We start from the raw sequence: 72,089 nt of genomic DNA, 5'->3' as shown, positions 1-72,089 counted from the left end.
AACACTATATAGGAGTACACAGCGGAGCCTTTCTGCAGCCTGTCAGTGCCAGTGCCCACTTAGCTGCACTGTTGACGGCTGTCTGAGAGGTCTCTGACTGTGTGTGAGTGCAGCTCACGCTGAGTAGAGTGTCCTGCAGCTACGTCTGGTTGTAGGACGCTCAACGTGCGTCACTGCCTCACACATATTTGTCTCTGAGTGCAGCTCATTTTTTCTTCTCCTATTAGTGTGCATCCATCCGTATCCATCAACATTGGTTGGTTGCAAACACTATATAGGAGTAGATAGAGGAGCCTTTTTTTCTGGCTTGTGCCCTGCCGGCGCAGCCAGATTAGTATTACCCAATTTTTTTGGAGCCTCATCTTTTGCATTGTAGGTTACCTGCCTGCATTGTAATAGCTCCAAAAAGTTGGTGATACTATCAGTTTCAATTCTTTGTTCTCATACTTTGAGTTTGTTTCAAACAAAGAAACCACATAAAAAGTTCACCAAACACTACATTTTGAACTTGTGTAGGCCACATCAGCTCCTATTAAAGTCTAGTCCACACACACACACTTCATAAAATTAGTGTTTCTTGTACCTGTAACCAGCTGTTCAGGAATAAGCACACTAAGGCCCCCCTTTGTCCTTTTTTGCCTATCTTAAGCAGTCTTGCAAGATGAAGAAGGCAGGGAGTAAGGCGCGGGGGCGTGGGCGTGGGCGTGGAGTTTCAGCAGGGAGAGGACGTGGGGATTCTGCAGGGAGAGGACGTGGGGATTCTACAGGTAGAGGACGTGGGGATTCTGGGCCTGCTGCGGGCACCAGTGGATCAGCATCCCCCAGTTTTAGCAGGCAACAGTCCTTTATGCGCAGCTTTGTAGGACCTCAACGTACCCCACTGCTGCGGGAGGAACAAATTGAAGCCGTTGTCGGATGGATGGCAGCTAACGCATCGACTTCAATTACTTCCGCATCCTCTCAGGGTCAGAGCACCGAAGAGCAACCATCTGTCTCTTCACCACCTGCCAAAGTGCCCAGGCAGTCAGAGAGACATGGACAGGAGCCATCACAATCTCTACTTCTGTTCTCGGAATCTGTTGGCTTGGAAAGAGGGGGCCAGCCAAGCAGCATTCCTGAATGTGAAGAAGAGGGAGTATGCAGTGATGCGCAACTTCTTTGTCCCTCTGAATCTGAAGAGGCGAGTGGGCCAGTGCCTATGGTCAGCACACCTCAGTACGCATCAGATGATGACGAGACTCAGTTGCCACTTTCTGGTGCGTACGGTGCTGGCGAGACAACCCCGGAGAAGCAGCTGTTTGAAGAGGGGAGGGAAGATGATGAGGTCCTTGACCCATCATGGCGTGAGCAACAGGAAGGTGGTGGGAGCAGCTCGGAGGAAGAGATTCCCCTACCGGCCAAAACAGGAGGCAGAGGGAGGGGGAAGACTTGGTTGCCTGTACCCTCCACTTCGGCACCCGTTAGGAGCATTCCTCCTTCCAAAGGCAAACCGGGCGCTCACAAGAGTTGCAGTGCGTGGTCCTTTTTTGACACAGTTGCAGATGACATTTGCTTTGTCAAATGCAAGCTGTGTCATCAGAGAGTCAAAAGAGGGAGAAATGTCAGCAACCTCAATACCACAAATATGTGGAAACATGTGCGCACCAAGCACGAGTTGGAGTTGCATAGACACCCTCAAGACGTAGGCCAACGTACAGCACCACCTACCACCTCTTCAGTTCGTGTTGGGCCCTCTTCCTCCAGCTCACACACTGCTGGTTCGGCTTCCTCACAGGATCGCCAAGGAAGAACCTCTGCCACTGTTGTCCGGAGACCCTGTCAGATTCCACCCATAACAGCACGTTCCCATCCATCACAGCCATCGGTAGCACAGGCATGGGATAAAAGGCGCCCTTACTCGGCAAACCATCCCCGAGCACAGTCTCTGAATGCTGGCATTGCCAAACTTCTGGCAGTTGAAATGCTGTCATTCAGGCTGGTGGACACTGACACCTTCCGGGACTTAATGGCATTGGCAGTCCCCCAATACAACGTGCCCAGCCGCTTTTATTTCAGCAGGCGAGCCGTCCCTGCCCTGCAGAAACATGTTGAGGGCAAAATAAAACATGCGCTACTAAACGCCGTTAGTAGCAAGGTCCACCTGACCACCGATGCGTGGACCAGTAACCATGGACAGGGACGATACCTTTCCCTCACTGCCCACTGGGTCAATGTTGTGGAGCCGGGTACGGATCTGGAGAGTGGCGCTGTACGTGTTCTTCCAACGCCACGGATTGCAGGACTCCAGTCTGTACACATAGACTCCTCCTCCTACTCAAGTTCCTCAGAAACAGCAGAGCAGGAGCCTGTTACGACCGATATGAGCACAGCCGTGGCCAAACGTCAACAGGCTGTACTCAAATTAATTTCTTTGGGGAATCGAAGCCACACAGCGCAGGAGCTCTGGAATGCTATCAAGCTGGAGAGCGATGTGTGGTTTGGGCCAGCGAATCTCCAGCCGGGCTTGGTAGTGTGTGACAATGGCCGAAATCTGGTGGCAGCTCTTGGCCTAGGCAACCTCACACACATCCCATGTCTGGCACATGTTCTTAACTTGGTCGTGCAGAGCTTTCTGAGGGACTATCCGGATCTTGATGCACTGTTGCACAAGGTCCGCATAGAGTGCGCTCACTTGCGACGTTCCAGCACGGCAAGATCGCGCCTCGCTGCTCTGCAGCGACGATTTGGCCTTCCAGAACATCGCATCATATGTGACCTACCCACCCGGTGGAATTCAACGTTACATATGTTGGAGCGGTTGTGTGAGCAGCAGGCAGCAGTCATGGAGTACCAGCTGCATCAGGCGCAAACAAGTCGCACTGTGCGCCGTTCACACTTCAGCACCATTGAGTGGGCCTCTATGAAGGACATCTGCCTCGTTTTGCGTGCCTTCGATGAATCCACGCGGATGGCGAGTGCAGATGATGCACTAGTCAGCATGACTGTCCCCCTTATCTGCCTGCTTCAACAAACACTGCAAGCACTAAGGGATGAGGTTTCAGAAGAGGTGGAGGATGAGGAGTCCCAAATGCCATCTGCTTCTGGACAGTCTGCGCTACGTGTTTCCTCACAAAGGCCTAGGCAGGGGACACTTTGTGAGGAGGATGAGGAGGAGTCGATGGAGGAGGAAGACATCTCTCCAGAGGAGGGAGGTACACAAACCTCTACTCAGTATGTACAGCGAGGGTGGGGTGATGCAGAGCAGGTCGAGGTCACGCCTCAAACAGGGGACAGCGGTTCTTTGGCAGTTGGGAGTCTGCAGCACATGGTTGATTTCATGCTGCAGTGCCTGAGAAACGACCGCCGCATCGCCCACATTCTCGTCTCGGCTGATTATTGGGTGTACACCCTCCTAGATCCTCGCTACCGGGACAGCGTACAAAGGCTCATACCAACGTTGAACCGGGAGCGTAAAATGCGGGAGTACGAAGAGTCACTGGTGCAGTCCATAATGTTTTCCATTCCACCCGACAGCATTGTTGCAAGTGCTTTACAAAGCAGCTCTGTGCGTCGAGGCAGTGGAGGAAACTCTGCACAAAGAGGGAGCAGAGGCAGTGCCGCAGCACAAGGCAAGACCACTATGGCCCAAATGTGGCAAAGTTTTGTGTGTCCACCACAATTGTCTACACCATCAGCGACGCCTCGAGTCAGCAGGAGGCAACGCTTCCGTCAGATGGTGTCAGACTACATGTCTTGCCCTGTCGCTGTACTCCCAGATGGCTCTTCCCCCTTCAAGTTTTGGGTCTCTAAGCTGGATACATGGCCAGAGCTTAGCCAGTATGCATTGGAGGTGCTGGCTTGCCCTGCTGCCAGTGTATTATCGGAACGTGTCTTTAGTGCCGCAGGTGGTGTACTAACAGACCGTCGCACGCGACTATCTTCCGATAATGTTGACCGGCTGACTTTTCTGAAAATGAACAAGGCCTGGATCTCCAAAGACTTTGCCATTCCTCTTACAGACTAAATTAGTGGTTGGCAACTGTATCCAGGTCTGCTGGTGTGTTCATTTTTCTACCACCTGAACTATAATCCCTGTGCTTCAACACAGCCAGTTGTCGCTCAGATGTGTCGTCTGCACAGAGAAACACACTAGCTCCTGTGTTACTGGGGTTCAGTAATGCCAGCTGATCCCCTGCTGTGTGGACGGCAGAGTCACCAGCTCCATCAACATTCAAACCACTACTGATTTTTAACCGTGCCCAACTTAGGTCTCTGGCTCCACTGTCTCTACTATTTCCCCTGACCTCCAACCCCGCCATCTACATCTCTGAAGTGGCGTCAGCACAATCTACACTTGTTCCTGTGTTCCTGTGGCTCAGTCCCATCAGTTTATCCCCTGATGTGTGTCCGGCAAGGTCTCCTGCTCTGTCCACATTCCCATAACCAGTAGTGGGAATGAGGACAGAGCTGGCGAACTTGCCGGACAAACATCAGGGGATCAACTGATGGGACTGAGCACCAGTAACACAGGAACAAGTGTAGATTGTGCTGACGCCACTTCAGAGATGTAGCTGGCGGGGTTGGAGGCCAGGGTAAATAGTAGAGACAGTGGAGCCAGAGGCCTAAGTGGAGCATGGTTAGAATCAGTAGTAGTCCACAACCTCCATAAAAACCGCTGCCCATTGGCCTCTGCATGCGGCATGCGTAATCCTGGGCACCAACAGCGTCAGTTGGTGTTCAGAAGTGTCGTCTCCACAGAGCCAAACACATTCGTTCAAGTGTTAGTGGGGTTCAGCACTGCCAGCTGTTCCCCTGCTGTGGAGATGGCAAGTCTCCTGCTGCCTTCACCTGCCCAAATCCAGTAGGCCCCAGCCTGCTCCTCGCCTAATCCTGGGCTCCAACAGCGTCAGTTGGTGTTCAGAAGTGTCGTCTCCACAGAGCCAAACACATTCGTTCAAGTGTTAGTGGGGTTCAGCACTGCCAGCTGTTCCCCTGCTGTGGAGATGGCAAGTCTCCTGCTGCCTTCACCTGCCAAAATCCAGTAGGCCCCAGCCTGCTCCTCGCCTAATCCTGGGCTCCAACAGCGTCAGTTGGTGTTCAGAAGTGTCGTCTCCACAGAACCAAACACATTCGTTCAAGTGTTAGTGGGGTTCAGCACTGCCAGCTGTTCCCCTGCTGTGGAGATGGCAAGTCTCCTGCTGCCTTCACCTGCCAAAATCCAGTAGGCCCCAGCCTGCTCCTCGCCTAATCCTGGGCTCCAACAGCGTCAGTTGGTGTTCAGAAGTGTCGTCTCCACAGAGCCAAACACGTTCGTTCAAGTGTTAGTGGGGTTCAGCACTGCCAGCTGTTCCCCTGCTGTGGAGATGGCAAGTCTCCTGCTGCCTTCACCTGCCAAAATCCAGTAGGCCCCAGCCTGCTCCTCGCCTAATCCTGGGCTCCAACAGCGTCAGTTGGTGTTCAGAAGTGTCGTCTCCACAGAGCCAAACACGTTCGTTCAAGTGTTAGTGGGGTTCAGCACTGCCAGCTGTTCCCCTGCTGTGGAGATGGCAAGTCTCCTGCTGCATTCACCTGCCAAAATCCAGTAGGCCCCAGCCTGCTCCTCGCCTAATCCTGGGCTCCAACAGCGTCAGTTGGTGTTCAGAAGTGTCGTCTCCACAGAACCAAACACATTCGTTCAAGTGTTAGTGGGGTTCAGCACTGCCAGCTGTTCCCCTGCTGTGGAGATGGCAAGTCTCCTGCTGCCTTCACCTGCCAAAATCCAGTAGGCCCCAGCCTGCTCCTCGCCTAATCCTGGGCTCCAACAGCGTCAGTTGGTGTTCAGAAGTGTCGTCTCCACAGAGCCAAACACATTCGTTCAAGTGTTAGTGGGGTTCAGCACTGCCAGCTGTTCCCCTGCTGTGGAGATGGCAGTCTCTCCTGCTGTCTCCGCATTACAAAGACAGTAGGCCTCTGCCTACACCCTCCTATTTCCTGGGCTTCAACACAGCCAGTTGTAGTTCGGAAGTGCCGTCCACACGGAAAGAGATACTTGCTCCCGTGTCTCAGTGGGGTTCAGTAACGTCAGCTGATCCCCTGCTGTGTGGATGGCAGTCTCTCCTGCTGTAAACTCATTCAAAATACAGTAGGCCTCTGCCTACACCCTCCTATTTCCTGGGCTTCAACACAGCCAGTTGTAGTTCGGAAGTGCCGTCCACACGGAAAGAGACACTTGCTCCCGTGTCTCAGTGGGGTTCAGTAACGTCAGCTGATCCCCTGCTGTGTGGATGGCAGTCTCTCCTGCTGTAAACTCATTCAAAATACAGTAGGCCTCTGCCTACACCCTCCTATTTCCTGGGCTTCAACACAGCCAGTTGTAGTTCGGAAGTGCCGTCCACACGGAAAGAGACACTTGCTCCCGTGTCTCAGTGGGGTTCAGTAACGTCAGCTGATCCCCTGCTGTGTGGATGGCAGTCTCTCCTGCTGTAAACTCATTCAAAATACAGTAGGCCTCTGCCTACACCCTCCTATTTCCTGGGCTTCAACACAGCCAGTTGTAGTTCGGAAGTGCCGTCCACACGGAAAGAGACACTTGCTCCCGTGTCTCAGTGGGGTTCAGTAACGTCAGCTGATCCCCTGCTGTGTGGATGGCAGTCTCTCCTGCTGTAAACTCATTCAAAATACAGTAGGCCTCTGCCTACACCCTCCTATTTCCTGGGCTTCAACACAGCCAGTTGTAGTTCGGAAGTGCCGTCCACACGGAAAGAGATACTTGCTCCCGTGTCTCAGTGGGGTTCAGTAACGTCAGCTGATCCCCTGCTGTGTGGATGGCAGTCTCTCCTGCTGTCACCTCATTCAAAATTCAGTAGGCCTCTGCCTACACCCTCCTATTTCCTGGGCTTCAACACAGCCAGTTGTAGTTCGGAAGTGCCGTCCACACGGAAAGAGATACTTGCTCCCGTGTCTCAGTGGGGTTCAGTAACGTCAGCTGATCCCCTGCTGTGTGGATGGCAGTCTCTCCTGCTGTCACCTCATTCAAAATTCAGTAGGCCTCTGCCTACACCCTCCTATTTCCTGGGCTTCAACACAGCCAGTTGTAGTTCGGAAGTGCCGTCCACACGGAAAGAGATACTTGCTCCCGTGTCTCAGTGGGGTTCAGTAACGTCAGCTGATCCCCTGCTGTGTGGATGGCAGTCTCTCCTGCTGTAAACTCATTCAAAATACAGTAGGCCTCTGCCTACACCCTCCTATTTCCTGGGCTTCAACACAGCCAGTTGTAGTTCGGAAGTGCCGTCCACACGGAAAGAGACACTTGCTCCCGTGTCTCAGTGGGGTTCAGTAACGTCAGCTGATCCCCTGCTGTGTGGATGGCAGTCTCTCCTGCTGTAAACTCATTCAAAATACAGTAGGCCTCTGCCTACACCCTCCTATTTCCTGGGCTTCAACACAGCCAGTTGTAGTTCGGAAGTGCCGTCCACACGGAAAGAGATACTTGCTCCCGTGTCTCAGTGGGGTTCAGTAACGTCAGCTGATCCCCTGCTGTGTGGATGGCAGTCTCTCTTGCTGTCACCTCATTCAAAATTCAGTAGGCCTCTGCCTACACCCTCCTATTTCCTGGGCTTCAACACAGCCAGTTGTAGTTCGGAAGTGCCGTCCACACGGAAAGAGATACTTGCTCCCGTGTCTCAGTGGGGTTCAGTAACGTCAGCTGATCCCCTGCTGTGTGGATGGCAGTCTCTCCTGCTGTCACCTCATTCAAAATTCAGTAGGCCTCTGCCTACACCCTCCTATTTCCTGGGCTTCAACACAGCCAGTTGTAGTTCGGAAGTGCCGTCCACACGGAAAGAGACACTTGCTCCCGTGTCTCAGTGGGGTTCAGTAACGTCAGCTGATCCCCTGCTGTGTGGATGGCAGTCTCTCCTGCTGTCACCTCATTCAAAATTCAGTAGGCCTCTGCCTACACCCTCCTATTTCCTGGGCTTCAACACAGCCAGTTGTAGTTCGGAAGTGCCGTCCACACGGAAAGAGATACTTGCTCCCGTGTCTCAGTGGGGTTCAGTAACGTCAGCTGATCCCCTGCTGTGTGGATGGCAGTCTCTCCTGCTGTAAACTCATTCAAAATACAGTAGGCCTCTGCCTACACCCTCCTATTTCCTGGGCTTCAACACAGCCAGTTGTAGTTCGGAAGTGCCGTCCACACGGAAAGAGATACTTGCTCCCGTGTCTCAGTGGGGTTCAGTAACGTCAGCTGATCCCCTGCTTTGTGGATGGCAGTCTCTCCTGCTGTAAACTCATTCAAAATACAGTAGGCCTCTGCCTACACCCTCCTATTTCCTGGGCTTCAACACAGCCAGTTGTAGTTCGGAAGTGCCGTCCACACGGAAAGAGATACTTGCTCCCGTGTCTCAGTGGGGTTCAGTAATGTCAGCTGATCCCCTGCTGTGTGGATGGCAAAGTCTCCTGCTGCCTACACAGTCGTACCACTACTGATTTTTAACCGTGCTCCAATTAGGCCTGTGGCTCCACTGTCTCTCGTATTTCCCCTGTCCTCCAACCCTGCCAGTTACAGCTCCGAAGTGGCGTCTGCACAATCCACACTTGTTCCTGTGTTACAGGTGTTCAGTCCGATCAGTTAATCCCCTGATGTGTGTCCGGCAATGTCGCCTGCTCTGTCCACATTCCCATTATCGGAATGTGGACAGAGCAGGCGACATTGCCGGACACACATCAGGGGATTAACTGACCGGACTGAACACCTGTAACACAGGAACAAGTGTGGATTGTGCAGACGCCACTTCGGAGCTGTAACTGGCGGGGTTGGAGGACAGGGGAAATACGAAAATCAGTGAATCCACAGGCCTAAGTGGAGCTTGGTTCAAATTAGTAGTCTACAACCGATCTTAAAATTTCTTCAATGCAGCCTAAGCCTGCTCCGTGCTTGTCCCTGGGCTTCAACACAGCCAGTTGTTGCTCGGAAGTGCCGTCTTCACAGAGTAAAACACTAGCTCCTGTGTTTGTGGGGTTCAGTAACGTCAGCTGTTCCCCTGCTGTTTTGATGGCAATCTGTCCTGCTGCCTCCCAATTGACAGCACATCAGGCCTCAGCCTGCTAAGTGCTTGTCCTGGGCTCCAACATCGCCAGTTGCTGCTCATAACTGACTTTGGCACGGGTACTCCCTCCTGCCCAGCTTGGTTCCAGCCCTGCCTGCTGTTTCCGGGAAGTGTCAATGTCAGTTTGCCACCCCAAGTTGCCATGTCGTGTTGCGGTTGGGTTAGCCGAGGCTAGGGTGCCAGCAGTTTAGGTGCTTCCTATGTGGACTGCGGGTTCTGGTAAGAAAGGTTTGTTCCATAGTGCCAGTAGGACAAGCACCCCCTGTAGGACTGTGTGATTCGGTAACTGCGGCCAGCTTGCGGCATGCCAACTTTGCTTTTCAGGGGTAACTTCTGATACCCCTCCGGGTTCCAGCACCGTCAGCTGGTTCTCATCAGAGCCTTTGGCCTAGGTGCCTCCATCTCGGTATCCGAGTTCCAGCAACGTCTGCTGGTCCTTGGTAGTGCTTTGTAGCACAGGTACCTCCTGCTTAGTAACCGGGTTCCAGCACCGTCAGCTGGTCCTCGGTTGTGCCATTGGCTCTTATTCCTTCTGCTGCCCCTCCGGGTGCCAGCACTGTCAGCTGGTCCTCGCTATTTCCATTTGCTCTTGCAGCTTATGCTACCCCTCCGGGTTCCAGCACCGTCAGCTGGTTCTCGTCAGAGCCTTTGGCCTAGGTGCCTCCATCTCGGTATCCGAGTTCCGGCAACGTCTGCTGGTCCTTGGTAGTGCTTTGTAGCACAGGTACCTCCTGCTTAGTAACCGGGTTCCAGCACCGTCAGCTGGTCCTCGGTTGTGCCATTGGCTCTTATTCCTTCTGCTGCCCCTCCGGGTGCCAGCACTGTCAGCTGGTCCTCGCTATTTCCATTTGCTCTTGCAGCTTATGCTACCCCTCCGGGTTCCAGCACCGTCAGCTGGTTCTCGTCAGAGCGTTTGGCCTAGGTGCCTCCATCTCGGTATCCGAGTTCCGGCAACGTCTGCTGGTCCTTGGTAGTGCTTTGTAGCACAGGTACCTCCTGCTTAGTAACCGGGTTCCAGCACCGTCAGCTGGTCCTCGGTAGTGCCATTGGCTCTTGTTCCTTCTGCTGCCCCTCCGGGTGCCAGTACCGTCAGCTGGTTCAAGAGGACAAAGAACAGGAAGACAACCACCAAGATGCAGAACAACAAGAGAGAGAAGACAAAGAAGCATAAAAAAAACAAAGCAGAAGAACATTAAGCATAAGACTAATACTCTGAGCAAATGATATTATCTTATTTATAAGCAGAAGAAGACTAAGCAGTGTATGGGGGTGAGTCCGTTCCTCCTCGTGGTGCCCCTGGAAAAGGCCTGCTTCTGCAGGCCAAACTGAACGCGGACAAATCCTGTTGTAAATCTTTTGTGACAGGCAGAACGGAAGGTGTAAACTTCTAACTTTTCTAGATAACAACTACAGGAATGCCTGACACAAACAAGAATATGATGAAGAAGAATAGGAAGAAGATGAAGAAGCTGAATATGTAGAATAATAATTGTTGAATAAGAAGAATATGAAGAATGTAAGAAAAGGAAGAAGAAGAAGAAGAAGAAGAAGAAGAAGAAGAAGAAGAAGAAGAAGAAGAAGAAGAAGAAGAATGTAAAAAAAGGAAGTAGAAGAAGAAGAAGAAGAATGTAAAAAAAGGAATAAGAAGAAGAATGTAAAAAAAGGAAGTAGAAGAAGAAGAAGAAGAATGTAAAAAAAGGAAGTAGAAGAAGAAGAAGAATGTAAAAAAAGGAAGTAGAAGAAGAAGACATACATGTCTGGCAAAATATAAATGAGGCTAACATAGTCAATATCTTTGTAACTCCTAACATCTTTAAAAAAAAAAGTTTAATTCCTGCTATTCCATTTGATTGGGCTAAACCTCTATGGCTTTAATGTCTCCTCCACCTCCCACAATACATTCTACATTATTCTTAGTTGTTTTTCTTCATGTAGAATTAACCTACAAGGAAAGAAAGGTTTTTTTTTAATTCCGATATTTTGGCCCCATTGACTTGCATTGGTTCCCGGTATCGGAATCGGCGATACCGATACTTTTTTTTAAGATCGGCCGATCCATTCCGATCCGATATTTTCAAGTATCGGCTGGTATCGCTCAACTCTAGTCAACGTTGACTTTAGGCCTTTTAGAGATCATTTTATCTTCAACTTGCTTAGCTGTTCAGAATAACAGTTATTTTGACCAGGGCTGCGCAAGCTATTATATGCCACTGTATACATCAGAGGAGTTGATGGGACTGTGGAGAATATATCACAGTAGACACATACATCATAGCAGACACATACATCACAGGAGACAGTGGCTTACATCCATCACAGGAGATGCTGGGGCTGTGGCATATACATCACAGGAGACACCGGAGCATATACATCAAAACATATGCTGGGGCATATACTTCACAATGGGAGACACTAAGGCATTTACATCACAACAAGAAATGCTGGGGCTTATACATCACTGCAGGAGACACTGTTGTATTTATGTCACAGCAAGAGACACTGGGGCAGCATAGAGGATGCTGAGGCATCACAGGAGATGTTGGGGCATTACCGGAGAAGCTGGGGCACATACACTAGAGGATATGCTGGGGCTTGTGCACCACAGCAGGAGACACTGGGGCACATACATCACAGCAGGAGAATACGGGGCACATCAAGTGATGCTGTGGTCACTGTCTTCGTTGTTGGGACTGGATTGCAGAGTGCGCTGACTCCTCCCTACATCAGGACGTACTTCTTCATTGCATGAGCCGCAGTATTCAGCAGTGAGCGCTGCCGGCACTCACTGTGTAAAGAGAAAATAAATGACCAGTAAATCATTTTGCCGGCTACAGGCCCGTAAAAAAGGATATGATGTGACTGCTGCTCCCACATTCTGCTTCTATCTTAACTGCCAAAGATACTGAAGTAATAGACATTGTTAGGGGATAGGATATTGATGGAAGCAGTGAGTAACATAGGCTTCAAGCACAGCTCTCAAGCAATGTCTTCAGGAGGCAGAGAAAAAAAGCAATGAGTGACACCAGCACCACCCCCTGATGATGATTCATTTAAGGGCAGTACTAGAAGCTGTGGAGTGTCACTGGTGTTACTCACTGCTTCTAGCACCGCCTCGTGACAACATCTTCTACAATTAGAAGCTATGGGCTTGGCGAAGATAGAAGCAATAGTAACAATGCTGCACTGTCATCACCCACAGCATGCATTACCCAGGATCCAGGGCATCTTCAGAGGGGGCGGCGATGTAAGAAAATAGTGAATAACTGCAGTGCTGCCACCGTGATGTTCAGTTCCAGGAGGGACAATGGATGCTGCGGGGAATGAGTAAAGCATCATCCTCCTGTGATTTCATATTTGATACTCCTCTCAAATGAAATGTCACAGGAAGCACAGTAGAAAGCATATTTAGAGATGATAGGGAGAAGTATAGGTTGTTGTTTAAGAAAGTAAATTAAAAAAAAATGGTTAGGGTGTAAAGATAGTTAGAAAATACATTTTTTGTGCTGGTTACCTTTTTAAGCTGCATATTAGACAGATGTTAGCCCACAGCTTTCTCTCCTGACACTACTATATACAGCTCTGGCAAAAATTAAGAGACCACTTCCAAATGTTCAGTTTGTCTGATTTTTCTCTTTATCGGTATATTTTTGAGTAAAATGTAAATTGTTCTTTTAGTCTACAAACTTCGGACAACATGTCTCCGAATTTCCAAGCAATAAATTTTGTTTTTTTTCTCAAAAGGAGAAATGGTGAAGATTAAAAAAGAAAAAACAAAAGCAGTGCTTTCAGACCGGCAAAAAAAGCAAGTTCATAATCATTTAGAAGCAAAATGTTAATGTTTTAACTCGGGAAGAGTTCTGAAATCAATATTTTGTGGCACAACCACGATTTTTAAAAACAGCTTTCATGCGTCTTGGTGTGCTTGCCACCAGTCTTTCACACTGCTTCTGGCTCAAAAACTTAAGCAGTTCTTCTTTGTTTGAAGACTTGTGACTATCCATTATCCTCTTGATTACATCCCAGAGGTTTTCAGTGGGGTTCAGGTCTGGAGGATGGGCTGCCCATGATTGGGTTTTGATGTGGTGGTCTCTTAATTTTTGCCAGAGCTGGTAAATGAATGCACAGCCTTTCTCTGTTCTCTATGAGAAAGTCACTTTCCAACTCCCCCGACAGCTACATATCTCTGCACTGTACAAAAGGTTTTACCTTTGAAATTCAACAGGCCAGATCCTTCTTTACCCATTGCATCATCTTTTGGGGAACAATCGGGAGGCCCCCATAAAGAGTAGATTGTCCCCAAATCCTGGCCAAATTGGTGGGCTCGTCTGATTTCTTCCTGATGTGTATGGAAGCCTTTAATCTGTGAAAGTATTTCTGCAACTGCTCCATTTTCTCTTTTACCTGTTTTTGCTCCATATTTTAGCCACATATGCCTGTACTTTTAAATGGCTGTGAAAAAACTTAGGTTATTCACATGTCAGACATGTGAAGCACACCCACATTGATCACGTGTTAGACACATGTAAATTACACACCCCTCACCTAAAACAGATGCTGCACTCAGACTGCTCACATATCAGACACATGTAGCACACAAACTGCTCTGTAAATGAGAAGGAAAACACATGCTAGAAATGTGGAAATCTAGAGGGAGAAAAGGCGAATCAGAAAAGGAGATTCCAAATAGCAGTCATTATTGTTCTCATTAAAAGCAATTTCTCAACAGCTGGGCATCGTGTAGGTACAGTATGTACTGTATATTGGAACAATTATTAACTGTAAAACATAACTTTTTTAAAATAATTACACATAGGTTTTCTTGGTGCTAAATTAGGAATATTGGACAGGAATCATGAACCAAAGAGATAAAATACTTTATATACATCTATCACCAGATATCACAATGCAATATTATTCAATTTTATTAAATGGATCTCTTATTCATGATGAGGTTTGTTTATTTGCTTTGAATGCCTGTATAAATATAATATTAGGATGAACATTGCATGAGCTTAGCTATACAGTTAAATAGCTCAAAAGTCCAAGGGTATTTAGCCTCCATCCACCCAGTCTGACAGCTACAGCTTGCACTGAGCAATGTGAGATCTCAGCTGTAGGAGGGACATTGAGGAGCTGTCAATGGGACTAGTAGAGAAGAGACAGAGTTAAAGAGTAGCCATAATTTTATTGCTATTCTTTTAATAAACTGACAGTATAAGTTAAGGTAATACACTGTAAATTATATTATCAGATAAATGTTGTTTTTTTAAGTTCCTGGACTGAGCTTTCACTCACAATTCACAGGTAAAATCTGTTTTTAGTGAGTTCAAACCTTCCCATTCCTGAGATAGGAGATGGCTGTTGCTGCTTATAAGACTCCATGGAGAGCAGAGGGGTAAAAGGCAGGCATTCTGCTGCAAGTTCTCCTGAAATAATAGCTATTAGTGATGAGCGAGTATATTCGTTGCTCGGGTTTCCCCGAGTGTGTTCGGGTGATCTCCGAATATTTTGTCGTGCTCGGAGATTTAGTTTTCGTTGTCTCAGCTGCATGATTTGTAGCTGCTAGACAAGCTGAATACATGTGGGAATTCCCGAACAAACAGGCATTCCACACATCTAATCAGCTTGTCTAGCAGTCGCAAATCATGTAGCTGAGGCGACGAAAACTAAATCTCCGAGCACGCCAAAATACTCAGAGATCACCCGAACACACTCGGGAAAACCCGAGCAACGAATATACTCGCTCATCACTAATACCTACATTTTGAACTTTCAGAAGTTCTTTTACAGCCCTTCAGACATGGATTTTCAAGGTAAATAAAGCATCATTATCAGGACTAAGAAAACTATTTCTTAATGTCTGCAGTTTTTGTTATGATATCTGGTGACAGGTTTGATTGAAGAAAATAGAAAAATATATAGTATTGAGTGAGAGCATATTGTATTACATTAATATGTCATGTCTGTGTCTAATATTGAATTATCATTCATTTTGTAAAAACGTGACAATATCAGGGAGGAAAATGGTATAAAATTTGTATACTGTGAATAGTATTGATCTTGTAATACTGCCACCTTTCAAGGAGGATGGATTGGGCACAAGTGAACAGTGGATTTTTAAAGATGGTGAAATGGAAGCAAAAATTGGGCAAGCGTAAAAATGGGCAAGCGTAAGATTCTATACAGCTCTGAAAGGATGCAATTGTGGTGAATAGATGATTAGGTGATACATCTGCAAAACTGAAAGTTTTATCAGATGTTCTTGATATGTAGGGGTTAGTGAACTGGAGTTTTCAAACGAAGCACATCTGATGGGTGACAAGATCCTTGGCGTCCAAAGATCATTGATGTGTTTTGGAGCAAGTGTGTCTGCTTGGATCCTATAAAAGATCCCATAAAAGAAGTAAATTAATTTAAAATTTCATGTTGACTGTGAAAATTGTTGTCAGAACTCACGATGCGTTGCATTCAAAGCCGCCAGAACCTTTATTTATCACTAAAAGTTCTTATAATGGCCAACAAAGCATCAGAGCTGGGTCTTTAAGTAATGGTAAAAGGTAGACTAAGCTTACTGTAGTGTATTTTACACTATGAATCGATGGGTACATGTCAATCATTTGTCTTATGAAGAGATTACATCATTTAGCATTATGCAAGAAAAACAAATTTAGAAACCCAATATGGTGGTTTGGGCAATTTTTTGGGGGGATTATAGACTGGATGATATAGTTCTTCCTCTTGGAAACATCAGATAAACTTACTTTTACACTAGTTGTTGACTAGAAATAAACAAATCTTTTGAAATTTGAGATTTCCAGCTTTGAATTTTAATTGATTTGAATTCACCATAAATGAAAAGTAAAGAAAGTGTGTAAAGATATTTATATCAAGATAAGCTCTCCTAGGACTATATACAGCACCTTCAAAACCTTGTCAGAAACAGAGCAGTCACAATGTCTTCAACATACATGACTATTGGTGAACAGATGCTAATCGTTCTAAACTGCTCTGCTGTCAAACACTATCTCTACTCTTTCTTCAGTGTTGCATGACTTTCTGTCTTCTATAGCTAGGCTGTGAGCCTTGAGGTACAATCATTATCCAGATTCACAACAAAATGGAAGTTGCCTTTCCTGCTACTTATTTTTTTAAAAGCTTTGATACTCTTTCGTGATTGGCACTGCTATACTGCGTTATTTGATAGTTGCAAGTCATTACTGCCCGTCATTCCCAAAGTCGTGATTCTTCTATCAGACAATTTGTACAAAGCAAATTGCAAATTGTTCACATTCACCGGGTTCAACAATATTAAACACCTACTGTTCGGGCATAGAACCCCAACACGTACTTCACCATGAATTCTATGTTACTGTTTGGGTTAGGCACCACTAACACTGAGTGTTTCCCACGTTATCATATGCATGATGCGAGAAACATCAGCGGCTCTCATCGGTGGTAAGATCATTACCACCAATCACAGCATTGTAGTTCCCATGCTGACAAATGACAGCATGAGCTCACAGATGTGTCATAAGCATCGGCTGATGGGACTGCTACTCCTATCAGCCTATGCCTGCTGTCGCTGACAACAATGAGAGCAGGTGCTGCTGAAGGGTGTATTCATCAGCCACCACCAGCGCTTTAAAAAAATAAATATGCCATGGGTTTCCTTGCATTTTTGATTGCCAGCAAGGCAAAACTGACAGCTGTGTGCTGCAACCCACAGCTCTCAGCTTTAGCAAGGCTGGTTATCAAGAATAGAGGGGTCCAACAGCATTTATTTTAATTAAATAGTTTAAAAAAGGGGTGGGGTCCCCCAATTTTTGTCATCCAGCCAAGCTAAAGCACACAGTTGGAGGCTGATATTCTCAGGCTGGTAAGAGGTCATTTATATTGGCCACAAAAGTCTAAAAATAGCAGCCCACAGCCTCCCTAGAAAAGGTGCATCTATTAGATGAACCAATTCTGGCTCATTGCCCAGCTCTTTCTACTTGCCCTGTGGTGGTGGCAAGTGTGGTTCATGCTTTTGGGAATGATGGCACCTTTGTATTATGCTAAGACATAAAGTCCACTGGTTAGTAATGGGGATGCATTTATAAAATGCCTATCCATTACTTATCCTATAGTTACATTGTAAATAATCACACAGCCAGAATAATGCCCTTTATTTTTCATAAAAAACACACTTTTACTTTTTTTATTTAAAAATAGCAAACACTGTTATACTCAACTAACGACCATTCCATTGAAGCCATCGTCTCCTGTAAAAAATTTTTGGCCGAACCCGCAGGGCCCAAATATCCAGAGTTTTCGTCCATCACTATTTGACTCAAATTTGATTCTCATCATATTGATTGTCATCTCAAGTGATGACAGTTGGTAGAAAATGGTTTTAATTGGCTTTAATTCAGCTATCTTTATGATCTTTAGTGTATTTTACTTAGGTTCCCTTACACCACTGGATGTTTGAGCCTTGTGACCATACTATGGATGACAAACTACTACCACATTTTTACTGTCTGTACAAGGCCTCGCAGTCATATTTTGTTAAATTGCAGGTATACAGTTTTTTCCACTACTACAAATACACTTTGCACACTATATTGTAATAGATTTGTATAATTGTGAGATTTCATTTGGTTTTGAATGCAATTAATATTAGTTTCATAATAACAACAGTGTTTCTTATATATTAGTCATATAAGTTTTTATGTCACAAAGAGGTTTTCAACTCCATTGATACTGATGATTTACTCCTAGTACATAGTATCAATATCAGAATGGTGGTGAACAAAATCTAGAACCCTCATTGGTCATCTGTAGTGCCAGCAGAGGCCAAATATAAACTGTTCATGGCACGGAACATTGTTTAATAGTCACCACCAGGTACTGAAGATAGGAGTTAATCATCAGTCAAAAACAAGAGAAATCCAGCTCAACGAACTTGTGAATAAACTTACTTCTTTGTTTATTCACCAAAAGTGCTCAGCAGAGGGTAAAACAGCATCAGCGTTCACAGTTACATGATATGTGACATTGACGTGTTTCAGGTGGCTTCGCAGGTGAAACGCATGGATGTCGCATATCATGTAGCTGTCAATGTTGATGCTGTTTTACCCCCTGATGAGCACTTTTGGTGAGTAAAGATAGACGATTGTTCACAAGCTTGTTGAGCTGAATTTTTCTTGTTTTTGATTGCTGGATGGTGCCATTCAAAACCACAACTCATTTTGCAAAAATAAGCCCTCATACAAAGGAGAAATAAAAGTTATGGTTTTCGGAAGAAGGGGAGAATAAAATGGCAAAGATGGGAAACCAGTTGGGATGTAGTCAAATAGATATAAACTGTTCATTCCTCAACACTTTCAATAGTCCATTTTATATAAATAAATAAATATATAATTTTTTTTTTCTAAAAAAGGAGTGACGTTATAAAAATGATGAAGACATCACTCCTTTTTTTAGAAGAAATATGGTGGTTTTTTAACTCAAACTGGCTTCTGCACCATTTCAGGTATGAGCCTGTCTCAAGCCTTGAGCTGAAACAGAAGCTCAAGTGGGCTATTAAACCACCATACATTTCTAAAAAAGGTGTGATGTCTTCATCATTTTTATACTACAGGGTGGGCAATATATATGATATACCTAAATAAAATGGGAATGGTTGATGATTTCAACTTCCTGTTTGTGGCACATTAGTATATGGGAGGGGTAAAAACTTATCAAGATGGGTGGTAACCATGGTGACCATTTTGATGTTGGCCATTTTGGATCCAACTTTATTTTTTCCAATGGGAAGAGGGTCATGTGACACATCAAACTTATTGAGAATTTCACAAGAAAAACAATGGTGTGCTTGGTTTTAACATAACTTTGTTCTTTCATGAGTTATTTACAAGTTTATGACCACTTATAAAATGTGTTCAAAGTGCCCATTGTGTTGGATTGTCAATGCAACCCTCTTCTCCAACTCTTGACACACTGACAATAAGTTTGATGTGTCATATGACCCTCTTTCCATTGAAAAAAATAAAGTTGGATCCAAAATGGCTGACTTCAAAATGGCTGCCAACTAATGTGCCACAAACAGGAAGTTGATATCACCAACCATTCCCGATTTATTTAGGTGTATCCATGTTATCTATCTATCTATCTATCTATCTACTGCAATATACAGATATAGCAGTGCTAAATTTGGGTGTTCTTCTGAATACTGTAGCAAAGTTATCTGCAGTCTTATGTAAACAAAGTGAAACCTAATAACTAATAACTAGAACTAAAAGTTTGTAATAAATAATGCAAAATCTGACAAATGCTAAAATGTTCCTCCACAAACAAAATAATGAAAACTGGAAACATGGCAATCTTCAGATATTTCTTCTACCTACTTCTATTTATGGAAAGCGGTACCATCTGGAAAAAGATGGCTCCAGATTTTCTTGTTATTTGAATCTAAGCAAAGCGAGCCACGTCAATGTGAGATCTCTGGACATCTGTGTAGGTTTGTTTTGATCAGTTTCCTTCATTTCAATTATCTACTTTACCATCAGTCTTAGTTTCTCATTTACTTTTCTGCTGTCAGGTTCATTTTGGGCAGTATCAACTTGAAGAATCAAGAGCAGAAAAGATTTTGGCATTGATCAGTGTTTGCAAAAGTCATTCACGGTCTGCAAAAAAAGGACTTTAACAAAAATAATAGATCTGCTTTAAAATGACTCTCTATGTTCTCTTTTCTATTCTTTATTTGATGACAAAAGTGGTCCATAAAACTGTGGTTGATCCAAAATCAAAATCTTTTCTGCTGCAAAAATGATACTCGCAGACTGGATATATGACATACATACCGTACTTGTAACTAAAGATGAGTGAATGCATTCAATTAAAATTGAAATGTACTCGAATTTTACAAAACTTTGCAATCACCAAAATGCTGATTTTTTTTTGTAATTTGCTTCTGTGCTAATTCAGTAAAATAAAGGCAGCTGGCCGCCTTTATTCTGAACATTAAAGGGTCATCAAAAGCTTAAGAAAATAGAAATTTCCCCATACTCACTTACCCTTTTTTTCTGTCTCTCTTCTATTGATCATCACCTGTATGCCCTCATTGCATCTTTTGATTCCCCATGGCAGGTTCTGGAATTATGCGCATGTCTCGTTGAGCTGAGATTTCGATCTTTGAGGTTTGGCAGGGTTCTTTTGGATGATGTGACTTCAAGATGCCATGACCTTCTTTGTATTTACAGAGAGGTATTCCATCATGAGTGGCGACGGTTCAAAGGTTTTGCGAGGATGGGTTGGATGGTGGATGGTGGTGAATGACGGAATGGCCACAGAGGTGAGCAGTCAGGTGACTATAAGGATATATTTTTATTTTTTTACTTTGGGGTTCATAAAAAATGCATATATTGGCTACATGTTGCACATATGCTTCTGACATACTAAACACTTATTACACACAATTCTTTGACACATTGTCCACCTGTTGGACACAATTCTTTGACACACTAGATCAGGCTTGGACTGGCCCATAGGATAATAGGGTAATCCCCCGGTGGGCCCCAGTGCAGATCTAGGTCCCAAACCCCACTGTATGGGCAGTACATGGCATAATTCACTTGATTCACTCTATACCGAAAAAAGCAGCATCTCATCATTCATTAACCACACTACCCAGTTTATTATTTTATAGAGATATTGGTAAATTTGTGAGCAAGGGTAGTGTAATATTTGTATGCAGGTGAAAAGTGGACCCCCCAAAAGTCAATGTTACTGGTGGGCCCTTGGCAACAAAGTCCGACACTGCACTAGATACAATCTGCAAACTGTATGCCACTCACATACTGGGCACATAAACCTTTAAAGCACAATACACATTTGTCACACATGTCTGACACAACTTGCAAAATAAAAGCAGCTCAGACACTGAATACACTACTATAACAACACACTTCGCTATATGTAGCATATATATGTATACAGTTTGTTGGCATATTTCGGGGGAACAGGAGGGACATTTGTCCTGGTTACTGTCGGAAAGGAGGCGCCGCCGGCTTGCCTGATGCTGTTGTCTAATGTGCATTCCAGGATACTGCATTTTGTCTCCCCACAGTGTGACATTCAGCCATTCTGTGAGCTCGCTGTCAAACTGACAGCCGACACCCAACATTGAATTGTACAAAAGAAGCACTGATTGCCGGAACAACCTGATGGGGGCAACATCAGAATAGTGAACAGGTGAGCTGATCACACTAATCCCGTCACTCCTGCACTACAGAGGACATATTCGGTGGCAAGGTGAGTTTGGCCAGCATGACCAAGGGAACTGGGAATGTGTGAGAAGATAGTATAGGAATGTGGGCTAGGAATGTGTGAGGTGACAGTATAAGCAGAAGGGGATGAAATGTGTGAAGGACTCTATATGCAGTATATACTGCACAGGGAGCTATGGGACCATCATACTGTATGTGCTGGCAGTGGTATCATTGTATTGTGCTGTAGACTATGGGGGTATTATATTGATTTGGGAAAAGCTGTTAACCTTAGTATAAAGGTTTAATAACAGGAGCAGTGTGATATACTGCTTTTTATAAACTTCAGAAAAATCAGTAAATTATATAGTTTTAATATGCTCAAAAATAAGCAATAAAATTTATATTATTGTAACCCCTGTAGCTGAAGCATGGTGTATAGAACTGAGGCAGATAGGAGCAGACAGTGTTTCTCAGTAAGGCCGGGGTCACACTAATCGACGAGAAATACGGTCCGTAGTTTACATGCGTAATACAGCGAAATGTTCCCTAAATAGTGCACCGTATGTCATCCGTAATCAAGGTGTGGTCACGTTTTTTGCGCATGTAAGCATTCGTATGTTATCCGTATGGCGAGATTTTCTTGCCACCTTGCAAAATGTACATTTAATGGTTTTGAGGCCTGCAAAGTATTTAAATCATCAGCCTCCACCCTATTTATTGGCTCAGTAACAGGTGCCTGCCTCCAATCTGTCCATTTTTGACCATGCCTTGTCTTGGTGTGTTGGTTGGCCAACATGACAGACACACTTAGTCTCAACCCTACTGAGCAGGTTCTCTTCAATTGGGTTTTGTCACGCCGCTTTGGGTAGCCATACCCAGTGATTGTGGATCCAAGGAGGAGATGAATGTGGGTCCATCCGCTTTTGAGGTAACACCTCACAAAAGGTTATTTCCACCATCTCTATTCTTCTCTGCGGACTCATCCAGAAAAATTCTTCCAATATTGTTGCATGAGCCTGGCCACCTTTGATCTACTGTTGGAGACAGTGCGCCCTGGGATCACCTTTCAGGACACCAGGATGCGCAAAGCTGCATCTGCAGAGGAGCGACTTCTACTTACATTACGGTATGTATTCCTCAACCACATTCTCTATGTTCATGATGTCTCGCCCAAAGTATGTTTCTTTTCTTCTTTGTTTAACACTTGTTGGCCTCATCTTTGCCCAGATATATTGAAACTTACATACCAGAATATTATGTATAGTGTTAACTGTATATCAGTTAGGCATTATTCTTTTAAAAAGTTGTGTGTTTGTAGATATTTCAAAATATACTGTGTTCTATTCATGTGGCTGTTATTTAGCTTATTTTTTTTAAATCATTTTCCAAATGTTTTGGTCTCCAGCTTCCTGTCCACTGGCCTGTCGTATTCCGCACGCCATCATGAGTTTCTAATTGGAAGATCTACCATTTCTGGCATAGTCAGGTCTACATGTAGTGAAATCTGGTCAAGACTACATCAAGTCGTCATGCCTGAGCCTAGGATGGAAGACTGGTTGAGGATCTCATGCGACTTTTAGGAGCAATGCCAGTTTCCAAATTGTATTGGTGCCCTGGATGGGAAACATATCCGTGTGCGTAAGCCACCGAACTCAGGCTCACAATTCTACAATTACAAACAATACTTTTCTGTTGTTTTGTTGGCTCTGGCCGACAGTCAAGACAAGTTTATAATTGTAGACATTGGGGGCTATGGAAGGACTGAAGAGTCTTCAATGCTTCCATTATGGGTCGGCAGCTACGCAACAGCCAGTTGGATCTACCCCCACCATGCCAGCTACCAGGCTCTAATCAACAATCTGTCCCTTATGTCCTTGTGGCCGATGAGGCCTTTCAATTAACATGCCATGTAATGATGCCATATCCCTGTCGCAACCTGGACCACCGGCGGCGGGTATTTAACTTGCACCTATCACGTGCCCGGTGACTGGTGAATTGTGCCTTTGGCATTCTTTGTGCCAAATGGCGGGTTCTCCAGTCAGCCATTCAGCTGAGTGAACAAAATGTCAATGAGGTTATCAAAGCATGAGTGGTCCTACATAACTTCACGAGGATTCATGATTGTCCAGCCTCTGATGGTGTGTTGCCTGTGACGGACAATATGCGTAGGGCGAGACCACATGTCAACCCTCACCGTCATCCGCTCTCTGGTCTCAAAGTGCATGATATTTACACTAATCATTTTCTGTTACCTGAGGGGGAAACTTCATGGCAAGAGCATGCTGTGTCTATGGCCTCTTTCACACTTCAGTTGCTTGATGTCAGTCAAAATCCGCCGTTTTTAGAAAAAAACGGATCCTCCATTTTTATTGGCAGATCCACCTTTTTTCCCATAGACTTGCTTTAGCTGCAGATTTTGACTGATGGTCATCCGTTGCATTCGTTTTTTGACGGATCCGTCATAATCTTGGCGTCCGCTGTCTGGAGTGGATGGACAATGAAACGATTTTTGTCTGCGTTAAAACAGCAGATAGCAATGGATCCGTCGCTGTCCACCATGTGTTGTAATGGATGCCTATGGGCGACGAATCCGTTGCAAACTGCTTTTTTATACTGAGCATGCCCGGAAGAAGATCCTTTCATGAAATTTAACCTCAAAACCCGTTTTGGCAAAAAAAATCTCTCTCTCTCGAAAATATTTATACCTTTCAACCCCTTATGTTTTTGTCTGTTTGTAATTCCATTGGTAAGCATATGTCAGCATGTCGTGATGTAAGTGCATCATTGATAAAGAGACAAAAAATTGAATTTGTTAACTTTTTATGTAGCCAAATGTTTTTAGTTTGGTTGTGAAACCATATTCTTGCCATATGGTTTTTGGATAAATGGTCCAAAGTGGCCTTTTTTGCAAAAACAACAGTATAAATGTAACATTTTAGCATTACACAAAGAAAATTTCAAAAATGAAAATAACAATACATTAAGACAAAATTATAAATTGTGGTATGTAGGGGGTGGAGTAGGCACCAGCCCAGGCTGTGTTGCCGTCTGGCTAGTTTGCCAACTTGTCCCTCGGCCTGTGTGGAGGCATACTCTTGCCCATGATGGAGGTAGTGGGCCAGCTCATGGGATTGTGGTGGATACTGGGCAGTCTGATATTGTAGACGACTCTCATGTTGGGGCTGCTGGGGCCGTGTATCGTACCCCCAAAATGGCCATATCGTCCCCAACCAGGTTGGGACCAGCCTCCAACACTGGGTGGGAACAAGTGGACATATTGGTGAGATGGGTTATACCCAGATATTTGTGGTTGATGTTGCCAAGGTTAGGTAGGGGGGAGGGGGGTGAGGTATAGGCCCATGTGCAGGAGGATCCTCAGACCCTGATTGATCAAGCACTTGGGGATGGGGTTAAGATGCATAAGATTCCTGGGTGACAGCTGCCACCTCTCCAGAAACTCAAACACCTCATATGGGGTATTGGGGGGTGTGCTTGCGTCAATGAGGATCTGAATTGATCCTCACACATGTAGCCTCACCTCACGGGGAAGGGAATGAAGATGATGGGCCAGGCTGCATGAGTACACCTCCTTCCCATCATCATTGGCAACTTGTGAAAGATAATTTAGTACTCCTGTGTCCACATTGGTCCGGGTATCTGTGGTAGGGATATAGCGCCTTCGTCTACCTCGCCAGGATGGCACAGCAGGCTGGGGGGAGCCCTCTAGGAGGACAGTTGGGCTGCTGCTGTTGCCCTGCTCATCCAGGATGGTGGGTGGTGCAGCAGCTGACGCTCCTTGTTGTGGCTCTGGTCCTGGTGGTTGTGTTTCTGGTGCAGGTCCAGGTCGAGCAGGATAAGTCACTTGGGCCATGCTCCTTGGAGGGTCACAAGATGGGCCAGACACCTCATCCCCTCCCCCCACAGGATCGAGGATGGCCTCAGAATCAGACCCAGTCTCCCTTTCAGTGAGGTTAGACTGAGTTCTGTTATGAAATATAAAATGCAGAAAAAAGAAAATTGTGATCGGGCCCTCTAAAGCGTATGTGTAATGTGGTGTGAGTTTTCTACTTACAGTCTGAGATCCAAAATTGGAGCGAGGAAAGAGAGGCGGTCATAATAGACATATTTGTGCTTGGTGTGGGCCGCTTCACAGCTTCTTGCACGCTGCTGGCGCTCACGGCGATACTGGTCATGGATGCTGTGCCACTGTCTCATCACATCTTCAACTGCAATGTGAGATAAAATAATCATAATTAAAAATTATGCTCCTAAAAGTTTTAGAACAAGTTTCATAGTCATGTGGCCTACTAGGGTGTCAGTTCTACCCAGGGTGGCATATCATTGGTGCAACCAGGCCAGATGCACAGGGTCACACTAGCTTAGGGGGCAAGTACCAACTCTTAAACTGGCTTGCCTAGGCATTATGAGGAGCTTGTGGACAGGGTCCAATTCTGTCTGGGTCTAACAATGGGTCAAAACAGAATCTACAGGCCACAAGAGGCCAATAACATAAGCACAGGATGGGGGGGCAACTTGGACAATAATTTTCTGTTGGCAGGTAATTTTCTATACATAATTTATTTGCGCTTACTCATGTGCTACTGGTCCTCACGTGGCCGATCACCAAAATCGGTAAACATTTGGCAACATATGCGCCTCCATGCCTCCTCCTTTCTGGCCCGGTCAATTATCGTCACTCCCCATTAACTATTTGGATGCATGCCTGCAACAGCTGCCAAAATGTCTGAGCCTTATAAGAGATATGCTGAATAGTAGTATATAGGGTGCACCATAATGTCAAATACCAATGTAAACATATAAGAGGGTGCAAAAACTTTGCATGGGATAATCCATGAAAATAATAATAGAACAGACCAAGCAAAAGAATGGTATGCACACCTAATAAATCTATGAGAAATAGATATGTAAAAAATGCTTTATTTGGAAATACAGAACACACACTTCCCCTGACGAAGCTGCTGTAAGCAAGCAATACGAGTGGGGTTGCTCTCCACACCCCTGCTCCATGTCCTCCCTGCCGCTTTAGCCTATTTTCACTTTCCACTGGCACATTTTCCTGCAGCCTCCTTTTTTTTTCTCCTCAATAGGAGCTTGGTGGGTGGTTACTATTCCACTCTTTCAGGTCAGGCAGGTCTCCAGGGCTCGGTTAACACTCTGCACACATAGTGAGTATGTGATATTCATCTCATTGGCCCTGCTGGCCATTACACTTCTTTGCCTTTGCCCCATGTGGTTTATAGTGAACAGAATTCTAGTCCATTGGTGCATTTTGTATGGGCACTTTTATTATTGCCCACGGTCCATCATGATAGGTTCTCTTTGCTTGCAGTGATTTGATATTGGCATAAGGGGACTTATATTCCTATTTGGGTTACATGTGTCAGTTGGATACAGGGGTGTGCTATTTGGACTTTGTTTGTCTTGTTTTAAATGGTTTTAATTGTGTGTCCTGTTTTCCCAATAAAGCATGTTTTACATATCTATTTCTCATAGATTTATTAGGTGTGCATACCATTCTTTTGCTTGGTCTGTTCTGTTATTATTTTTATAAGAGATATGCAACTAATACTTGGCTTTATTTTCAATGCTAAGGCACTAAGACTACCTATTTGTTTGGTATGTAGTTTCACATAGCTTTATAGCCTTCCATGACCCTCCACATACTGATAACCACATTATCTCTATTCTAGATGTGGATTAATTTGTCTGTACCGCTATACATTTGCCTTGAAACTACTAAGTACGGTATGCTAGCTTTTACTTCCCCTGCTCACCCTATATAGTACCATAAATGTTTTGTGGTGCCATCTACACTTCTATATTTACTTGTGACTAATGATCGCATTTTTTTCTGTATATACTTTATTTTGTATTATTGTTATATTTATTTTCTTCACTTTTTAATTTTGCAGTAACTGATGAAGGTCTTTTGGACCAAAACGTTTGTTTAGTACTACAAATAAAATCAACTTTTCACCAGCATTAATCCCTTAATCCCATGTGACGTACTATCTCGTCCATGTGCCCTGGGACTTAATTCCCAGGCACGGGATAGTACGTCACAGCGATCAGCGGTGCCCACGTGGTGAGCGCCGCTGATCACGCCCTGGTGTCAACTAATTATCACAGCTGACACCCGGCACAATGTGTCAGGGGCAGTCACGGACCGCCCCAGACACGTTAATCCCTTGCACACCGAGATCAAACACGATCGTGGTGTACCGAGGGTTAAAGGGAAGCATCGGCAGGGAGGGGGCTCCCTCCGTGCTTCCCTGAGACCTCCACTGCAGCGCAATGTGCAGCACTGCTGTGGGGGTCTCTTTTCCTACAGGTCCCCGTATCCAAGATGGCGACAGGGATCTTCGGGTGCCTGTAGGGAGATGACTTCCTCAGTGCCTGCAAAGCGTAGGCATGAGGAAGTCTACGTCTATGCCTGTGACAGATCGCTGATCTGTCACAGGACAGTGATGTCCCCCCTGGGACAATGTAATAAAGTTAAAAGACAGAAAAGTTTAAAAATAATTAAAAAAAAAACGCTAAATAAATTAGAAAAAAAAAATATTCCCTAATAAATTCATTTTTTGGAAAGAAATAAAGAAAAAAACAATAGAAGTACACATATTTGGCATTGCCGCGTCCGTAACGACCTGCCCTATAAAACTGTCCCATTAGTTAACCCCTTTAGTGAACCCATTAAAAAATAAAAATAAAAAACGAAGCAAAAAATAATGATTTATTATCATACCGCCGAACAAAAAGTGCAATAACGCGTGATCCATGGTACCGCTGAAAACTTCATCTTGTCCCACAAAAAACGAGCCACCATACAGTGCCATCAGCTAAAAAATAAAAAAGTTATAGCTCGCAGAATAAAGCGATGCAAAAATAATTATTTTTTATGTAAAATAGTTTTCATTGCATAAAACCGCCAAAACATAAAAAAATGACATAAATGAGGTATCGCTGTAACCGTACTGACCCGAAGAATAAAAGGGCTTTATCAATTTTACCGCACGCGGAACGGTGTAAACGCCCCCCCAAAAGAAATTCATGAAACGCTGGTTTTTGTTCATTCTGCGTCCCAAAAATCGGAATAAAAAGCGATCAAAAAATGTCACGTGCCCGAAAATGGTACCAATAAAAATATCAACTCGTCCTGCAAAAAATAAGACCTCATATGACTCGGTGGGTCAAAATATGGAAAAATTATAGCTCTCAATATGTGGTGAAGCAAAAACTATTTTTACAATAAATAGCGTCTTTTAGCCTATGACAGCTGCCAAACATAAAAACCCGCTATAAATAGTAAATCAAACCCCCCGTTATCACCCCATTAGTTAGGGAAAAATAATAAAATTAAAAGAAAATGTATTTATTTCCATTTTCCCATTAGGGTTAGGATTGGGGCTAGGGCTAGGGATAGGGCTAGGGTTAGGGCTGAGATTAGAGTTAGGGGTGTGTTGGGGTTAGGGTTGGAGTTATAATTGGGGGGTTTCCACTGTCTGGGCACATCAGGTGCTCTCCAAATGCAACATGGCGTTGAATCTCAATTCCAGCCAATTCTGCGTTGAAAAAGTCAAATGGTGCTCCTTCCCTTCCAAGCTCTGCCATGCGCCCAAACAGTGTTTTACCCCCACATGTAGGGTATCAGCCTACTCAGGACAAATTGCAAAACAACTTTTGGGGTCTAATTTCTCCTGTTACCCTTAGGAAAATAAAAAATTGGAGGCAAAAACATCATTTTTGTGGAAAAAAATGATTTTTTTATTTTCACGCCCGGGCGTTATAAACTTATGTGAATCACTTGGGGGTTCAAAGTGCTCACCACACATCTAGATAAGTTCCGTGGGGGGTCTAGTGTCCAAAATGGGGTCACTTGTGGGGAGTTTCAATAGTTTAGGTACATCAGGGGCTCTCCAAACGCACATGACACCCGCAGACCACTCCATCAAAGTCTGCATTCCAAAACGTCACTACTTCCCTTCCGAGCCCTAGCGTGTGCCCATACAGTAGCTTTCTCCCACATATGAGGTATCAGCGTATTGAGGACAAATTGGACAACAACTTTTGGGGTCCAATTTCTTCTGGTTGGTGACTAAAAGATCATGTTTGTGGAAAAAATACAATTTTTTTATTTTCACGCCCAGGCATTATACACTTCTGTGAAACACTGGGGGTTCAAAGTTCTCACCACACATCTAGATAAGTTACTTGGGGGGGTCTAGTTTCCAAAATGGTGTCATTTGTGGGTGGTTTCCACTGTTTTGGTTCATCAGGGGCTTTCCAAACGCGATATGGTGTCCGATCTCAATTCCAGCCAAAAACGTCAAATGGCGCTGCTTCCCTTCCAAACTCTGCCATGCGCCCAAATAGTGGTTTACCCCCACATGTGGGTTATCAGCGTACTCAGGACAAACTGCACAATAACTTTTAGGGTCCTGTTACCCTTGGAAAAATAAGAATTGAGGGTGAAAAGATCATTTTTGTGGAAAAAATATGATTTTTTAATTGTACGGCTGTACGTTATAAACTTCTGTGAAGCCCTTGTGGGTTCAAAGTTCTCACCACATATCTAGATAAGTTACTTGGGGGGTCTAATTTCCAAAATGGTGTCACTTGTTGGGGGTTTCCACTGTTGAGATACATCAGGGGCTCTCCAAACGCGACATGGCGTACGATCTGAATTCCAGCCAATTTTGCATTGAAAAAGTCAAACGGTGCTCCTTCCCTTCTGAGCTCTGCCATGCGCCAAAACAGTGGTTCCCCCCACATATCAGGTATCAGCGTACTCAGGACAAATTGCACAATAACTTTTGAAGTCCAATTTCTCCTGATACCCATGGTAAAATAAAAAAATTGAACGTGAAGTATTTTTTTGTGAAAAAAAGTTAAATGTTCATTTTTTTTAAATATTCAAAAAACTCCTGTGACGCGCCTAAAGGGTTAATAAATTTCATTATAGACCCTTCAAAGTGGCTTTAAATGTGATGTGGTCCATAAAAATAAAATGGTGTTACAAAAATGAGAAATCTCTGGTCAATTTTTAACCCTTATAACTTCCTAACGAAAAAAAAAATTTGGTTCCAAAATTGTGCTGATGTAAAGTAAACATGTGGGAAATGTTACTTGTCAAGTTTTTTGTGTGCTGTATCTCTGTGATTTAACCCCTTACCTACAATTGACGTAATATTCCGTCCATGTGACCATGGACCTAATTACCATGGACGGAATATTATGTCACCATGATCAGCGGCGCCCACGTGGTGAGCGCCGCTGATCGCGGCCGGGTGTCAGCTAATTATCATAGTTGACACCCGGCACAATGTGTCAGGGGCGGTCACGGACCGCCCCCGACACGTTAACCCCTTGCACACCGCGATCAAACGCGATTGCGGTGTACCGGGGGTTAAAGGGAAGCATCGGCAGGGAGGGGGCTCCCTCCATGCTTCCCTGAGCCCCCCACAGCAGCGCAATGTGCAGCGCTGCTGCGGGGGGCTCCTTTCCTCCAGGCCCCCGAATCCAAGATGGCAACGGGGGCCTTCGGGGGCCTGAGGAAGCTGGCTTCCTCAGTGCCTGCAAAGCGCAGGCATGAGGAAGTCTGCAGCAGTGCCTGTGACAGATCGCTGATCTGTCACAGTGATCTGTGATGTGACAGATCAGCGATCTGTCACAGGACAGTGATGTCCCACCTGGGACATGGTAATAAAGTAAAAAAAAAAAAAAAAAAAGGGGTTAAAAATAATTTTAAAAAAATCGCTAAATAAATTAGTAAAAAAAAAAAAAATATTCCCCAATAAATCCATTTTTTCAAAATAAAAAAACCCAAAAACAATAAAAGTACACATATTTGGTATCGCCGCGTCCACAATGACCAGCCCTATAAAACTGTCCCATTAGTTAACCCCTTTAGCGAACCCCTTAAAAAATAAAAATAAAAAACGAAGCAAAAAATAATGATTTATTATCATACCACCGAACAAAAAGTGCAATAACGCGCGACCAAAAAGACACATATAAATATCCATGGTACCGCTGAAAACGTCATCTTGTCCTGCAAAAAACGAGCCACCATACAGCGTCATCCGCATAAACATAAAAAAGTTATAGCTCGCAGAATAAAGCGATACAAAAATAATTATTTTTTATATAAAATTGTTTTCATTGCAAAAAACCGACAAAACATAAAAAAAGACCTAAATGAGGTATCGCTGTAACCGTACTGACCCGAAGAATAAAACCGCTTTATCAATTTTACCGCACGCGGAACGGTGTAAACGCACCCCCCAAAAGAAATTCATGAAATGCTGGTTTTTGTTCATTCTGCGTCCCAAAAATCGGAATGAAAAGCGATCAAAAAATGTCACGTGCCCAAAAATGGTACCAATAAAAACGTCAACTCGTCCCGCAAAAAATAAGACCTCACATGACTTGGTGGGTCAAAATACGGAAAAATTATAGCTCTCAATATGTGGTGATGCAAAAACTACTTTTACAATAAAAAGCGTCTTTTAGCGTGTGACAGCCGCCAAACATAAAAACCGCCATAAATAGTAAATCAAACCCCCCGTTATCACCCCCTTAGTTAGGGAAAAATAATAAAACTAAAAGAAAATGTATTTATTTCCATTTTCCCGCTAGGGTTAGGGTTAGGGTAGGGTTAGGGTTAGGGCTAGGGCTAGGGTTAGGGTTAGGGTTAGGGCTAGGGTGTGGGCTAGGGCTAGGGTTAGGGCTAGGGCTCAGATTAGGGTTAGGGGTGTGTTGAGGTTAGGGTTGGAGTTATAATTGGGGGGTTTCCACTGTTTGGGCACATCAGGTGCTCTCCAAAGGCAACATGGCGTCTGATCTCAATTCAAGCCAATTCTGCGTTGAAAAAGTCAAATGGTGCTCCTTCCCTTCCAAGCTCTGCCATGCGCCCAAACAGTGTTTTACCCCCACATGTAGGGTATCAGCCTACTCAGGACAAATTACAAAACAACTTTTGGGGTCCAATTTCTTCTGTTACCCTTAGGAAAATAAAAAATTGGGGGCAAAAATATAATTTTGCGGAAAAAAATGTTTTTTTTATTTTCACGCCCAGGCGTTATAAACTTCTGTGAAGCACTTGGGGGTTCAAAGTGCTCTCCACACATCTAGATAAGCTCCGTGGGGGGTCTAGTTTCCAAAATGGGGTCACTTGTGGGGAGTTTCAATAGTTTAGGTACATCAGGGGCTCTCCAAACGCACATGACACCCGCAGACCAATCCATCAAAGTCTGCATTCCAAAACGTCACTACTTCCCTTCCGAGCCCCGACGTGTGCCCATACAGTAGTTTTCTCCCACATATGAGGTATCAGCGTACTCAGGACTAATTGGACAACAACTTTTGGGGTCCAATTTCTCCTGTTACCCTTGGGAAAATAAAAAAATTGGGGACTAAAAGATGATGTTTGTTGAAAAAATACGATATTTTTATTTTCACGCCCGGCCGTTATAAACTTCTGTGAAGCACTGGGGGGTTCAAAGTGCTCACCACACATCTAGATAAGTTCACTAGGGGGTCTAGTTTCCAAAATGGGGTCACTTGTGGGGAGTTTCCACTGTTTAGGTACATCAGGGGCTCTCCAAAAGCAACATGACACCCGCAGACCATGCCATCAAAGTCTGCATTCCAAAACGTCACTACTTCCCTTCCGAGCCCTGACGTGTGTCCATACAGTAGTTTTCTCCCACATATGGGGTGTCAGTGTACTCAGGACAAATTGGACAACAACTTTTGGGGTCCAATTTCTCCTGTTACCCTTGGGAAAATAAAAAAATGGGGACTAAAAGATGATGTTTGTGGAAAAAATACGATTTTTTTATTTTCACGCCCGGACGTTATAAACTTCAGTGAAGCACTGGGGGGTTCAAAGTGCTCACCACACATCTAGATAAGTTCCTTGGGGGGTCTAGTTTCCAAAATGGTGTCATTTGTGGGGGGTTTCTACTGTTTTGGTACATCAGGGGTTTTCCTAACGCGACATGGTGTCCGATCTCAATTCTAGCCAAAAATGTCAAATGGCGCTGCTTCCCTTCCGAGCTCTGCCATGCGCCCAAATAGTGGTTTACACCCACATGTGGGGTATCAGCGTACTCAGGATAAATTGCACAATATCTTTTAGGGTCCTGTTACTTATGGAAAAATAAGAATTGAGGGTGAAAAGATCATTTTTGTGGAAAAAATATGATTTTTTAATTGTACTGCTGTACGTTATAAACTTCAGTGAAGCACTGGGGGGTTCAAAGTGCTCACCACACATCTAGATAAGTTCCTTGGGGGGTCTAGTTTCCAAAATGGTGTCATTTGTGGGGGGTTTCTAGTGTTTTGGTACATCAGGGGTTTTCCAATCGCGACATGGTGTCCGATCTCAATTCTAGCCAAAAACGTCAAATGGCGCTGCTTCCCTTCCGAGCTCTGCTATGCGCCCAAATAGTCATTTACACCCACATATGGGGTATCAGCGTACTCAGGACAAATTGCACAATAACTTTTAGGGTCCTGTTACCCTTGGAAAAATAAAAATTGGGGGTGAAAAGATCATTTTTGTGGAAAAAATATGATTTTTTAATTGTACCGCTGTACGTTATAAACTTCTGTGAAGCCCTTGTGGGTTCAAAGTTCTCACCACATATCTAGATAAGTTCCTTGGGGGGTCTAGTTTCCAAAATGGGGTCACTTGGGGGGTTTCCACTGTTTAGGTACATCAGGGGCTCTCCAAACGCGGCATGGCGTCCGATCTGAATTCCAGCCAATTTTGCATTGAAAAAGTCAAACGGCGCTCCTTCCCTACTGAGGTCTGCCATGCGCCGAAACAGTGGTTCCCCCCCCACATATCAGGTATCAGCGTACTCAGGACAAATTGCACAATAACTTTTGCAGTCCAATTTCTCCTGTTACCCTTGGTAAAATAAAGAAAATTGAACCTGAAGTATTTTTTTTGTGAAAAAAAGTTAAATGTTCATTTTTTTTTTAATATTCAAAAAATTCCTGTGACGCACCTAAAGGGTTAATAAACTTCTTGAATGTGGTTTTAAGCACCTTAAGGGGTGCCTTTTTTAGAATGGTGTCACTTTTGGGTATTTTCTATCATATAGACCCCTCAAAGTGGCTTCAAATGTGAAGTGGTCCCTAAAAATAAAATGGTGTTGCAAAAATGAGAAATCGCTGGTCAATTTTTAACCCTTATAACTTCCTAACAAAAAAAAATTTTGGTTCCAAAATTGTGCTCATGTAAAGTAAACATGTGGGAAATGTTATGTATTAAGTTTTTTGTGTGCCGTATCGCTGTGATTTAAGGGCATAAAAATTCAAAGTTGGAAAATTGCGAAATTTTCAAAATTTTCGCCAAATTTCCATTTTTTTCACAAATAAACGCAAGTTATTTGAATGCAATTTTACCACTAACATGAAGTACAATATGTCACGAGAAAACAGTGTCAGAATCACCGGGATCCATGGAAGCGTTCCAGAGTTATGACCTCATAAACGTACAGTAGTCAGAATTGTAAAAATTGGTCCGGTAGTTAACGTGCAAACCACCCTTGGTAGTGAAGGGGTTAAGGGCATAAAAATTCAAATTTGGGAAATTGCGAAATTTTCAAAATTTTCGTCAAATTTCCATTTTTTTCACAAATAAACGCAAGTTATTTTAATGAAATTTTACCACTAACATGAAGTACAATATGTCACGAGAAAACAATATGTCAGAATCACCAGGATCCATGGAAGCGTTTCAGAGTTATTACCTCATAAAGGGAGGTCTGTGCAAGCATCGTCCGATGGGACTACAAGTCCCATCGGGCGATGCCTGCTACCATGACGGTGATTGACACATTAGCCAATAATGGGACAGTAGTAGTCCCATCATCCGGCCTATGTGTTGAATGTAAGAAAAAAAAAATACATACTACATGCATACTACATACAAGCTACATACATACTACATGCATGCAACATACATACATACATACATACATACTACATATATATCACATGCATGCAACATGCATACTACATATATACTACATACATGCAACTTGCATACTACATATATACCACATGCATGCAACATGCATACTACATATATACCACATATATACTACATGCATGCAACATATATAAAACATATATACTACATGCATGCAACATGCATACTACATATATACCACATGCATGCAACATACATACTACATTTATACCATATATACTACATGCATGCAACATATATACTACATGCATGCAACATGCATACTACATATATACCACATGCATGCAACATGCATACTACATATATACCACATGCATGCAACATGCATACTACATATATACCACATATATACTACATGCATGCAACATATATACTACATGCATGCAACATATATACTACATGCATGCAACATACATATATACTACATATATACCACATATATACTACATGCATACTCCATATATACCACATGCATGCAACATACATATATACAAAATATATACAACATGCAACATACATACTACTAGTGTTGAGCATTCCGATACTGCAAATATCGGCCGATATTCGCTGTATTGGAATTCCGATACCGAGTACCGATATTTTTTCAATATCGGATATCGGAATCGTAAGTTCCCATAATGCAAAGAGCCACTGCTGTGTCTCTGATTGGCTGCCGAAATGACGTCATCATGATGCGCAGTCTGTGGCATCATGATGCGCTGTCAGTTCGGGCCTTCCGGGGAGTCTGTACCGACCTGCCCGGGTGTCTGTGCCGGCATGCCCGGGGGTCTGTGCTGGCCTGCCTGGGGGTCTGTGCCGACTGCCCGGGGGTCTGTGCCGACTGCTCAGGCGTCTGTGTGGACCGCCAGGGGTCTGTACCGGCCTGCTGGGGGGCTGTGCCGGCCTGCCGGTGGTCTGTGCCGACTGTCCGGGCGTCTGTGCGGACTGCCGGGGGTCTGTACCGGCCTGCCGGGGGGCTGTGCCGGCCTGCCCGGGGGTCTGTGCCGGACTGCCAGGGGTCTGTGCCGGCCTGCCCGGGGGTCTGTGCCGGCCTGCCCGGGGGTCTGTGCCGGCCTGCCCGGGGGTCTGTACCGGCCTGCCCGGGGGTCTGTGCCGGCCTGCCCGGGGGTCTGTACCAGCCTGCCCGGGGGTCTGTGCCGGCCTGCCCTGGGGTCTGTACCGGCCTGCCCGAGGGTCTGTGCCGACTGCCCGGGGGTCTGTGCCGACTGCCCGGGAGTCTGTGCGGACTGCCGGGGGTCTGTACCGGCCTGCGGGGGAATGTGCCGGTCGTCTGTGCCGACTGTCCGGGGGTCTGTGCAGGCTGCGGGGATCTGTGCAAGCATCGTCCGATGGGACTACAAGTCCCATCGGGCGATGCCTGCTACCATGACTGTGATTGACACATTAGCCAATGATGGGACAGTAGTAGTCCCATCATCCGGCCTATGTGTTGAATGAAAAAAAAAATACATACTACAAGCTACATACATACTACATACATGCTACATACATACTACATGCATGCAATATACATACATACTACATATATACCACATGCATGCAACTTGCATACTACATATATACTACATGCATGCAACATACAAACAACATATATACTACTTGCATGCAACATGCATACTACATATATACTACATGCATGCAACATACATATATACTACATGCAACATGCATACTACATATATACAACATGCATGCAACATGCAAACTACATATATATTACATGCATACTACATATATACCACATGCATGCAACATACATATATACAACATATATATATACTACATGCAACATACATACTACATATATACTACATGCATGCAACATACATACATACAACATATAATAATAATAATAATAATAATAATAATAATAATAATAATAATAATAATAATAATCTTTATTTATATAGCGCCAACATATTCCGCAGCGCTTTACAGTTTAACAGTTTCAAAACACAAGTCATAAGTAACAACGCTAACAATACAATAATTAAAGCAAAATAAGACGAAATAAGACGACCCTGCTCGTGAGAGCTTACCATCTACAATGAGGTGAGGGAGATACAGAGTACAGGTGTGTATTTACAATGGTGTATTTACAATGAAGGTCCAGCCATCTTGCGGGAGTGAAGGATGGATGGAGATAGTGAATGGGCTACACACGCACACTTACACAGAGAATGACTTTGATTACTGAATGTGATAGGCCGCTCTGAACAGGTGTGTTTTGAGGGAGCGCCTAAAACTATGCAAATTGTGGATAGTCCTGATTTCTTGGGGTAGAGCATTCCAGAGGATAGGAGCAGCACGGGAGAAGTCTTGGAGTCGGGAGTGGGAGGTATGGATTAGTGCAGAGGTTAGTCGAAAGTCGTTTGCAGAGCGCAGCGATCAGCTAGGCCGATAGACAGAAATGAGAGAAGAGATGTAAGGGGGTGCCGCACTGTGGAGAGCTTTGTGGGTGAGAACAAGTACTTTGAATTGGATCCTATAATGAATGGGCAGCCAATGTAAGGACTGGCGAAGAGCAGACGCGTCCGAGTACCGATTACCCAGATGGACGATCCTGGCCGCTGCATTAAGTATGGACTGGAGAGGGGATAGTCGAGTGACGGGGAGGCCAATTAATAGAGCGTTGCAGTAATCCAGGCAAGAGTGGATCAATGCAACAGTGAGGGTTTTTGTTGTTTCCATAGTGAGAAAAGGGCGGATTCTAGAGATGTTCTTTAGATGTGAAGGAGAGATTGGTGTCAAACATAACACCCAGACAGCGCACCTGCTGCCGGGGTGTTATTGTGGTACCACCCACGGAGAGGGAAATGTCAGATTTAGGGAGGTTAGTAGACGGCGGGAGCAGAAGAAGTTCAGTTTTGGAGAGGTTGAGTTTCAGATAGAGAGCGGACATGATATTGGAGACTGCGGACAGACAGTCACTGGCATTCTGTAGTACAGTGGGGGTAAGGTCGGGGGAAGACGTGTATAGTTGTGTGTCATCAGCATAAAGATGGTACTGAAAGCCAAATCTGCTGATGGTCTGTCCAATTGGGGCTGTGTAGAGAGAGAAAAGAAGGGGGCCAAGGACTGAGCCCTGAGGTACCCCGACAGCAAGAGGAAGAGGAGATGACGTGGAGCCAGAGAACAAAACACTGAAGGAGCGGTCAGAGAGATAGGAAGAGAACCAGGAGAGTGCAGTGCCCTTAATGCCTAGTGACTGGAGCCTAGAGAGTAGGAGATGGTGGTCAACAGTATCGAAAGCTGCAGATAGGTCAAGAAGAATGAGCAGAGAGTGGTCACCGTTACGTTTTGCTGTCAGAAGGTCATTGGTCACTTTGATGAGTGCAGTTTCAGTCGAATGTAGGGGGCGGAAGCCGGACTGTGAAGGGTCTAGAAGGGAGTGAATGGAGAGGTAACGGGTAAGGCGGGAGTAAACTAGGCGTTCCAAAAGTTTAGAGATGAAGGGGAGATTGGAGACTGGTCTGTAGTTGTTTGTGCAGGATGGGTCGAGAGCAGGTTTCTTTAGTAATGGAGTAACGATGGCGTGTTTGAAGGAGGATGGGAAAATGCCCGAGGAGAGGGAGAGATTAAAGATTGTAGTTAGGTGGGTTGTGACGACTGGAGAGAGAGACTGGAGGAGATGTGAGGGAATGGGGTCGGTAGTGCATGTAGTCGGACGAGAAGAAGAGAGGAGTCTGGAGACTTCTTCTTCTGTGATGGGATCAAATGTGGAGAGTGAGCCAGGGGAGATGTAGGAAGGGATGGGAGTCACAGCACTTGGTGGTTGGGAGCAGATTTCTTGATGGATATTATCTATTTTTTCTGTAAAGTGGGAGGCCAGGTCATCAGCACAAATGTCTGTGATAGGGGCTTGTGCTTTTGGCCTGAGGAGGGAGTGAAAAGTGTCAAAAAGTTTCTTGGGGTTGTTGGCTAGTGAGGAGATCAGGGTGGTGAAGTAGGTCTGTTTGGCAAGGTGAAGGGCAGCGTTATAGGTTCTTAACATAAATTTGAAGTGGATGAAGTCTTCTGGTGTGCGGGTTTTTCTCCATAGGCGTTCAGCACTCCTGGAGCATCGCTGGAGAAGTTGAGTTTGCGATGTGAGCCAGGGCTGTTTTACTCTGTGTTTGGTTCTGAGGGTGAGGGGAGCTACTTGGTCAAGGGTGCTTCTAAGAGTGTCATTGTAGTGATGAACAGCCAGATTAGGACAGGAAAGAGAGGAGATTGGGGACAGAGATGAATGTAGGGAATCTGAAAGTGTCTGAGGGTTAATAGCTTGTAGATTTCTGACTGTGTGGTAGGTAGGAATGAGCTGGGGTGGGCGAGGATTTGTGAGCGTGAAGGAGAGAATGTTGTGGTCAGAGAGTGGAAGCGGTGAGTTGTTTAGGTGGGAGATTGAACAGAGCCGGCAGAAGACCAGATCAAGGGTGTTACCGTCCTTATGTGTCTCAGAGGTTGAAAGCTGTGAGAGGCCTAGAGAGGTGGTTAGTGATAGAAGCTGGGATGCAGATGTGGAATTAGGGCTGTTAATGGGGATGTTGAAGTCTCCCAGGATGAGGGTTGGTAGTTCTGAGGACATGAAGTGTGGCAGCCAGGCTGAAAAGTGGTCAAGGAAGTGGGTGGGTGAGCCTGGGGGGCCGGTATATGACCGCTACCCTGAGGGAGAGGGGATGGAAGAGCCTGATGGTGTGGACCTCAAAAGAAGGGAATAAGAGTGATGGGACTGGGGGGATGACCTGGAAAGTGCATTGTGGGGACAGGAGTATGCCAACTCCACCACCAGGTCTGTTTGTGGGTCTCGGGGAGTGAGAGAATTGTAAGCCACCGTAGGAAATGGCAGCAGGAGAGACAGTGTCAGAATCCTGAATCCAGGTTTCAGTGAGGGCCAACAGATTAAGAGAGTTGTTCAGAAAGTAGTTGTGTAGGAAAGGAAGCTTGTTACAAGCAGACCGTGGATTCCAGAGGGCACAATTAAAAGATGGAGATGAGGGAGTGCAAGTAATGTTAATCAGATTATTGTGGTTTCGATATGAGGTAGGGTAGGGGTTGAGGTTGGGGGATGGTGGACCAGGGTTGGGGGAGATGTCCCCTGAAATCAGTAGGAGAAGGAAGATAAAGAGCCAATAGTTGTTGGAATTGTAAGTAGTTTTTTTCTGCAATGTGTTTGGGCAAGATGGGCTGAGGTTTCTCAGGAAGGTGAGGAGTGTGTGGGAGCTGTACATGGGAGAGGGAAGTATAGAGGGGCTGATGTGTATGAGTCGTGATGGAGGGGGGATAGGGTGATGAATGTGGATGGCAAGGGAACACAGGAGGATAAAAATAAAGCACATGGTTAAAGGGGAAGGCAAAGTGTGGGTTACCTGACTCCTGCCCTGACTAACTGCCATGTATAACTGCCGTTTTGCTGGATGCTTATCTTCTGTGATGCTTTGCTTATGGGATGCTTGCGTGCTGTACCCCACACTGTGTGCTTCCCCTTAGCAACTACTACATATATAGGCCACACTACAGGGTCAGGAGAGAGGGATTGTGGGAGATGGTTGGGTATAATTTGGCAGCTGGGGCCAGCACACCAGGGGATGGTTAGATGATCAAAGGCACTAGACCAAGATGTGGAAAAATGCTATAGCACCTTCCACCTGATAAGATCTAGAAAGGCCCCAGTCACAGATCTAAAGCAGTAAGTATTACATACAGTGCAACAAATGAATTATACCAAAGCTTTAGCAAGCACATTTAAATATGCAGCAAAATGGTAAAGCAGCAGAAGTATGGAGTTGTACCATTTGGATATATTACAGCAGAGAATAGAGGCAGCAGAGGTGGGAAGTTGTATCATTCAGGCTGCTTGCTGGCAGTGAATGGAGTAAATACATGCAGGGTGGCTCAGTTGATTACCATTTGGATATATTACAGCAGAGAATAGAGGCAGCAGAGGTGGGAAGTTGTATCATTCAGGCTGCTTGCTGGCAGTGAATGGAGTAAATACATGCAGGGTGGCTCAGTTGATTACCTGTGTGAAGAGAGAAGATGAATGTTAATTCCATGCCATGTATAACTGCCGTTTTGCTGGATGCTTATCTTCTGTGATGCTTTGCTTATGGGATGCTTGCGTGCTGTACCCCACACTGCGTGCTTCCCCTTAGCAACTACTACATATATAGGCCACACTACAGGGTCAGGAGAGAGGGATTGTGGGAGATGGTTGGGTATAATTTGGCAGCTGGGGCCAGCACACCGGGGGATGGTTAGATGATCAAAGGCACTAGACCAAGATGTGGCAAAATGCTATAGCACCTTCCACCTGATAAGATCTAGAAAGGCCCCAGTCACAGATCTAAAGCAGTAAGTATTACATACAGTGCAACAAATGAATTATACCAAAGCTTTAGCAAGCACATTTAAATATGCAGCAAAATGGTAAAGCAGCAGAAGTATGGAGTTGTACCATTTGGATATATTACAGCAGAGAATAGAGGCAGCAGAGGTGGGAAGTTGTATCATTCAGGCTGCTTGCTGGCAGTGAATGGAGTAAATACATGCAGGGTGGCTCAGTTGATTACTTGTGTGAAGAGAGAAGATGAATGTTAATTCCATGCCATGTATAACTGCCGTTTTGCTGGATGCTTATCTTCTGTGATGCTTTGCTTATGGGATGCTTGCGCGCTGTACCCCACACTGCGTGCTTCCCCTTAGCAACTACTACATATATAGGCCACACTACAGGGTCAGGAGAGAGGGATTGTGGGAGATGGTTGGGTATAATTTGGCAGCTGGGGCCAGCACACCAGGGGATGGTTAGATGATCAAAGGCACTAGACCAAGATGTGGCAAAATGCTATAGCACCTTCCACCTGATAAGATCTAGAAAGGCCCCAGTCACAGATCTAAAGCAGTAAGTATTACATACAGTGCAACAAATGAATTATACCAAAGCTTTAGCAAGCACATTTAAATATGCAGCAAAATGGTAAAGCAGCAGAAGTATGGAGTTGTACCATTTGGATATATTACAGCAGAGAATAGAGGCAGCAGAGGTGGGAAGTTGTATCATTCAGGCTGCTTGCTGGCAGTGAATGGAGTAAATACATGCAGGGTGGCTCAGTTGATTACCATTTGGATATATTACAGCAGAGAATAGAGGCAGCAGAGGTGGGAGGTTGTATCATTCAGGCTGCTTGCTGGCAGTGAATGGAGTAAATACATGCAGGGTGGCTCAGTTGATTACCTGTGTGAAGAGAGAAGATGAATGTTAATTCCATGCCATGTATAACTGCCGTTTTGCTGGATGCTTATCTTCTGTGATGCTTTGCTTATGGGATGCTTGCGTGCTGTACCCCACACTGCGTGCTTCCCCTTAGCAACTACTACATATATAGGCCACACTACAGGGTCAGGAGAGAGGGATTGTGGGAGATGGTTGGGTATAATTTGGCAGCTGGGGCCAGCACACCAGGGGATGGTTAGATGATCAAAGGCACTAGACCAAGATGTGGCAAAATGCTATAGCACCTTCCACCTGATAAGATCTAGAAAGGCCCCAGTCACAGATCTAAAGCAGTAAGTATTACATACAGTGCAACAAATGAATTATACCAAAGCTTTAGCAAGCACATTTAAATATGCAGCAAAAAACATATATACTACATGCATGCAACATCCATACTACATGCATGCAACATACATATATACTACATGCATACCACATATATACTACATGCATACTACATATATACCACATGCATGCAACATACATATATACAACATATATACTGCATGCAACATACATACTACATATATACTACATGCATGCAACATACATATATACAACATTTATACTACATGCATGCAACATACATATATACAACATATAAACTACATGCATGCAACATACATACTACATATATACTACATGCATGCAACATACATACAACATATATAATACATGCATGCAACATGCATATATACAACATATATACTACATGCAACATACATACTACATATATACCTCATGCATGTAACATGCATACTACATATATACCACATATATACTACATGCATGCAACATACATACTACATACATACTACATATATACCACATGCATTCAACATGCATACTACATATATAATACATGCAACATGCATACTGCATATATACTACATGCATGCAACATACATACTACATATATACCACATGCATGCAACATGCTTACTACATATATACCACATATATGCTACATGCATGCAACATACATACATAGAACATATATACTACATGCATGCAACATACATATATACTACATGCAACATGCATACTACATATATACTACATGCATGCAACATACATACTACATGTATACCACATGCATGCAACATGCTTACTACATATATACCACATAAATACTACATGCATGCAACATACATACATACAACATATATACTACATGCAACATACATACTACATATATACTACATGCATGCAACATACATATATACTACATGCAACATGCATACTACATATATACTACATGCATGCAACTTACATACTACATATATACCACATGCATGCAACATGCTTACTACATATATACCACATATATACTACATGCATGCAACATACATACAACATATATAATACATGCATGCAACATGCATACTACATATATACTACATGCATGCAACATACATATATACTACATGCAACAAGCATACTACATGCATGCAACATACATACAACATATATACCACATGCATGCAACATGCTTACTACATATATACCACATATATGCTACATACATGCAACATACATACATAGAACATATATACTACATGCAACATATATACTACATGCATGCAACATACATATATACTACATGCAACATGCATACTACATATATACTACATGCATGCAACATACATACTACATGTATACCACATGCATGCAACATGCTTACTACATATATACCACATATATACTACATGCATGCAACATACATACAACATATATACTACATGCAACATACATACTACATATATACTACATGCATGCAACATACATATATACTACATGCAACATGCATACTACATATATGCTACATGCATGCATCATACATACAACATATATACTACATGCATACTACATGCATACAACATACATATATAGTACATGCATGCAACATACTACATATTTACCACTTACATGCAACATGTTTACTACATATATACCACATATATACTACATGCATGCAACATACATACAACATATATACTACATGTATGCAACATGCATACTACATGCATACAACATACATATATACTACATGCAACATGCATACTACATGCATGCAACATACATACTACATATATACCATATGCATGCAACATGCAAACTACATATATACTACATGCATACTACATATATACCACATGAATGCAACATACATATATACAACATATATACTACATGCAACAGACATACTACATATTTACTACATGCATGCAACATCCATACTGCATGCATGCAACATACATATATACTACATGCATACTACATATATACTACATGCATACCACATGCATGCAACATACATACTACATATATACCACATGCATGCAACATGCATGCTACATATATTCCGCATATATACTACATGCATTCTACATATATACCACATGCATGCAACATACATATATACAACATATATACTACATGTGACATACATACTTCATATATACTACATGCATGCAACATACATATATACAACATTTATACTGCATGCATGCAACAAACATATATACTACATGCATGCAACATGCATATATACTACATGAACCATACATACTACATATATACCACATGCATGCAACATGCATACTACATATATACCACACATATTCTACATGCATGCAACATACATACTACATATATACCACATGCATGCAACATGCATACTACATATATACTACATGCAACATGCATACTACATATATACTACATGCATGCAACATACATACTAAATATATACCACATGCATGCAACATGCTTACTACATATATACCACATATATACTACATGCATGCAACATACATACATACAACATATATACTACATGCAACATACATACTACATATATACTACATGCATGCAACATACATATATACTACATGCAACATGTATACTACATATATACTACATGCATGCAACTTACATACTACATATACCACATGCATTCAACATGCAAACTACATATATACTACATGCATACTACATATATACCACATGAAGGCAACATACATATATACAACATATATACTACATGCAACATACATACTACATATATACTGCATGCATGCAACATCCATACTGCATGCATGCAACATACATATATACTTCATGCATACTACATATATACTACATGCATACCACATGCATGCAACATACATACTACATATATACCACATGCATGCAACATGCATGCTACATATATACCGCATATATACTACATGCATTCTACATATATACCACATGCATGCAACATACATATATACAACATATATACTACATGTGACATACATACTACATATATACTACATGCATGCAACATACATATATACAACATTTATGCTGCATGCATGCAACAAACATATATACAACATATATACTACATGCATGCAACATGCATATATACTACATGCACCATACATACTAAATATATACCACATGCATGCAACATACATACTACATATATACTACATGCAACATGCATACTACATATATACTACATGCATGCAACATACATACTACATATACCACATGCATGCAACATGCTTACTACATATATACCACATATATACTACATGCATGCAACATACATACATACAACATATATACTACATGCAACATACATACTACATATATACTACATGCATGCAACATTCATATATACTACATGCAACATGTATACTATATATATACTACATGCATGCAACTTACATACTACATATATACCACATGCATGCAACATGCTTACTACATATATACCACATATATACTACATGCATGCAACATACATACAACACATATAATACATGCAACATGCATACTACATATATACTACATGCATGCAACATACATATATACAACATATATACTACATGCAACATACATACTACATATATACTACATGCATGCAACATACATATATACCACATGCAACATACATACTACATATATACTACATGCATGCAACATACATACTACAACTATACCACATGCATGCAACATGCTTACTACATATATACCACATATATACTACATGCATGCAACATACATGCATACAACATATATACTACATGCAACATACATACTACATATATACTACATGCATGCAACATACATATATACTACATGCAACATGCATACTACATATATACTACATGCATGCAACTTACATACTACATATATACCACATGCATGCAACATGCTTACTACATATATACCACATATATACTACATGCATGCAACATACATACAACATATATAATACATGCATGCAACATGCATACTACATATATACTACATGCATGCAACATACATATATACTACATGCAACATGCATGCAACATACATACAACATATATACCACATGCATGCAACATGCTTACTACATATATACCACATATATGCTACATGCATGCAACATACATACATAGAATATATATACTACATGCAACATATATACTACATGCATGCAACATACATATATACTACATGCAACATGCATACTACATATACACTACATGCATGCAACATACATACTACATGTATACCATTCAGGAAGAAAGAATCAGTGAATTCCGCAACGCGTAGGTTTGCCATTGCTTTCTGGCCCCGTCAGCGCCCCATAGGGCTTTCTTGCCTGTCACGTGATCTATCACGTGACTGTGACGCCACGCAAGGTCCTTCAGCTTTTTTGGACCTTGCAGGCCTGCTTTTGCAAGCGGCGGCTGGTACTCTTACAGCCTGCCGATATACACCTCCAGCTGCGCGCCAGTCACTGGCCGGGACGGCGGCATGCTAGGAGGTAGCACCCTTTAGCTCCAGTAAGTTTTTATATACCTGTGTCGGGGAGTATTATTGGGAAAGGACCTGGAAATCCACCCTGCATTCTGAAGACCTTTTTCCCTGCCTCGCCAGTTTTTAGCTTCAGTAAAGGTAATAGATTTCTTCATAAGATATCTTTATTTAACCAAGACACATTTAATTAGCGCAAGTTTCTATCAGGTTTATTTATTATTATTATTTTATGGAGACAACTTGAGTGGTGTGTTGTCTTATTACTTGCTGCTTTGTGTTCTGTGGGTGTACGCTTGAGCGCCATTGGTATACACATATATTTAATGCTTACCACATGCATGCAACATACATACTACATATATACCACATGCATGCAACATGCATGCTACATATATACCGCATATATACTACATGCATTCTACATATATACCACATGCATGCAACATACATATATACAACATATATACTACATGTGACATACATACTACATATATACTACATGCATGCAACATACATATATACAACATTTATACTGCATGCATGCAACAAACATATATACAACATACACTCACTGGCCACTTTATTAGGTACACCATGCTAGTAAGGGGTTGGACCCCCTTTTGCCTTCAGAACTGCCTCAATTCTTCGTGGCAGAGATTCAACAAGGTGCTGGAAGCATTCCTCAGAGATTTTGGACCATATTGACATGATGGCATCACACAGTTGGCGCAGATTTGTCGGCTGCACATCCCTGATGCGAATCTCCCGTTCCACCACATCCCAAAGATGCTCTATTGGATTGAGATCTGGTGACTGAGGAGGCCATTTGAGTACAGTAAACTCATTGTCATGTTCAAGAAACCAATCTGAGATGATTCGAGCTTTATGACATGGCGCATTATCCTGCTGAAAGTAGCCATCAGATGTTGGGTACATTGTGGTCATAAAGGGATGGACATGGTCAGCAACAATACTCAGGTAGGCTGTGGCGTTGCAACGATGCTCAATTGGTACCAAGGGGCCCAAAGAGTGCCCAGAAAAAATTCCCCACACCATGACACCACCACCACCAGCCTGAACCGTTGATACAAGGCAGGATGGATCCATGCTTTCATGTTGTTTACGCCAAATTCTGACCCTACCATCCGAATGTCGCAGCAGAAATCGAGACTCATCAGACCAGGCAACGTTTTTCCAATCTTCTACTGTCCAATTTCGATGAGCTTGTGCAAATTGTAGCCTCAGTTTCCTGTTCTTAGCTGAGAGGAGTGGTACCCAGTGTGGTCTTCTGCTGCTGTAGCCCATCTGCCTCAAAGTTCGACGCACTGTGCGTTCAGAGATGCTCTTCTGCCTACCTTGGTTGTAACGGGTGGCAATTTGAGTCACTGTTGCCTTTCTATCAGCTCGAACCAGTCTGCCCATTCTCCTCTGACCTCTGGCATCAACATGGCATTTCCGGCCACAGAACTGCCGCTCACTGGATTTTTTTTCTTTTTCGGACCATTCTCTGTAAACCCTAGAGATGGTTGTGCGTGAAAATCCCAGTAGATCAGCAGTTTCTGAAATTCTCAGACCAGCCCTTCTGGCACCAACAATCATGCCACGTTCAAAGGCACTCAAATCACCTTTCTTCCCCATACTGATGCTCGGTTTGAACTGCAGGAGATTGTCTTGACCATGTCTACATGCCTAAATGCACTGAGTTGCCGCCATGTGATTGGCTGATTAGAAATTAAGTCTTAACACACAGTTGGACAGGTGTACCTAATAAAGTGGCCAGTGAGTGTATATACTACATGCATGCAACATACATACAACATATGCACTACATGCATGCAACATGCATATATACTACATGCACCATACATACTACTTATATACCACATGCATGCAACATGCATACTACATATATACCACACATATACTACATGCATGCAACATACATACTACATATATACCACATACATGCAACATGCATACTACATATATACTACATGCAACATGCATACTACATATATACTACATGCATGCAACATACATACTACATATATACCACATGCATGCAACATGCTTACTACATATATACAGCATATATACTACATGCATGCAACATGCATACTACATATATACAGCATATATATTACATGCATGCAACATACATATATAAAACATATATACTACATGCAACATACATTCTACATATATACCACATACATGCTACATATATACTACATGCATGCAACATAGATGTATACTACATGCATGGAACATACATACTACATATATACCACATGCATGCAACATGCATACTACATATATACTACATGCAAGCAACATACATATATACTACATACAATACATTCATACAATACATACAGTGGGGAAAAAAAGTATTTAGTCAGTCAGCAATAGTGCAAGTTCCACCACTTAAAAAGATGAGAGGCATCTGTAATTTACATCATAGGTAGACCTCAACTATGGGAGACAAACTGAGAAAAAAAAATCCAGAAAATCACATTGTCTGTTTTTTTTTTTCATTTTATTTACATATTATGGTGGAAAATAAGTATTTGGTCAGAAACAAAATTTCATCTCAATACTTTGTGATATATCCTTTGTTGGCAATGACTGAGGTCAAACGTTTTCTGTAAGTCTTCACAAGGTTGCCACACACTGTTGTTGGTATGTTGGCCCATTCCTCCATGCAGATCTCCTCTAGAGCAGTGATGTTTTTGGCTTTTCGCTTGGCAACACGGACTTTCAACTCCCTCCAAAGGTTTTCTATAGGGCTGAGATCTGGAGACTGGCTAGGCCACTCCAGGACCTTGAAATGCTTCTTATGAAGCCACTCCTTCATTGCCCTGGCGGTGTGCTTTGGATCATTGTCATGTTGAAAGACCCAGCCACGTTTCATCTTCAATGCCCTTGCTGATGGAAGGAGGTTTGCACTCAAAATCTCACGATACATGGCCCCATTCATTCTTTCATGTACCCGGATCAGTCGTCCTGGCCCCTTTGCAGAGAAACAGCCCCAAAGCATGATGTTTCCACCACCATGCTTTACAGTAGGTATGGTGTTTGATGGATGCAACTCAGTATTCTTTTTCCTCCAAACACGACAAGTTGTGTTTCTACCAAACAGTTCCAGTTTGGTTTCATCAGACCATAGGACATTCTCCCAAAACTCCTCTGGATCATCCAAATGCTCTCTAGCAAACTTCAGACGGGCCCGGACATGTACAGGCTTAAGCAGTGGGACACGTCTGGCACTGCAAGATCTGAGTCCATGGTGGCGTAGTGTGTTACTTATGGTAGGCCTTGTTACATTGGTCCCAGCTCTCTGCAGTTCATTCACTAGGTCCCCCTGCGTGGTTCTGGGATTTTTGCTCACCGTTCTTGTGATCATTCTGACCCCATGGGGTGGGATTTTGCATGGAGCACCAGATCGAGGGAGATTATCAGTGGTCTTGTATGTCTTCCATTTTCTAATTATTGCTCCCACAGTTGATTTCTTCACTCCAAGCTGGTTGGCTATTGCAGATTCAGTCTTCCCAGCCTGGTGCAGGGCTACAATTTTGTTTCTGGTGTCCTTTGACAGCTCTTTGGTCTTCACCATAGTGGAGTTTGGAGTCAGACTGTTTGAGGGTGTGCACAGGTGTCTTTTTATACTGATAACAAGTTTAAACAGGTGCCATTACTACAGGTAATGAGTGGAGGAAAGAGGAGACTCTTAAAGAAGAAGTTACAGGTCTGTGAGAGCCAGAAATCTTGATTGCTTGTTTCTGACCAAATACTTATTTTCCACCATAATATGCAAATAAAATGAAAAAAAAACCAGACAATGTGATTTTCTGGATTTTTTTTTCTCAGTTTGTCTCCCATAGTTGAGGTCTACCTATGATGTAAATTACAGACGCCTCTCATCTTTTTAAGTGGTGGAACTTGCACTATTGCTGACTGACTAAATACTTTTTTTCCCCACTGTACATATAGACATACAGTACATATAACATAGAGTACATACTCACCATCACTTGTCACTTTGATCCCCGAAGCCATTTCATCTTTGGAATAAATATTAAAATAACAAAGCACCAATATACTTACTCCTGATCCGCAGAAGTCCACGAGTGTCCCACAACGATCTTGCGTGGAGAACAGCAGCATCAGCTGATGCTACCGTTCTCTACGGGCTCCAGGAAACCAGTGTCGGGAGGTAGATATCCTTGCGCCTTGTATTCCTCCGCCACTGTAAAAAAAAAATTCCCTAGTCTCATTTTATGGCATTGCTGTATGAGAAATTTCTCATGCAGCTTTTGCCATAAATTGAGACTAGGGACTTTTTTTTTTTTTTACAGTGGCGGATGAATACAGGGCGGAAGGATACCTACCTCCCGACACTGGTTTCCTGGGGCCCGTAGAGAATGGTAGCATCAGCTGATGCTGCTGTTCTCCACGCAAGATCGTCGTGGGACTCTCGTGGATTTCTGCGGATCAGGGAGTATATTGTTTGTTTGTTATTTTAATATTTATTCCAAAAATGACAATGGCTTCGGGGATCAAAGTGACAAGTGATGGTGAGTATGTACTCTATGTTATATGTACTGTATGACTATATGTATGTATTGTATGAATGTATTGTATGTAGTATATATGTATGTTGCATGCATGTAGTATATATGTAGTATGCATGTTGCATGCATGTGGTATATATGTAGTATGTATGTTGCATGCATGTAGTATACATGTACAGTATGTTGCATGCATGTAGTATATATGTAGCATGCATGTGGTATATATGTAGTATGTATGTTGCATGTAGTATATATGTTGTATATATGTATGTTGCATGCATGTAGTATATATGCTGTACAGTCATGGCCAAAAGTTTTGAGAATGACACAAATATTATATTTTCACATGATCTGCTGGCCTCTGGTTTTTATGTGTGTTTGTCAGATGTTTTTATCACATACAGAAATATAATTGCAGTCATATTATGAGTAGCAAAAGGTTATATTGACAGTTAGAATGAGTTAATGCAGCAAGTCAATATTTGCAGTGTTGACCCTTCTTCTTCAGGACCTCAGCAATTCTCCCTGGCATGCTCTCAATCAACTTCTGGATCAAATTCTGACTGATAGCAGTCCATTCTTGCAAAATCAATGCTTTTATTTTGTCTGAATTTGAAGGTTTTTGTTTGTCCACCCGTCTCTTGATGATTGACCACAAGTTCTCAATGGGATTAAGATCTGGGGAGTTTCCAGGCCATGGTCCCAAAATCTCTATGTTTTGTTCCCTGAGCCATTTAGTTATCACCTTTGCTTTATGGCAAGGTGCTCCATCATGTTGAAAAAGGCATTGTTGGTCGCCAAACTGCTCTTGGACGGTTGGGAGAAGTTGCTCTTGGAGGACATTCTGGTACCATTCTTTATTCATGGCTGTGTTTTTAGGCAAGCCTGAGAGAGAACCCATTCCCTTGGCTGAGAAGCAACCCCACACATGAATGGTTTCAGGATGCTTGACAGTTGGCATGAGACAAGACTGGTGGTAGCGCTCACCTGGTCTTCTCCAAATAAGCCGTTTTCCAGATGTCCCAAACAATCGAAAAGGGGATTCATCAGAGAAAATGACTTTACCCCAGTCCTCAGCAGTCCACTCCCTGTACCTCTTGCAGAATATCAGTCTGTCCATGATGTTTTTCCTGGAGAGAAGTGGCTTCTCTGCTGCCCTCCTTGAGACCAGGCCTTGCTCCAAAAGTCACCGCCTCACAGTCCGTGCAGATGCACTCACACCTGCCTGCTGCAATTCCTGAGCAAGCTCTGCACTGCTGGTAGCCCGATCCCGCAGCTGAAACACTTTTAAGAGACGGTCTTGGCGCTTGCTGGTCTTTCTTGGGCGCCCTGGAGCCTTTATGGCAACAAGGGAACCTCTCTCCTTGAAGTTCTTGATGATGCGATAGATTGTTGACTGAGGTGCAATCTTTCTTGCTGCGATACTCTTCCCTGTTAGGCCATTTTTGTGCAGTGCAATGATGACTGCACGTGTTTCTTTAGAGATAACCATGGTTAACAGAAGAGAAACAATGATGCCAAGCACCAGCCTCCTTTTAAAGTGTCCAGTGGTGTCATTCTTACTTAATCATGACAGATTGATCTCCAGCCCTGTCCTCATCAACACCCACGCCTGTGTTAACGGAGCAATCACTGAAACGATGCTAGCTGGTCCTTTTAAGGCAGGGCTGCAATGATGTTGAAATGTGTTTTGGGGGATAAAGTTCATTTTCTAGGCAAATATTGACTTTGCAAGTAATTGCTGTTAAGCTGATCAATCTTTATAACATTCTGGAGTATATGCAAATTGCCATTAGAAAAAATGAAGCAGTAGACTTTGTAAAAATTAATATTTGTGTCATTCTCAAACCTTTTGGCCATGACTGTATATATGTAGTATGCATGTTGCATGCATGTAGTATATATGTTGTATATATGTAGTAAGCATGTTGCATGCATGTGGTACATATGTAGTATGTATGTTGCATGCATGTAGTATATATGTAGTATGCATGTTGCATGTAGTATATATGTAAGTTGCATGCATGTAGTATATATGTAGTATGTATGTTGCATGTAGTATATATGTAGTATGCATGTTGCATGTAGTATATATGTATGTTGCATGCATGTAGTATATATGTAGTATGTATGTTGCATGTAGTATATATGTAGTATGCATGTTGCATGCATGTGGTATATATATGTAGTATGTAATAGTATGTATGTTGCATGCATGTAGTATATATGTGGTATATATGCAGTATGCATGTTGCATGCAAGTGGTATATATGTAGTATGTATGTTGCATGTAGTATATATGTTGTATATATGCATTTTGCATGCATGTAGTATATATGTTGTATGTATGTTGCATGCATGTAGTATATATGCAGTATGCATGTTGCATGTAGTATATATGTAGTATGCATGTTGCATGCATGTGGTATATATGTAGTATGTATGTATGTTGCATGCATGTAGTATATATGTAGTATATATGTAGTATGCATGTTGCATGCATGTAGTATATATAGCATGTATGTAGCATGTATGTAGTATGTATGTAGCATGTAGTATGTATGTTGTATGAATGTAGTATATATGTAGTATGTATGTAGTATGTATGTTGCATGTATGCAGCATGTATGTAGTATGTATGTAGCATGTAGTATGTATTTTTTTATTTTTTTTTGTACATTCAACACATAGGCCGGATGATGGGACTACTACTGTCCCATCATTGGCTAATGTGTCAATCACCGTCATGGTAGCAGGCATCACCCGATGGGACTTGTAGTCCCATCGGACGATCATGCACAGACCTCTGCAGCCTGCACAGCCCCCCAGACAGTCGGCACAGACCACCGGCAGGCCGGCACAGCCCCCCGCAGCCTGCACCGACCCCCGAACAGTCGGTACAGACCACCGGCAGGCCGGCACAGCCCACCGCAGCCTGCACAGACCCCCAGACAGTCGGTACAGACTCCCGGCAGACCGCACCTACCCCCGGGCAGTCGGCACAGACCCCTGGCAGGCCGGTACAGAGCACCGGGCAGTCGGCACAGACCCCCGGCAGGCCTGTACAGACCCCCGGGCAGTCGGCACAGACCCCCCCGGAAGGCCCGAACTGACGGCGCATCATGATGCGCACAGACCACGCATCATGATGACGTCATTTCGGCAGCCAATCAGAGCCACAGCAGTGGTTCTTTGCATTATGGGAACTTCCGATTCCGATATTGAAAAAATATCGGTACTCAGTATCGAAATTTCGATACAGCGAATATCAGCCGATACCTGATATTTGCAGTATCGGAATGCTCAACACTAGTAGTATGTATGTATGTTGCATGCATGTGGTATATATGTAGTATGCATGTAGTATATATGTTGTATTTATGTAGTATGCATGTTGCATGCATGTGGTATGTATGTAGTATGTATGTATGTTGCATGCATGTAGTATATATGTAGTATGCATGTTGCATGTAGTATATATGTAGTATATATGTATGTTGCATGCATGTAGTATATATGTGGTATATATGTAGTATGCATGTTGCATGTAGTATATATGTATTATTTATGTATGTTGCATGCATGTAGTATATATGTAGTATATATGTTGCATGTAGTATATATGTAGTATTTATGTATGTTGCATGCATGTAGTATATATGTAGTATGTATGTTGCATGTAGTATATATGTAGTGTATATGTATGTTGCATGCATGTAGTATATATATGTAGTATGCATGTTGCATGCATGTAGTATATATGTATGTTGCATGCATGTAGTATATATGTAGTATGCATGTTGCATGTAGTATTTATGTTGTATGTATGTTGCATGCATGTAGTATATATGTTGTATGCATGATGCATGTAGTATATATGTAGTATGCATGTTGCATGCATGTGGTATATATGTAGTATGTATGTAAGTTGCATGCATGTAGTATGTATGTAGCATGTATGTAATATGTATGTAGCATGTAGTATGTATGTAGTATGTATTTTTTTTTTTGTACATTCAACACATTAGCCGGATGATGGGACTACTACTGTCCCATCATTGGCTAATGTGTCAATCACTGTCATGGTAGCAGGCATCGCCCGAAGGGACGATACTGCACAGACCCCCGCAGCCTGCACAGCCCCACAGACAGTCGGCACAGACCCCCGGCAGTCCGCACAGACCCTCGGGCAATCGGTACAGACCACCGGCAGGCCGGCACAGCCCAACTCAGCCTGCACAGACCCCCGGACAGTCGGTACAGACCACCTGCAGGCCGGCACAGCCCACCGCAGCCTGCACAGACCCCCGGGCAGTCGGTACAGACCACCGGCAGGCCGGCACAGCCCACCACAGCCTGCACAGACCCCCGGGCAGTCGGTACAGACCTCCGGCAGGCCGGCACAGCCCCCCGGCAGGCCGGTACAGACCCCCGGCAGTCGGCACAGACCCCCGGGCAGTCGGCACAAACCCCCGGAAGGTCTGTACACCCCCCCGAGAGGCTGTACAAGGACAGAAAAGGGTTTTTCTTATTCCGATACCGGAAGTCCCATAAACTTGAATGGGACTTCTGGTATCGGAATCGGCGATACCCGATACTTTTTTCGTATCGGGCCGATACCATCCAATCCGATATTTTAGGGTATCGGATGGTATCGCTCAACACTAATTGCGACGCATTGTCGCACGTCACATCCATCGTGCGACGGATGCGTCGTGCTTTGGCGGCCGCGACGCACACAAAAACATTACATGTAACTTTTTTTGTGTGTTGTCTCCGCCATTTTTGACCGCGCATGCGCGGCCGAAACTCCACCCCCTCCTCCCCGGACAATACAATGGGGCAGCGGATGCGTTGTAAAACTGCATACGCTGCACCCGTTTTGCACAACTTTCACAACGTGCGGCGGTACGTCGCCCCGACGCAGGGCGATGGCCGTCGCACAACGCTAGTGTGAAAGTAGCCTAAGCCATCCTAGCAGCCAGAGAACAAGTGAGCAATCGAGTGGCTGCTGTCACTGTAAATCCCAAGCAAAGCCATTGAGAGTGAGAATTTCTGAAAATTATTGTAAAGCAATGGGAACAATTTTCAAAAGTTCTAAGTGCGTAGGTTATAGAAGAGGAGCGGCTAAAGTAAATTGTTGAGTTAATAGCCAACAACAGCCTTTGAAATTGTTGACTGATGACAACATATTGGTGAAAGATGCAAAATTAAAGGAGTTTGCGTCTGTGGTAGTGCCTACCATGTTATTCGCCAGTGCCCAAAGAGGTGGAGTTCCAAGAAATCTCTGAAATCTACCCATCCTAAGAAAAGGAAGATGAGAAAGGGGGAAGGGGGTTAGTACAGTCCCATTCTGACCCCCCCAAGCAAAATCAAAGGTGTACTCCACAGCTCCATCTAATTTTACTCAGTCAGGATGACTTCCTATAGGTCTCTTAGAGGAAAAGCAACACATATACCAGCCTGTATCAATGGCCAGCCTTGCACTGTATTGTTGGTTAGTGGATCTCAGTGCTACATCATTTTTGAGAAATGGCACAAAAAATACTTGTCAAATGTGCCCCTGCAAAATCTATTTAGACTCGTGGTCTGGAGACTGAATGAAAGCAGCTACCCCTAAAAAAGATATGTATCTGTCATGCTATGCTTTGCAGAGACCATTGTTAGTGATTGTGCAGAGAGAATTACCCATCATAGCAATAGTCTGTCCAGAAGCAGGCCTGTTTTAGTAGGGTCAATTACTAACCTTTTCTGTACTCAAGTTCAGTGGTGTCAAGAAGGCGACAGATATTTGCAGACTCTCATAATTCATCCTGTCTGTCTGCTTATGAGAAGAAAGAGGAAGAGGAAAAGATGGAACAACATCCTGAACATTTTGAACCCTGATTGGATGATAGTGATTTAAAGAAGGAGGAAAAAAGTCAATGATAAGGGGTATTTTGAATCCTTCACATTGGTCCACTAGGACCTGGGTCTTGCAAAGGGAGTGGAGAACCACATCCGACTAACTGACGAAAAGCCTTTTTGATAGAAATACCATGGCGTTTAATAGGATTGCAGGACGCTAGAGTCATCATAGTCTGTACGCATCTTTCATTGTGGTTGCTTAGAAGAAAAATGGAGCTATCAGAATGTGTGTGGATTATCGCACTCTGAGCAAGCACACAGTACCTCACTACTATATCATGCCTAAGATTGGTGAAACGTTAGATTGCCTGCAGGGCAGCTGCAGGTTTTATTTGATAGATCTCTGGAGTGGAAATTTCTAATTATGACCAAAGAGGATCATGAGAAGACCGCTTTTATTTGTCTTAATGGCTTCTACCAATTCCAGATGATGCCTCACGGAGAGACTGGTGCCTCTGCTACCTTCCTGAGGTGTATGGATAAAGTGATGGTAGACATGAACTTTCCTGAGGTTCTGGACTACCTAGATGATCAGATTGTATTTGGGTACACCTTGGAGGAGCACAACCAGAGGTTATTCAGGGTGTTGAACCCAGTAGGAGAAGCTAGGCTAAAGCTATCCTTGGACAGGTACTGCTTCTTTTAGAAAGCTGTGAAATATGTAGGATACATTGTCAGCATGGAATGAATCTCTACAACCTTGACCAAAATAGAAGCAGTGGTTGAGTGGTCCAAACTCATCAAATTGGCAGGAGCTCAGATTTTTTTCTAGGCATCTGCTGATACTACAAAAAATTTATTCCACAGTATTTCAAAATTGCAAAACCTTTGACTGCCCCCATCCAAGGGTATCCCCTTCGACAAAGGAGAGCTTGCTCCAAGAAGAATGCATTGACGGCTTACTTTAAGGTACATGAACCCTTCAGAGAGAGATATGCAGCAGCTTGGGATGATGCTTTTGAGAAACACAAGTCCTGCTTGATAGTGGCACCAATATTGGCTTATGCGGACCACAACAAACCATACAGTTAGGTCCATATATATATTTGGACAGAGACAACATTTTTCTAATTTTGGTTGTAGACATTGCCACAATGAATTGTAAACAAAACAATTCAGATACAGTTGAAGTTCAGACTTTCAGCTTTCATTTGAGGGTATCCACATTAAAATTGGATGAAGGGTTTAAGAGTTTCAGCTCCTTAACATGTGCCACCCTGTTTTTAAAGGGACCAAAAGTAATTGGACAGATTAAATAATTGTAAATAAAATGTTCATTTCTAGTACTTGGTTGAAAACCCTTTGTTGGCAATGACTGCCTGAAGTCTTGAACTCATGGATATCACCAGACGCTGTGTTTCCTCCTTTTTGATGCTCTGCCAGGCCTTCACTGCAGTGGTTTTCAGTTGCTGTTTGTTTGTGAGCCTTTCTGTCTGAAGTTTAGTCTTTAACAAGTGAAATGCATGCTCAATTGGGTTGAGAACAGGTGACTGACTTGGCCATTCAAGAATATTCCACTTCTTTGCTTTAATAAGCTCCTGGGTTGCTTTGGCTTTATGTTTTGAGTCATTGTCCATCTGTAGTATGACAATTGTTTATTTAGCTTGTTTTATGAATGGATAGTGCAAAGTGTGTGGACATTTCATAGAAATAAGGCAGATAACAAATGAAAGTGTGCTTCTCAGGTACCTTGTTTCCTAACACTTATTCTTTCTCTTGCTTCAGATTATCTGCTGAAATGGAGAGGAAAATGTATAATTTATCAGAACCCCTTCATGTTGAGGAAGTGAGAAACATGCTGTTAGATGATGATGATGCGATGATGCAGATCCCACACTGAATGAGGATTTAGGAGAAGAAAGTGAGACTGATTCTCATGATGAGGTGGAAGTATGTGAAATTGATTCTGAAACAGAGCAAGATGGTGACAGTGATGAGGATGAAGAAGATGAAGAATCATATTATATGGGAAAAGATAAAAAAATGGAACAAGAAGCCACCCATGAAAAAACGTAGGGAACCTCAAAACATTATCATTGACCTTCCTGCAGTTATAGGAACAGCACGTAATGCAAAAACTGCAGCTGAATGCTGGAATAGTTTTCTCACAGATGACATTCTGGACTCTATTGTCACACACACAAACCAACATATAGACATTATAAAGGACAAGTTCATCTGCAACAAAATCATCAAGGCCACAGATGAAATAGAACTGCCTGCTTTTTTTGGATTGCTATACTTTGCAGGAGCTTATAGGGCAAATCAATAGAGTTTGGAGGAACTTTGGAGTAGAGATGGTGATGGAGTTGAAAAATTTGGCTTTGTTATGTCTCTAAAAGGATTCAAGGTTCTAATTCGTTGCCTTCGGTTTGACGACAGAACTACCCGAACTGAACATAAAACATATGACCGACTTGCTCCAATTCACGATTTATTCCAAAAATTTGTGGAAAACTGTAAGAAAAGCTATTGCCCTGGGGCGAATCTCACTATTGACGAAATGCTCCCTGGTTTTCGTGGTAGATGTGCATTTCGTCAATACATTCCATCGAAGCCTAGTAAATACAGAATAAAAATGTATGCCCTTGTTGATGGCAGTAAGACCTACACATACAACCTTGAAATTTATGCAGGAAAACAACCAGAAGGTCCTTACTGTGTCAGCAACAAACCCAGTCATGTTGTAAAAAGTATGGCTGAGCCCTTATTTGGATCGTGTCGCAATATAGCAGCTGTCAATTGGTTTTCAAATTGTGATCTGATTGATTATCTGAAAATGCAGAAGCTTTCATATATCGGAACTGTAAGAAAAAATAAAAAAGATTTGCCTACACAGTTTGTAAGTGTGAAAGGGAGAAAACAGTACTGCAGTATGTTTGCATTCCATAATGGAAAGGTTTTGGTTTCCTATGTACCACACGAAAAAAAAAATGTACTTCTCTCAACTCTTCATAATGATGGTGCCATCGATCCTGGGTCTGAGGCACAAAAAAACGCAATGCAACCAAAGGGGGTGTTGATACAGCTGATCAGATGTGCTCATCTTTCAGCATCTGCAGAAACACCAAGCGCTGGCCAATGGTCATATTTTTCACTATGTTGAATTTGGGTGGTATAAATTCACAAGTCATTTACCTTGCAAACCAGCTTAAACCACTCCATAGACGAGTCTAAATGAAAAAATTGGCCCATGAACTAGTGCTTGGAGAGCTACGCAGGAGAAGTATGAAAACTATCGGTATCCCCTCTCGCCTCAAGTTCAGCTTACAAGATTCTGCCCAGAAGATGATAGTGAAAATCCACCACCTGTACCACCTCCCAAAAGAAGGAGATGCACCACCTGCACCACGGAAAGTGGAAACAGAAGGCTTTCTAATTCTGAATGTCACAAATGTCATAATGCAATCAGCCTGACACATGCAAAAATGATGTGTAATTCTTGCTCTTTGCTCTGCAAATGCGTTTTTTTGGGGAAACTTCAGGATCTAATTCTGAATGAATATGTGTGTAATATTACTTTAGGTGCCTTAAAATTAAGTTTGTTTCCCTAAATTTTCTTTATAGAGTTATTTGTCAGCGTCAAACTGGGGGCTATTTGGCGGGAGCTTTGAAATGTTTGTATTTCAGAATTATTACTTTTATGTTAAGTAAATGGTCTTTTTTGCACCTGATTATGTGTAGTCTCTTTTATTACATCCCTATGAAGTTTACTGATCACTTTTAGAGCACGGAAATTGCAAAAATTAGATATTATAGGTATTTTTCTAGCCTGCACCTGACAGGCACATTATTTCCTAACTCGTTAGTAAAGATATTGTTCCTGACGGAGGGCTAGACTAGTATAAAGAATTATTGATCCATATCTATTAAATTTATGTAGAATTGAACAAATCATTGTCCTATGCATTCTGTTGATAAAGTATTTATAAAATTATAGCACAAGTCTTTAACTCCTCTATATGTACGCCGTTAGGCTCAGCACTGAGAGACTGCTCCTTTTTACATTCTATTTTAGCAAACAGAAGCAATCTCTATTTTTCTTACTTTTCTTCAGTAGAAAAGCAGGCCAACAGCAGCTCAACCTCAGCCCCTAAGGAATGTGTAAAAGTGTATAATAAGTGTACCTATCTACATTAAGCTCTACCTGCAAGGATAGTTTTAACAATCTCATTACGATTCAAGAATTTCACAGGTTACAAAAGTCTATAAAAAAATCTATATTTTCAAACCTAATTAACACATTTCATGGTAGCTTAAATAACTTTATATAATTGAGTAGAAAATATTGTAAACAAAATAATAAATATAAAAAAAAACTAGTAAAAATACAAATGTAAGATTTTGAAATGATGGCGGAAACTACAGTTTTGTCTACCATTTTACAGGAGTTTTTATAGCAGTATTGATGTTGCTTAGGAATACTTTGATGATGCTTTCAAACAGGGGTGTACAAAATTTTTGACAAAGTGCCACATTGAAATACTGAATCAATCTTAAGAGCCACAAATTTTGTTTAAAGGGGTAGTGACATGAATACACCGCCAGAAACATCATCAGCAAATTTATAAATTACCGGAACCAAATTTTGAATATTTGATTCAGATTTGGAGAGTTTCTGCTCTAAAAAACAAAGCTACATATATTGATACAGTATATATACTGTATATATATATATAGCCACACGCACATCCGTGTATATATATATTACATAGTCTCCTTTATTATACTGTATATATTGCCGTCCCTTATTACACAATGCCCTCTCTTGTTATGAACAGCATCATCCCTTATATATCGGATTATATAGAATCCTGTCTTTATTACACCTCGTCCTCTCATGTTAGCAGTATAACGCAATGACAACTGATGTAGCATGGGAAATTATTTCTAATGCAGGAGCTGATGGACTGGTCGTCTGGTCACCGACTGCTCCATCAGCAGTTATTTTAAATCTAAAAAGAGAGGGGACTATGTAATAAAAGAGGGCACTGTGAACACGGGGATAACATACAAACTCCTGCAGATGTTTTCTTTGGTGGGATTTGAACCCAAGACTCCAGCACTGCATGGCTACAGTGCTAACCACTGAGCCACTGTGGTATACATAGTACATAGTGTACTCATAGATTAAGGAACTGTGATATATATAATGCTACATCCCTGTATTCATGTGCAGTGTTGGTGTGCTGCCCGCTTTTACAGACGCATTGAGCATATCCTATTCTGATCCTCAAAAATCGGATCAGAAGAATACATTCTCTGACGCTTACGGATGTCATTCTCAGACCTGTGGCTTTCATGGATGTGTGAATGGACGTATAAAACTCTATGAGTCCGTGCACCATCTGATAAAAAAAAACCTGGAAGCACACGAACATTTCACACAAATGTGAGAATGTAGAACAAGGGATTTTACGGCTAACATTATCACTCCACGTCACACAGTGAAGATACAGAATAATATTTACATCCAGGAATTTTCTGCTGATGTCTTGTCTGTGTAGAGACAATTTCTCCTGTTTCTTCTCCATCTGGTCAGACCTTCATGTCAACATCTCCAAGCCACAACTCGTCTTATGACAATGATATCTTCACAGCCCTGAAAATAACAATGTCACATACATAGTATACATAAATGTGTCTCCACCCGAATACAGATATGCACCTCACCATTAACATACTATTAGCCACGCACCATTAAAAAATTAAAATTATCAGCAGCACTGTGTCCCCCATTAACTATTTTCTCTGACTCCCAAAAATATAAATTATTCAGTCTGTGACTCTCCCCAATTACCTGTAAGGCTGTGTGCACACAGAAAATATGCATGGTTTTAGAGTACAGGAAAAGTGAATGCGATCCCTGAAATCTCATGCACATGCTGCTTTTTTACTCCTTACAGATTTGCAGAAGATTAAAATCTGCATAATGTCAATTCTTGCAGTGTATTTCACCCATACTAATGGGGAAAAATATTTAACAAAAGCACTGCAAAAATGTGGAAAAAATAGATGTATTTTACGTATCTTTCTTCCTGCCAACACATTAGGATATGCAGCAGAATTTTCTGCTGCAAATCCTTAACGTGTGCATATAGCCTTAGCCCCTGTCCTATGTTCCCCCCATTCATTCAAAGTCCTTGATAGCAGTGTAGGGTTCAGACAGGTTCTCAGGATGCAGTGAGGAGACACGAGACTGAGTGTGATTTGTAAAATAAATGTTTATAAATTGGTGCTGCTGGGGCTTTGCTGAACAAACCAAATAGGCAACAACAAACTGTCCTCGCAGGGACTGATTAACATTTACAACACTTTTCTTATACTAAATGCGACTAATCCGGCTAGTCCGGGTGTTGTAGGCCACTTATGACCAAACTACGGGTCCTTATCTCCTATATTAAACTTATCCTTCCATGGGTCTGTTAGGATCACAAGCGTGGCCGTGTAGAGGTCGCTGATGCGGCTGCCTTGATGCCTCAATATTCCGGGAAGGAACTGGGCTCGACAGGCCCTGAAGAGGCGATGCTGGTGGGGCGCAACGGGCCCTGACGAAGCAATACCGGTGGGGTGCAACAGGCCCTGAAGGAACAATGGCGGTGAGGTGCAACAGGCCCTGAAGGAACAATGTCGGTGAGGCGCAACAGGCCCTGAAGGAATGATGCCGGTGGGGTGCAACAGGCCCTGAAGAAACGATGCCGGTGGGGCGCAACAGGCCCTGAAGAAACGATGCCGGTGGGGCACAACAGATGCAGAAGAAACGATGCCGGTGGGGCGCCACAGGCCCTGAAGAAACGATGCCGGTGGGGTGCAACAGGCCCTGAAGAAACTATGCCGGTGGGGCGCAACAGGCCCTGAAGAAACGGTGCAGATGGGGCGCAACAGACGTCTCCTTGCGGCTCTCGTCTCAACTGGCCGGGGACCCCTGCTGCCGCCTGTAGCGAGGTGGCGCTCCCTGGGGCCGGTGATAACAGGGCCGCAGCTGTGGGAGAAGGCAGGGGGGCAGTGTCCTGACTACTGTAAAGGAATGGTCTCTAGTCACAGCGGTCAGTGGAGGTCGTGGACTTGTCACAGCAGGGAGGGAAACAGCGGGGGCGGCTGTATGCGTCCGTATGAGGGGAGCAGCCGCCGGTTCAAGGCTATCATGTGTCGGTCTCTCCACAACACACTGTTCGCTTCCTCGGTCCTCTCTGTCTCACACGGCTTCCTGTCTGTTGTCTGGCTCTCTGTCAACTGCCACTTCAGCGCGACCCCTGCTCCTTTTAAGCTTGCCCCGCCCCCTGTTTCCCTGACAACTTCAGTCAAGTCTTTCCCTTTACTGTCCTCCCAGTATCGTTCCCTCAGGAACCCTGATGGCGGTCCCCTGGGTACCTACCCATTCACTGTCTGGGAGTCCTTCTCCCCACACACCCCAACCCTGTAAGCTCGCCAGTCCTCGGGCGAGGGCCTTAGTCTATTGAGATCGGTCTGTAGGGGTTTCAGTGTTCGTTGCCATATGAATTGATCTTGCTCATATCGTTCAGGGGGTTTGCCGGCTGTTGACCGCTCAGAGCGCCTAAGTTCAACTGGGGTAGAGTCATCTGGGGTGGTGGACATCGGTGGGCTGGTTGGTGCGGGTGGGCTAATTGTGTCAGATGATTCATTACATAGTGGAGGGCCTCCGAGTCCTGGGAGACAATCTTCGTTGTCGCCCAAGTCCCAACATATGGAAGACGGTTCAGATGTTGACGGGATAGGCTCCGGTTGCTTCGGGTTGGAGGAAGTACATGGGCGTAACATATTATGATGCACAACATGAGTGGGCAGTGTTTCATCCTCCTCAGGTCGTATTTCGTACACCGGTCCGTCCGGATGGATACGGCGTAAGACCCGATAAGGACTTTCTTCCCAACGCGGCTCCAGTTTGTTTTGGGGGTGTTGATCTAGTACAAGCACCCGGTCCCCACTTTGGAGGTGAGGAGGCGGGGTTGCATTCTTCCCTGGGTGCTCCCTGTCTTGGAGCTTGGTGTTTACAATTCGGTGAAGAGTTTGCAGCCGATGACGATGATTTCGGACCCAAGGCGACACTTGTTGTGAGTTCATTTTCCCCTTCACCATTCAGGTCTGATGAACTCCCTCTTCTGGTGAAGGAAGGTAGTGAGGCTGATTACAAAGCACCTGAGCAGAATGATGATGACTGGGTGACTAGAATTGCTGACTGGATATAAGGCAGCCGACTCCCTTCTGCCTTGCGGGTGATTTCTCTGAGGGATTCTAGGAGACCAGTCTGATTCCTGCTCCTCAAAAGCTAAGTTTTCTGCTCTGTTTTTTGCATTTGTGTTTTGGTTTTGTTTTGCCTTGTTTTTCTGGATTTCTGCCTTCCCCTGCTGGGTGAGCTGAATTCCTTTTTGCTCTGTCTTCAGAAAATACCTGAGTACTGATATAGTCTTTTTGAAGCGTAGCGTCTTCAGGGCTTTTTTCCCTATCAGTCTGTTGGCTCTTGTTTTTGAGAGGGTTTTGGCGGATTGCAGACAGCAGCTTTTCTATTCTGTCCTATTTAGTTAGCTTGGGCCCCATCATTTGCTCAGCCTATCTTTCTATCTGTGTGAGTGTTTTTTCATCTTGCTTCACCGTCATTATATGTTGGGGGCTGCCTATTGCTTTGGGGTCTGCTCTGGGGCAGTTTAGATTTCCCTTTCTGTCTTTAGGCTATGTAGTTCTCCGGCTGTGATCGAGGGGTCTAGGGCACCGTAGGAACCCCCCACGGCTACTGCTAGTTGTTGTTGTTAGGTTCAGGGGTCTGCAATCCGATAGCTGCCAACTTCTCTGGTTTTCTGGACTTAGCTAGTATTTCTGTTTTTGCCTCCTACGGTGACTCATTCATAACAGAATCACCCGCTATATCGCAGATCCTAGGGTACTCAATAGCAGGAAAGAATTCTAAAAAAAAAAAAGTGTGTATATTTTTTCCTCTATATCTCTGAGGCCGTAGGGGGAATTTTTTTTTCTCTCAATGGAGATAAAGCAATTGTCTGATCGTGTGGAGCAGCTCGCTGCGGAAGTGCGGGGAATTTCCGCCTACCTTGCTCATTCACATGCTGCTAAACCTGATGTGTTTTTTGGGGATTGATGCTACTCCTTTGGCGAAAAATAAACCTCAGTATTGGACCCAGGTGGTAATACGGGTCGCCCCAGACCATCAAGAAAATTGCAGATTTTTGGTGTTGCATAATTTGCATGATACCATTGTTCTGGGGTTTCCCTGGTTGCAAATTCATAATCCAGTTTTGGATTGGAAATCTGTGTCTGTGGTGAGTTGGGGTTGTCAGTGTGCCCTTAGTGAGGCTCCGTTTTTTTCCACCTCTCCTCAGTCGCATGATATTCCTGACTATTTGGCGGACTTTTATGATGTATTTAGAGAGAATGAGTCTGCGTCTTTGCCTCCTCATAGGAGTTATGACTGTGCAATTGAACTGAGCCCGGGGTGTAAATTTCCCAAGGGTCGGCTCTTCAATTTATCTGTACCCGTGCACGAGGCTATGCGATCCTATATTAAGGAGGCGTTAAAGAAGGGTCATATTAGACCATCCTCTTCACCCTTAGGTGCCGGGGTTTTTTTTGTGGCCAAAAAGGATGGTTCATTAAGGCCTTGTATTGATTATCGTGCCCTCAACAAAATTACTATTAAATATCAGTATCCGTTACCCCTGATTTCGGATCTATTCTCCAGAGTTAAGGGTGCTTGCTGGTTTACCAAGCTTGACCTCAGGGGGGCGTATAATCTTATTCGCATTAAGCATGGGGATGAATGGAAGACGGCGTTTAATACTCCGGAGGGTCATTTTGAGTACCTGGTGATGCTGTTTGAGCTCACTAATGCCCCTTCTGTCTTCCTGTGCTTCATGAACGACATTTTCCGGGACTTTGTGGATACAATTTTGATTATTTATCTGGATGATATTTTGATCTTCTCCAAGGATTGAGATTCTCATGTGTAACATGTTCGGACTGTGTTCCGGATCTTGAGGGAGAATTCCCTGTATGTCAAAGGATCAAAATGCCTTTTGGGGGTACAGAGAATTTCATTTTTGGGATTCATTTTGTCTCCGTCAACTATTGAAATGGACCCGGCCAAGGTTCAGGCCATTTATGATTGGGTTCAGCCCACTTCTTTGAAGGCCCTCCAGAAGTTTTTGGGTTTTGCTAATTTTTATCTGAAATTTATAGCAAAATTTTCTAGTATTGCCAAGCCATTGACTGATCTGACTAAGAAGGGTGCTGATGTGTTGAATTGGTCTCCGGAGGCTGTTTCTTCCTTTCAGGAGCTGAAGCGAAGATTCACTTCTGCCCCAGTTTTGCGGCAACCTGATGTCTCACTCCCGTTCCAGGTAGAGGTGGACGCTTCTGAGATTGGTGCAGGAGCTGTTTTGTCCCAAAAGGATCCTGTAACATCTAAAATGAATCCCTGTGCTTTCTTTTCCCGAAAGTTCTCTCCATCTGAACGTAACTATGATGTGGGGAATCGGGAACTGTTAGCCATGAAATGGGCATTTGAGGAGTGGAGACATTGGATGGAGGGAGATAAACATCAAGTCGTGGTCCTCACTGACCACAAGAATTTGATTTACCTGGAGTCGGCCAAACGCTTGAACCCTAGACAGGCTAGGTGGGCCTTGTTTTTTACACATTTTGATTTTGTGGTCTCTTTTCTTCCTGGCACTAAGAATGTCAAGGCAGACGCCCTCTCTAGGAGCTTCTTTGCTGATTCTCCTGTGGTGACCAAGCCTGCTATCATCTTAGGCGAAGGGGTAGTTCTTTCTGCCATCTCTCCCGATTTGAGACGTGCTCTGGAAGAGTTCCAGGAGGACAAACCTGAGCGTTGTCCCAGTGGAAAGTTGTATGTTCCTGACCAGTGGAAGAAGAGAGTGATGTCTGAAGTTCATTGCTCTGCATTGGCTGGTCACCCAGGTATTTTTGATACTAGAGATCTGGTGAGTCGGTCTTTTTGGTGGCCCGCCTTGTCTCGTGATGTCAGGAATTTTGTGCAGTCCTGTGGGACTTGCTCCCGGTCTAAACCTTGTTCTCGCTCTAGTGGGTTGTTGATGCCTTGGCGGTCCCCAGGAGGCTATGGACCCATATTTCAATGGATTTCATCTCTGATATGCCTGTCTCTCAGAGAATGACTGTTATTTGGGTGATTTGTGATAGGTTCTCTAAGATGGTTCATCTTGTACCACTCCCTAAGTTGCCATCTTCCTCTGAGTTGGTGCCCCTGTTTTTGCAACAGGTGGTTCGCTTGCACGGGATTCCTGAGAACATTGTATCTGACAGAGGAGTTCAGTTTGTGTCTAGATTTTGGAGGACTTTCTGTTCCAAGCTGGGAACTCAGTTGTCCTTCTCCTCTGCTTTTCACCCTCAGACCAATGGGCAGACGGAGAGAACAAACCTGACCTTGGAGTCGTATTTGAGATGTTTTATTTCCGCTGATCAGGATGATTGGGTTTCATTTTTGCCCTTGGCCGAATTTGCTTTAAATAATAGAGCTAGTTCTGCCACTTTGATGTCACCTTTTTTTTGTAACTTTGGGATTCATCCTCGATTTTCTTCAGGGCAGGTGGAGCCTTCTGCCTGCCCAGGTGTTGACACTGTGGTGGAGAGAATGCACCAGATCTGGGACCAAGTGGTGGATAAGTAATCTCTCTCCCAGGAAAAGGCCCAGCGGTTTTCCAACCGACATAGGACAATTGGTCCCCAGTTTAAGGTTGGTGATATGGTTTGGTTATCATCAAAAAATATCGCTATGAAGGTGGCTTCTCCTAAGTTTAAGCCTAGATTTATTGGACCTTACAAGATTTTGGAGATTATTAATCCGGTCTCTTTTCGGTTGGCTCTTCCTGTCACATTTAAAATTCATAATGTGTTTCATAAGTCCTTGTTGAAGAGGTTTGTTGAACCAGTTGTTCCTGGGTTGGCACCTCCGGACCCTGTATTAGTTGAAGGTAACATGGAATATGAGGTAGAGAAGATACTGGATTCCCGTCTGGCTAGACGGAGACTCCAGTATTTGGTTAAGTGGAAGGGTTATGGTCAGGAGGATAATTCCTGGGTCTCTGCCTCTGATATTCATGCCAAAAGATTGGAGCGTGCCTTTCATCGGGCTCACCCTGATCGCCCTGGTGGCGTGGATGAGGGTTCAGTGACCCCTCCTCAAGGGGGAGGTACTGTTGAGAGTTCATTTTCCCCTTCACCATTGAGGTCTGATGAACTCCCTCTTCTGGTGAAGGAAGGTAGTGAGGCTGATTACAAAGCACCTGAGCAGAATGATGATGACTGGGTGACTGGAATTGCTGACTGGATATAAGGCAGCCAACACCCTTCTGCCTTGTGGGTGATTTCTCTGAGTGATTCTAGGAGACCAGTCTGATTCCTGCTCCTCAAAAGCTAAGTTTTCTGCTCTGTTTTTTGCATTTGTGTTTTGGTTTTGTTTTGCCTTGTTTTTCTGGATTTCTGCCTTCCCCTGCTGGATGAGCTGAATACCTTTTTGCTCTGTCTTCAGAATATCCCTGAGTACTGATATAGTCTTTTTGAAGCCTAGCGTCTTCAGGGCTTTTTTCCCTATCAGTCTGTTGGCTCTGGTTTTTGAGAGGGTTTTGTCGGATTGCAGACAGCAGCTTTTCTATTCTGTCCTATTTAGTTAGCTTGGGCCCAATCATTTGCTCAGTCTATCTTTCTACCTGTGTGAGTGTTTTTTCATCTTGCTTCACCTCCGTGATCCCTTTACCTTCTCGCCCAAACAACAGGGAATAGGGGGTATAGTCAGTCACTCGATGTACCCTATTGTTATGGACCCAAACTAATTCGGAAACATATTAGGACCAACAGGCCTTCTTGTCACTCTCCAGAGTGCGCAACATCTGAATCAATGTCCGATTAAATCGTTCACAAGCCCCACTCCCTTGCGGGTGATACAGTGTGGTCCTGGATTTGTCAATTCCATAGAGGTGATGTAGTTCTTCCATGATTTTCCCAAAAAACATTCTCCCTGATCAGAATGTATTCGCTGAGGACAGCCGTATATTTGTATAAAGTTTCTACAAATTGAGGAGGCAGCTGACTCCGCGGTCTGATCTACCATAACGAGACAGTGTGCATATCCCTGAAATGCAGGCCCAATGGTCAGATAATCCACCGTCAGGAGCTCAAGGGACGCTGAGGTCACAATAGTCTGTGTTGCAGCTCGCTGAGCGGGTGGTTTGGCTAATTCACACAAGCGGCATGTCCGGCAAATTTCCTCCTCAACAGCCAGCAAGCGCGGGTGGTAAGCTTTCTGTTGCAGCCATTGCAAAGTTTTTTTTTGTTCTGAAATGGGCCCCTTTTTCGTGAGCCTCCCAAGCCAGTACATGAAGTTGGGTTCCTGGCGTAACCACCTGCCAAACCGTCATTGAGGTTGTTTGTGATGTTATTTTACGATACAATAATCCCTTCGTATAACCAACCTCTCCCATTGTTGCAGCATAAGCAACAGGTCTTGAGTCAAATTTTTCCGTTGAGAGTCAGTGGGTAATTGCCCAGCGGCGACCCATGTCCTGAGAAGGTCAACCTCTTCGTTTTCTTGTTGCTGTTGTATTCATTTATCCCGGGATTGTTCCAGTATGCCCCTTGGGGTCTCAAAGGAAGATATCTTTTTATTGTCGGTTGTGAGCACGGTAGCAGTGAGAGCGAACGGTATTTCCTTTCCTTCCAATTCTTCGTCTCGATTCTGCCCTGGAGTTGTATGTCGAATCCTGGAGAGGGCGTCTACATGGACATTCATGGCCCCTCTCTTGTAGATAATCTTATAATTGTACTTCGCCATCCGGGCCACCCATTGTTGTTCCAGAGCCCCCAATCTGGCGATTTCCAAATGAGCCAGCGGGTTGCTGTCAGTTCGCACTACCACCTCGGAGCCCGCTAGGTACTCTGCGAATCTCTCCATCATAGCCCACACCACTGCGAGGAGCTCGAGCTTGAAAGAGCTGTAATTGTCAGGGTTATGCTCGGAGTCATGGAGTGAGCAACTTCCATATACGATCACTCGTTCCCAGCCATCCTGAACCTGTGACAACACAGCCCCCAGCCCGTGAAGACTCCCGTCAGTGTGCAAGATGAACGGTTGAGAGAAATCCGCATAATCCAACACTGGGGCATCCGAGAGCGCAG

Source organism: Dendrobates tinctorius, unplaced genomic scaffold, assembly GCF_039654945.1.
Source record: "Dendrobates tinctorius isolate UK_male_01 unplaced genomic scaffold, ASM3965494v1 ptg000039l, whole genome shotgun sequence".
NCBI classification, from domain to species: domain Eukaryota; kingdom Metazoa; phylum Chordata; class Amphibia; order Anura; family Dendrobatidae; genus Dendrobates; species Dendrobates tinctorius.
Note: the sequence above shows the minus strand (reverse complement) of the source record.